The sequence below is a fragment of the Anabrus simplex genome, chromosome 6, assembly GCF_040414725.1.
Source record: "Anabrus simplex isolate iqAnaSimp1 chromosome 6, ASM4041472v1, whole genome shotgun sequence".
Classification (NCBI taxonomy): Eukaryota; Metazoa; Arthropoda; class Insecta; order Orthoptera; family Tettigoniidae; genus Anabrus; species Anabrus simplex.
In genome coordinates, this window is record NC_090270.1 from 347969696 (window position 1) to 348040804 (window position 71109).

General features: G+C 48.0%; 5 protein-coding genes and 5 non-coding genes across 10 annotated transcripts; all 10 read left to right on the plus strand.

The window, feature by feature from the left end:
* The first annotated feature begins 16262 nt into the window (after positions 1-16262).
* LOC137501259 (histone H2B) lies at positions 16263-16634 on the plus strand. The gene has a single exon (XM_068228165.1). It carries the CDS (start codon positions 16263-16265, stop codon positions 16632-16634), a length of 372 nt encoding a protein of 123 aa, XP_068084266.1.
* Positions 16635-17339: 705 nt separating this feature from the next.
* LOC137501389 (5S ribosomal RNA) lies at positions 17340-17458 on the plus strand. Its single transcript, XR_011018532.1, has one exon. It is a non-coding gene; the product is annotated as a 5S ribosomal RNA (ribosomal RNA).
* Positions 17459-25440: 7982 nt separating this feature from the next.
* Positions 25441-25812, plus strand: LOC137501260 (histone H2B). Its single transcript, XM_068228166.1, has one exon. It carries the CDS (start codon positions 25441-25443, stop codon positions 25810-25812), a length of 372 nt encoding a protein of 123 aa, XP_068084267.1.
* Positions 25813-26500: 688 nt separating this feature from the next.
* Positions 26501-26619, plus strand: LOC137501390 (5S ribosomal RNA). The gene has a single exon (XR_011018533.1). It is a non-coding gene; the product is annotated as a 5S ribosomal RNA (ribosomal RNA).
* A 15570-nt stretch (positions 26620-42189) lies between these two features.
* Positions 42190-42561, plus strand: LOC137501261 (histone H2B). Its single transcript, XM_068228167.1, has one exon. The coding sequence runs from the start codon at positions 42190-42192 to the stop codon at positions 42559-42561; it is 372 nt and encodes a 123-aa protein (XP_068084268.1).
* A 690-nt stretch (positions 42562-43251) lies between these two features.
* LOC137501391 (5S ribosomal RNA) lies at positions 43252-43370 on the plus strand. Its single transcript, XR_011018534.1, has one exon. It is a non-coding gene; the product is annotated as a 5S ribosomal RNA (ribosomal RNA).
* An 11747-nt stretch (positions 43371-55117) lies between these two features.
* Positions 55118-55489, plus strand: LOC137501262 (histone H2B). The gene has a single exon (XM_068228168.1). The coding sequence runs from the start codon at positions 55118-55120 to the stop codon at positions 55487-55489; it is 372 nt and encodes a 123-aa protein (XP_068084269.1).
* A 694-nt stretch (positions 55490-56183) lies between these two features.
* On the plus strand, positions 56184-56302 carry LOC137501392 (5S ribosomal RNA). The gene has a single exon (XR_011018535.1). It is a non-coding gene; the product is annotated as a 5S ribosomal RNA (ribosomal RNA).
* A 10374-nt stretch (positions 56303-66676) lies between these two features.
* LOC137501263 (histone H2B) lies at positions 66677-67048 on the plus strand. Its single transcript, XM_068228169.1, has one exon. The coding sequence runs from the start codon at positions 66677-66679 to the stop codon at positions 67046-67048; it is 372 nt and encodes a 123-aa protein (XP_068084270.1).
* Positions 67049-67753: 705 nt separating this feature from the next.
* LOC137501393 (5S ribosomal RNA) lies at positions 67754-67872 on the plus strand. Its single transcript, XR_011018536.1, has one exon. It is a non-coding gene; the product is annotated as a 5S ribosomal RNA (ribosomal RNA).
* The last annotated feature ends 3237 nt before the right edge of the window (positions 67873-71109 follow it).

Consider the following 71109-nt stretch of genomic DNA (forward strand, 5'->3'; position numbering starts at 1 on the left):
ACGAAGAGTAACCCTAGCGCAGCTGGCCTAAATACCATCAGGTCCCTTTACGCATATCCTCCCATGAATGTAAATGACTCGGTACCCCTCATTACGGTACTTCAATTGATATTTGAGGGAAGAGGACTCCTAATCCTCCTGTTTTCTTCCCAGGGTATTCTTTTACAGCACAAACTTGAGTAGTAGTAGTAGGAGTAGTAGTAGTAGTAGTAGTAGTAGTAGTAGTAGTAGTAGAAGGAAGGAAGGAAGGAAGGAAGGTTGTAGTCAGGAAGGGCATCCAGCCGTATAATCACACCGAATCCACATGGCGAGAGAAGTTGTGTTAACCGTGCATCTACCCTGTGTTAGATCCTTCCTTCCTGATTTCCATCTGCAAGTAAGAATTGAACGTCCAACGTGTTAACCCAACACGTATTCCTGCAATTCCCGGCGTCGTTCGGACCAGGAGAAAGAAAGAAAGAAAGAAAGAAAGAAAGAAAGAAAGAAAGAAAGAAAGAAAAAGTTCCTTACACGTCGAAAGGGACATAGCATTCTCGCGGTTTCGCACTTTACTGACCTTATTCTTTTTTGAGGTTAGGTATGCCGCTGTACTTGTAAGTCAAAGAAGTAATTGCGTAGCCTTTTTGTAATTACATTCGACGTAACCTCAAACTTTAATACTATTATTTGAAGTCAGTTCACGCGATCGTCTTCGTTCTATGCTGCTAATAGTGTGATCGATTCTCGGCGCAGCCAGTAGGTTATTTTAAGGAGGCATACTCTCACTTAATGGCAGCTTTGAGACCAAAGGTCGGTTACGAAAGTTAGGTAAAAGTCGTCGTCGTCGACATAGTAGTAGCGGTAGTTGTTTTTTTTTAAATAGCCTTAGCCTACTGTTGTTGTTGTTGTTTGAGTCACCAGTCCGTAGACTGGTTTGATGCAGCCCTCCACGCCACCCTATCCTGTGCCAACCTTTTCGTTTCTATGTAACTATTGCATCCTACATGTGCTTGTCATGTCCGTACCTTGGTCTACCCCTACAGTTCTTACCGCCTACACATCGTTCTAAAACCAACTGAATAAGTCCTGGGTGTCTTAAGATGGGTCCTATCATTGTATCTCTTGTTCTCATCCAATTTTTTCTGAAGTTGTTCTCTGTAGGCAGCTCCCTCGGAAGCTTCTGTCTACCTCAAGCTGTCCAACTTGAGGGAGGACGCGATCGGCTGTAATATTGGAACAATTAGTAATACCGCCTGGTGTAGATATACTATATATGGGCTTCTTTTCGATTGTGAATAGGCCTAGAGATATTCGGTCCTGGCTTTGTTGCCCGGGGTAGGCGGGACGTTTCTACCAGGCTGTGCTTCCCTCCTACAGGTCAGAGACAAAGTCTTTTGTGAGACTTAACCGGCTGTCTTCCGGTCTGGGCCTTTAGGTACGCCCTGAAATACACCTAGACGTTCTAGGATTCCTCTTTAACTAGGCTTCTCTTCTCTTCCCTTACAAGGGCCTTAAAACAGCAGGAAGTGAGAGAGGGTACCTGACCGTGAGGCAAGTGCCTATGGCCCTAAATACTGCGACTAAAATGAACTTAAAGAGCTAGCAAGAGACCTGGAATCTGACAAGTCGTGGAAACTAGTCCCTAATTTATATGTTTCCTTCTTTATGCCCTTTTATGCAATGCTATTAGAGGCAGATTACGGTGGGTCTCCTTGCTACTGCAGAAATCCACCTGAAGGCCGAACGTCCCTTGCTCTCATTCGAAAGTGGCTAGAGTCCACGAACAGTTCTCTGCCTTGGCAGCTAGAGGAAGGATGGGACTTCCTTCAGGTAAGCGGTGGTCGCTCCCGGGGGCGTCGCGACGACGGCGGCTGCCCCTAAATGTCGGCATGGAGAGGGAGCTGAGGAAATGCTGTCCATGGAACACACCTGCGCCAGGACGCCCTGAACAAGGCGGGCAGCACTTCTTTCATTTGAGGAGCAGCATTAATCCTTTGGCTATCCCTTCCTACCTTGAACTAAACCTTCCGCCGCCCCCACGGGACGCAGGGTGCACGAGAAAGGAGCTAGGAAGCACGTCCCCAACTTATCGCCGCGCAGCCCACCCGACAGCTAGCCTCTGCTGTTTCCTGCGCGGTCCGAGTAGCCTGATACACTCCGCCATTCGGGAAAATCATTATTCGCGATCATTGAACACACAACACACACACATTCATTCGCAGCTCAGCGCTCGTGCAGTGCAGTCCTGTAAGCACTCAGCTCCAGCTACCAAGAACCTAGCACCCAGAACGCTAGTCATCCAGTCACCAGCTGCGATACCTACGCTCCAGCCAAGTCACAGGAGCCCCTTCACCACAGGAATAGGCCACCTGCAATACTGCCTATTTCAAACCAACAATTGCCAACTGCCGCCAACAATAGGCAGAAACAGCAATCGCCTGCTCGCCAAGTTCACGGCAGGCCCAAGCAATTTGTCAGAGCCAAGCAATTGTCAGAGCCCTCAGTGTGGTCACTGGTTCGGAACTCGTCCCGTTGCGACACGGTAAAACTACACTTGTTCCGACCGTGCCCACTGAGTGAGCACCTAAACAGCGCGCCGGTCCTCGAAAGAGTTTGACCGTTTCCAGTGCTTCATAGCACCCCAGAACCCACCAAGCACATTCCCTAACCCTGAGTCGGGTCAATTCTGGTGGATTGAGTAGCCAGAACCCCGGCCCCTCCCATCCAGCCATGTCCACAGACTCCAGCTTTGACTACAGCAACTGGTCCTGGAAATCTCCTAACAATCCAAAAACTGAAACTCCCATCACCGAAGAAGATTACGAAATTCCGTTCCATTACATACGTTTTGATTCTCCATTCCCTACCTCTGAAAAATGCGACGTCCTAATAATTCCACTCCAAACAGCCGGACCAGTACCACTTACCAGGAAAGCAGTTTTACAATCCATCAAACCCATCCTGGAAGACTACATAGCAGTGGCAGAAGAAACTCATAACAACCTTCTCCTGATCACTCCAATCAAAAATAAATTCACCTCCATTATCATGAAAACCATCCAGAACTCAGGACTCCCGCCACCCATCATGATCAACCCCATCCACTGTACATCAAACCCAAGTTACACCCCCGCACCCTATCCAGAAACACAAGACGTCAGTACCATAACCGACCCCGAACCACCCGTCCAAACCGTACCAGTTCCATCACCGCCACCACCACCGCCTACCCAATCCACAGAATCTCAAACAAACCCACCGCCACCACTCAAAGACACTCACACACAAACAAAAAACAGACACAGAAAACCACCTCACACAGCACCACCTCACCACCGAACCCAGGCACCTACACACTCATCCCTCATCACACAGTGCTTTAATTGCCTGGAATTAAACCACGTAGCAAATTCCTGCGCTAAACCTACCAGATGCAATAGGTGTGGCGGTTCTCACCATCACACAGATTGCAAGGTACCACGTGAGCAGGCGAGGTGTGCCAACTGCCAAGGCAGTCATGCCGCCTCGTTTCCTGGCTGCCCTTACATCAAGCGCGCAATTAAAGCACACTACAGACGCTCCAGACACTTGCATCCTACCACTCAACCACCCCCACCACTCATCCAACCGACCCCACCACCTAAGCAACCGAACCCAGGACCCATGACTACCCACCCAGCACCGCCCACTCCAGACATAACCGCACTCTTACAGCTCTTCCTACTCAACCTCATTTCCACCCAGGCCGGATCACTACCCACGCCTACCCCGCAAAACCACACCACCCCCCAGTAACCGCCCCCCCCCGCCCCCACCAAGTCATTTTTCCCCACCAAGACAAGAGCAAGAACCATGAAATCTCTCACTTCCTAAAAAGCGACCTTCTAGCCTACCAAGCCCACCATACCATAATACAGCCAAAACACCCAATCAAAACCACCACCACCACCAAAAAGTCAGACCACCACAACCAAAAAGCACTGGAAACAAAACCGACGCCGAGGCGGGACTTTAATTAAGCTGCCAACACATATGCTGTACTTCTAAATTAATAGTATTACAAACACCGAATACTCATGAATACAAACGTATTCTAGCAAAAAATCCAGCGGCAAGGCCCGATTAACCAAGCAACATCGGGCGTGGCTAACGTTTGGATGGGTGACCACCCAGGCCTAGCCCTTGCCGCTGGCACAAAAAGCAATTTAGAAATTTTTAATAACATCCAGCCATGGCACGCATAGAATAAGGTTAAATTTTTCCATAATACCACTCAACAGCACCCACTTTACCGTAATATTTCCACCATTTTATTATTATTATTATTATTATTATTATCAACCAAATATATTTTATTCCTTTTATACTTATTTACTACAACAGGCCAGGTGAGGAGCGCGGCATAGCGCACCGGTACTGGCACCGCAACCGGCACCCCCTAAGGGGTGTCCAAACTGAACATATGGGAATCATTATTCGCCCAGCTCAGCGCTCGTGCAGTGCAGTCCTGTAAGCACTAAGCTCCGGCTACCAAGAACCCAGCACCCAGAACGCTAGTTACCCTGCCGCTAACTGCGATACCTACGCTCCAACCAAGATTTAGGGTTCTATCAGAGAGCCCCTTCACCACGGGAATAGGCCACCTGCAACACAGCCTATTTCAAATCAACAATCGCTAACTGCCACCAACAATAGGCAGAAACTGCAATCGCCTGCTAGCCAAGTTACGGCAGGCCCAAGCAATTTGTCAGAGCCCTCAGTGTGGTCACTGGTTCGAGGCTTGTCCCGTTGAGATACGTCAAAACTAAACCTGCTTCGACCGTGCCCACTGAGTGAGCACCTAACAGCGCGCCGGTCCTCTTATTGAGTTTGACCGTTCCAGTGTTTTATCATAAACACCCAAGTCTCCCCAGCCCATACCAGCCGTCAGGACCACCTTGGTGGATTGAGTAGCCAAGACACTGACATTCCCATCTCAAACCATGTCCAGGAAACCCCCAACCACCCCCAATTTCGACCAACCTCTCCAAATTCGCACCAATAACCGTGACACCTGGTACGATCCTTTTATTTTTCCAATGCCTTACGACCAGTACCCATCCAGACACACCCGATTCCACCACCGCCAACGCACATACCTAGCCATCCAGCCAGTCATAAAGCACGTCCAGCTCTTAGAGGAGCTCTCTAATGGATGCATAACTGTTTTCCCTATGGATATTGAGGGCAGCTATAGCGCCATTCTTGAACACCTAAAAACTAGGGACATCCGTTACAGAGTATGCATTGGGTACGCGCCAGACGCCGAAGTAGCTACCCAAACTGAGCTGGACGCAACACACACACCACTAACATTCACAAAAACCACACAAACTCACTTAAACCAAGAGCACCAGACAGTACAAACAGACGACCCTCCAATCATCTTGGACTCACCCCTCTCCCCCCCGCCAGAATCCGAACCCGGGACTGAGACCCCATTAATCTCACAACCGGGCACGGAAACACTCCCCCCCCCACCAGCATCCGAACCCGGGAATGAGACCCCATTAGTCTCACAACCGGGTACGGTAACACACTCCAGATACACTCAGACTGGGAGCAGGCGTAAAAAACCTGCCCCTAAGTCAGCGCCGCTCACATCCAACACCTACACTTCAGAGACACGAACACGCACCCCCCCTCACACAACACTCATTACACAGTGTTTCAATTGTCTTCGGTTGAACCACTCTGCAGCCTCGTGCTCAGAGGCTCAGCGGTGTAATCGGTGTGGCGGTCCCCATCGTCACACTGAGTGCACTGTACCACGCAGCCAGCCAAGGTGCGCGAACTGCCAAGGCAGTCACGCCGCCTCATTTCCTGGCTGCCCGTTCTTGAAGAAGGCAATTCGAGACCATTACAGACGCGCCAGGCACTTACAGGCTCACCACTACTCACCACAGACACCACTCAGCCATAATACACTTCACCATTCGAACCCAGGACCTTCTACCAACGCCCATACGACCCAGCCCTGCCAAGCTTCCCATGCCCTGATCAGTCTTCTTACCAAGCTAATATCAACTCCGGATCAGCCTCTACTTCCCATGCCTGCCAAGCAACTGATCCTCAACTAAATTAAATCCCGCCCTGCATACCGCCCCCGCCCAGTAACAAGCAAAGACCTCACTCCTCACTTCCTTAAAGCACTGGAACTCACGGAATCCGAGGCGGGAGCACTACTTAAATGCTGCTAATTAACAATGCTGTACTTTCCAACTTAACACCTATAGATGCTGTAAAATTATTACTTAACATCCGCAGATACTTGCACTTTAAAGTAAAAGTGCAAGTTGCGAACTGTTGACACGATGAAGCGTTACAGACTTCCAAACGTAACATATGCTAGGCAAACCCTGCTCCATCAGGGTGAGCCACATCGTCTACAAAAACAGCTGTGCTAGCCATGGTTACTGAATGTAAATTCTCCTAGGTACCAACACACATACATACTACTTACACAAATAGTTAAGCAACATCGGGAATGGCCACCCAGTGGATGGGTGACCACAACAAGTACACTCACACATACATTCAACAAAACATATACATTAACAACACCATTTACTGAAAATAACACACAACAAATAAATCAAACATACGAACTTTCACAAAACTGCAACATAACATTAAAGGCCGACAGAGGAGTCTCGAAGAGACACCGGCATCGGCACAACACTAACACCTATCTCTAGATAGGTGTACCATACCGAACCCTGGGGATTTAACACATCATTCGCACCGTGACCATGGCTGACACTGCAACAGCATCGGCAGCATCCGCACCCGCCTCGGCTCCGGCCCAGGCGTCGCCCAAGAAGAACAAGGCTTCCGCATCCAAGAAACCTCGCACCAAGCCTGCACATCCGAAAACCTCCGAGATGGTGGGCAGTGCCATCAAGAGCCTCAAGGAGCGAGGTGGATCTTCTCTCCAAGCTATCAAGAAGTACATCTCTGCCAACTACAAGGTGGACTCTGAGAAGCTGGCCCCATTCATCAAGAAGTACCTGAAATCTGCTGTGGCTTCCGGAGAGCTGGTCCAGACCAAGGGGAAGGGAGCTTCAGGTTCCTTCAAACTCGCCTCAGCTGCCAAGCCGGAGAAAGCCAGCGCAGCCCCTGTCAAGCGGTCCGCCGCCCCCAAGGAGAAGCGCATCCCCAAGGCGAAGAAGGCTGGGGGAGCCAAGGCTGCAGCCAAGAAAGCCATTTCCAAAAAGCCTGCTGAGAAGAAGAAGGCAGCTCCTGCTCCCAAACCAAAGCAGAAGGCTCCTTCCAAGGCTAAGAAGGCCGCCAAGGTGCCCACTAAGAAACCTAAGGCACCTAAGCCTAAAAAGGCCGCTAAGCCCAAGGCCTCGCCTAAAAAGGCACCTGCAAAAAGGAAGTGAGAACCCTCGAGGTTCTTACACTACCCGTGCACCTCTTGCTCTCACGAGAGCGGAGGTTGCAAAAACGGCCCTTATCAGGGCCATCACCTTCTTTCTAAAAGAGCCTATGAAGTCTTTGAATGTGAACCCTGGCCTCTCTCCTACCTCTGTCTCATAAAGAGGCAAGTGTGCACAAGTGCCCCACTACTCTCTTATTATTATTATTATTATTATTATTATTATTATTATTATTATTATTATTATTATTATTTAGTATTTTCTTTACTGTTATTGCACTTGGAGTTTTCCTTAATCCCCTTGGCACAACAACCACCATCAAGATTTATATACTTTGTTATTATTATTATTATTATTATTATTATTATCAACATCGCCTTTATTATTCAGTATTTTCTTTACTATGATTACTCTAGGACTCTTCGCATCGTCCTGTGGAATAAAAAATAAAATAAAAAAACCCACCGCCATCCAGATGTATATACTTTGTCGTTGTTGTTATTATTATTATTATTATTATTATTATTATTATTATTATTATTATTAAGTTTTGTGTCTACTGCGCTTGCACTTGGAAGGTTCACATCATCCCCTGGAAACAACAACAACCACCACCACCACCATCATCATCATCAAGATTTATATTATTATTATTTATTTCCTTTTAAAGAATATTTTAATTCACTGCCCGTGCTAGCTCAGAGACTACGACTGCTCTTTCTGGGATATTTTGGTGGCCCTGAAAAGGGCCGTTTGGTGAAAGGTTCAGCGTTAAGCTAGCTCTGGACTTAGGCACGCTCCCCTCGGATGCGGCGGGCGAGCTGGATGTCCTTTGGCATGATGGTGACACGCTTGGCATGGATGGCACACAAGTTGGTGTCTTCGAAAAGACCCACCAGGTAGGCTTCGCTGGCCTCCTGCAAGGCCATGACGGCCGAGCTCTGGAAGCGCAGGTCAGTCTTGAAGTCCTGAGCTATTTCTCTCACGAGCCGCTGGAAAGGCAGCTTGCGGATGAGCAGCTCGGTGCTCTTCTGGTAGCGCCTGATCTCACGGAGGGCCACGGTACCGGGCCTGTACCGATGAGGCTTCTTCACTCCACCCGTGGCAGGCGCGCTCTTACGGGCAGCCTTGGTTGCCAGCTGCTTGCGGGGGGCCTTGCCTCCGGTGGATTTACGTGCAGTCTGCTTCGTCCGGGCCATGACGTACGGTACTCACTGTCGACACGCTGCAGGGAGAATAACAGGAGCTCGCTCCCGCTCGCCTTGTTTTATTCCTTCGCTTCCCCCTCCCTGTGCTGCTGCAGCGCTGCCATTCGCTAGCCAGTTGCCGACGTCACCGGGGCCAGGCTCGTTCAACAAAAGCACAGGCAAAAGCGGGGCCTGGCACATTCGAGCTCTGAACTCGCTGTTGTACTGATCTACCATGACCGGACGAGGCAAGGGAGGAAAGGGACTCGGCAAAGGAGGCGCCAAGCGTCACAGGAAGGTGCTCCGAGACAACATCCAGGGCATCACCAAGCCTGCCATCAGACGTCTCGCCCGCAGAGGTGGGGTCAAGCGTATCTCGGGCCTAATCTACGAGGAGACTCGTGGCGTGCTCAAGGTTTTCCTGGAGAACGTCATCCGGGATGCCGTAACATACACCGAGCACGCCAAGAGGAAGACCGTGACCGCCATGGACGTAGTGTACGCCCTCAAGAGACAGGGACGTACCCTTTACGGTTTCGGCGGTTAGATCTCTTCCGAGCGTGCTCCCGGCAGGGGGCATGCAGTGTTTAAAAAAAACGGCCCTTTTCAGGGCCACCACTTACCTCTCAAAAGAGCTTAGTGTCCCGTGTCCAGTACTCCTCTAGCATTGCTTGTGCAGCACTTCTTCCTAGGAGGTACTGTACTGTACACTTCTGCTCGAGCCCTGCAGAGAAGAAAATATGCCCTCAACGTTAGTAATGAAGTCTAGTCTGAAGTTTATTTTTAATGGACACTAGATATCTGTATCTGATCCTCTCTCTCTCTCTCTCTCTCTCTCTCTCTTTCTTTCTTTCTTTCTGTCTTTCTTTCTTTCATTTGGAAACTAATCACATGGCTTCTTTCTAAATAAATAAATAAATAAATAAATAATTAAATAATTAAATAAATAATCTGATAACCTACTCCAGTTTTGAAGGTTATACCGTAAACTGGTATGATATTAAAAGTACTTCTTATGAAACCTTCCTTCCTTCCTTCCTTCCTTCCTTCCTTCCTTCCTTCCTTCCTTCCTTCCTTCCTTCCTTCCTTCCTTCCTTCAATAAATAAACTGTGTAATATATCTTTAAGTTGGCTAGGCTATTTTCTGTCCTAAACACTAAATTCCAGCATCTGTTGCTACTGAAGGGACACTAAACACAGTTCTTCTCTTTGTTGTTGTTGTTGTTGTTGTTCTTCTTCTTCTTCTTCTTGGTTTCACTATTATTATTATTATTATTATTATTATTATTATTATTATTATTAGAGACTTATATGTACTGTACTGCTCTTTCTCTTTTGATACGTCTTTTACTACTGAGCAATAAAGCCTGACAAGCAACTCTTTCCTTAACCAGCTGGTGGCCCTGAAAAGGGCCGTTTTTTAAATTTTTGCCTGGGAAACCAAGGCTAAGGCAATTAAGCCTTCTTCTCGGTCTTCTTGGGCAGGAGCACTGCCTGAATATTGGGCAGCACACCTCCCTGGGCAATGGTCACACCAGACAGGAGTTTGTTTAACTCCTCATCGTTACGTATGGCCAACTGCAAGTGACGGGGGATGATCCTCGTCTTCTTGTTGTCACGGGCTGCATTGCCTGCCAACTCAAGAACTTCAGCAGCCAGGTACTCCATGACCGCAGCCAGGTACACGGGGGCACCAGCACCCACTCGCTCTGCATAGTTTCCCTTGCGGAGGAGACGGTGGATACGCCCGACAGGAAACTGCAGGCCTGCACGGCTGGAACGGCTTTTGGACTTGCCCTTAACTTTTCCTCCCTTGCCTCGTCCTGACATGATGCTCTGCTAGTCTGCTTCGCACCAAATGGTATTTTTCCGACTAGTGACCACCAGTTTTGTACTCTGGCAGGTTACGCGAGCCAGCGAGCCAGCCAATGAGGCTGCAGCTAGTTCGCCCCCATTGGCTAGTACGACACAGGCGTTTTCTTTCAAATACACGCTGAAACCGGGTGCCCCCAGCCACACCATTCTTCGATCTTTTGATTCGCCTGGTAGCCTCCGGACTGAGCAGTTCTCCGAGCCTTCTCCGTCGTTCTGCCCAGCCTCCGCCTCTGCTAACTGGTGTCAACGCATTCTTCGTGGTCTCCTCGGTCGTCCCCAGCCTTTGCCTGGACTGCCAAGCCGCTCCCGGCCAGATACTGCTGCCTTGAATTGACTTCACCTACCCGGAACTCATAAGAAGCGAGGAGGTATTCCAACTGGTAGTTGGGCTGGTTGCCTACCTGCCTCTCCCCTGCGGGCCATTCTTCACGGCTACTCACCTCTACTGGGACGTGACTTCACGCCTGCTACCCACGGTCACCCGACCCTCGCCTTGCTGGTTGCCTACCTGCGCCTGCACCTCGCCTTGCGGGTTGCATACCCGCTCTTGTCTCCGCCTCGCACTTCGTCTTCGTCGCAGCCTCCCGACTGCCACCAGCCCTCCATCCTCGGCCTGTTTCCAGGCTGACCAGAGCAATTTGTCTTATAGCGGACCTGGTTCAATCCATAGTCCAGCTATAGCCCTCCGGTCTCCGTAGCAGGACTGGTAGTGTAGGTTGAGCACTTAGCGTCCTGCTTCGGCCTCAGGTCCCCGCTAAATCTTTTCTCTGCTGTACCGACAGCCTTCGTAACTTGTGTCGCCTGTTGACCGCAGCTCGCATCCTGTCAGTGGCCCCAACCACTACCAGAAAAACTCGCCCTGGTGCGACCTCGACAACAGGAAGACACTTTTCTGACAGTCCACTCCTGGTGTTTGACACTCCCCCCCCCTGCTGCTCGCTCTTTTCCACCCTGCCCGACTGCATAGCTGTTATTTTGGCTGCCCCCTCAGCCCTAGTGACTAAGGCCCCTGCCTTGGCAGGGGCTAACTTTCATTTCTCACTCTAACTAACTTATCATGACTAAAGTCGGCAAGAACCCTTCTGGTTCTTTGCAGTCTGCTTCCACCTCAGGCCCTTCAGGCCCCTGTAATCAGAGAATCTTCAAAATGAAAAACCCTAATAGAAACAGCCCAAGTGTGCTGTCCAACGCCAATCCTGCTGCAGTGAGCATTATGCCCGAGAGGACAACCAATTGTTTAAGAGTTGAGGTACCTCCAAGTATTACCCCGCCTTTTCTACGCAAGACTCGGTCACCTCCCCCCCCTCCCCCCCCTTCTGTCACCCCTACATCCTCGGTGGCCACCACTACAGCTGATCCACCCGATTCTGGTCCTGAGTCGGAGCCGCCTCCAGCTACCTGTTTGAGGATAAGATCTTCTTCGCTTCCACCTCCGTTGTCAAGAGCCAGGTCCCCGGCCACCCAGTCTGTGAGCCTGGACAACCTCACTCCAGACTCCGATGATGCTGCCTCCACGGATGGTTCTTCTGATGACTCATTTACGTCGCCCACTGGACGTTCCCAAAGAAGACGTATGAAATGCCATGATGTGAAACCAAGACCACTGGTTGTGTCCAACAAATTTGATATCTTCAGTAAACCTTCTGCTCCCCCCACTTCGCCCCCAAATACCCCCGCCGTCAAGCCCTCCACTCCCTCCCGTTCTTCCCCCCAACCTCCCCCCACTGACAATAATTCTTTCCAGCAATCTAGAACTGATTCTAACTCATCCCCTCCTGCGCAAAACTCCTCCCAGACTTCCCGGACTCCAAGAATCAAGATTCCCCCTGTCTATGTCAGGGACGTTAAGGACATTAACCAATTCACCGACCTTCTGAAGGCAAATCAGATTGAATACGCAATCAAAGTACTTCACGACGGCATCCGGGTTCAAACCCGCTCTTTAGAAGACTTTGAAACGTTGAAAGCCCTCATCCGAAAATGCAACGGGCAATATCATACTAGACTCCTAGTTGATAAAGCCTACAGGAAGGTGGTAATCCGTGGCCTCCATCACTCTCAATCCCTGGAAGAGATCGCCGAAGAATTATCGTCCATTGGTTTTCGCATAGCATCAGTAGCCCAGATGACGTCCATGAAGACCAAAAGGAAACTCCCGCTCTTTCTGGTCACTTACTTCGAAGACCACGACGACGATCTTAAGATCTTCGACATCAAGCACCTCCTGCGCACCGACGTCAAAATTGAGAAATATAACAGCCCTTCTGGTCCAGTCCAGTGTTTCAAATGCCAGCGCTACGGCCATCTCTCAGGAGGTTGTCACTGCCTCTCAAGATGCGTAATCTGCGGAGACTACCACACCACCAACGACTGCCCCAAAAGAGGCGACCGCTCCCAGAAGCCTCGCTGCGCCAACTGCGGTGAACAACACACCGCAAACTACCGAGGATGTAGTCACTACCTCCGACTCCTGCAATTGCACAACTCCAGGCTCCCCTCTGCCCGCAAAGGCCCCTCCGGTCCCCCTCCGTCAAGACTTAAAGCTAACATAACTTACGCCAATGCAATGAACCCCCAGCCCCCCGAGTCAAATCAGACCACCACTCCCAATCCGATAAACCTTTCCCTTTCCGACTTCCCTCTTCTACCAGGAACTACGGCCCCCTTACCAGAAAGGGAAGCACCGTTAAACCTTACCTCCACCTCCAGCGCTTCTGACATACTAGAACTTTTCAAACTTCTCACAGATCCAACCATCAAAAGTTTAATCTCACTTATCAAGAACACTCTTTCTCGCATTGCTGCTGCCCCTACACCTGCTGCCAAAAAACAAGCCCTCTTTGAAGCCTTACTTGAGTGGTTCCAAGATGCCTAAAATCTCCACCAACCGGGCATCCCCCAGGGAACTGAGGGTCCTCTTTTGGAACGCCGAAGGCGTTCAACGTCAACACGTCGAATTGTGTGAGCTAATCAAGGAACTGAAGGTCGACATCGCCCTTATTTGTGAAACCTGGCTCAAACCCCGCCACTCCTTCCACCTTCCCAACTTCAAGTCCTACAGGAACGACCGTCCCAACCGAGAACATGGCGGCACTGCCATCTTTATCAAAAACACCCTTTCCCATCAACGTATCCCTACTCCACCTGACCTTTTCTCACTTGAAGCCACAACCGTCGAAGTAGCCACACACAAAGGACTCCTCAGTCTCTCTGCGTGTTACATCTCACCTAATGCAGTATTTGACTCAGCTGATCTGGATAAGCTCATCCGCCCTGGCCACCAACACCTGCTTGCTGGGGACTTTAATGCCAAGAAACCACGGTGGAACAGTCGCACCTCCACAACTAGAGGCAACCAACTGGCCCGATACTGCGACAGAAAACTCCTGCTCACTCACGGTCCTGATAGGCATACCCACTACCCCCATAACCCCAATCATATGCCCGATACTCTAGACATTGCCATTTCCTCTAACACCCGTCATTATATCAAATTGACTACCATTGATGCCCTAAATTCAGACCATTTACCAGTTCTTATCAATATTGCTTCCAGTCCCATACACTCCCCAATCCCCATCCCCATACATCTACGCAAGATCAACTGGCAATCCTTTCGAGACTATCTACAAACGCATGTCAACGGTAACCCCAGCATAAAAGGTCCGGAAGACATCGATGCCCTTACAAAGGAGATCACTACCGCTATTATCTCTGCCGCTGAAACTTCCGCCGTGGGACCCTCGGTGGCCAGGACCAAACCTGAACCTCTACCAACAGAGATTCTACAACAAATTAAAATCAAAAACCGCACCCGCAAGCAGTGGCACCTATCCAGAGACCCATATCTAAAATCAGTCTGGAATCGCCAGAAAAGAAATCTGACCACCCTCATCAGAAATTACAAAATAAGTTCTTGGAAATCCAGATTAGCTGAGCTCAGTGCTGCAGATAACTCACTGCACAGGATGGCGAGACGATTCACTAGGAAAAGGACTGGCATCCCAACCCTACATGGTCAACAAGGATTGGCTCATTCAGATTACGAAAAAGCTAACGCTCTTGCAGACACTCTTGAAGAAACTTGCACCCCCAATGTAGACCCGTCCGATGACGATTTCATTGACCTTGTCGAGGAGGCTATTGACAACCTCGGTGACTTCAATCTCCCCCCTGACTTCAAATTTGTCTCACCTTCTGAGCTCCAGGCTGCTATTCGCAAACTCAAAAACCGTAAAACTCCTGGTTTAGACAACATCTCAGCCACGTTCCTAAAAAACTTACCCAGGAAAGCCTTAACTTTTATAACCAAACTCTTCAATGCCATCTTCAGATTTGCACACTTTCCCAAACCATGGAAACTGGCAAAGGTCATCATGATCCCCAAGGCTCTCTCTGACCCCACTTTCCCCCAAAACTACAGACCCATCTCTCTTCTCTCTATTCTCTCCAAACTTTTTGAATCTATTCTACTTTCTCGTCTGCAAGCTATCATTGAAGCCAAACACCTCCTCAATGACGAACAATTTGGTTTCAGAAGTGGACATTCCACAGTCCACCAACTTATGCGAATCACCGAGGAAATTACAAAAAATTATAATCATAGGAGGCACACAGGAGTCTGTTTTCTTGACATCTCGCGTGCGTTTGACAAGGTATGGCACGAAGGACTAATCTACAAACTCAATCTTCTTCAGATTCCCAAATACCTGATTCACCTTCTTCATAGCTATCTCTCACAAAGAAAATTCCAAGTGCAAGTCGGCAACTCCCTGTCGGAACCCCGCCCCATCAACGCCGGGGTCCCTCAGGGGGGGGTCCTCTCACCGGTTCTCTTCAACCTATTTATGTCAGACATACCTCGTCCACCGCACGCGAATGTCTACATGTATGCGGACGACACCGCCATCTCTTCTGTATCCTGGCAACCACCCAGAGTACAAAATTACCTCCAAGAAGCCCTCTCCACTATCGAACCCTGGCTTCGACAGTGGAGAATTAAAATTAATGTCACTAAGAGCAGTGCTACTCTTTTCTCCAAAAGAACTCATTCTGACCCACTACCACTGGTCTTTTTCGGCGAGGTGATCCGGTGGTCAAATGTCACTAAATACCTGGGTGTTTCCCTCGACAGAAGATTAACCTTCAGACACCATATTGAAAGAATTTTGGCCCAGGCATATAAACGCCTGTACGAAATTATACCTCTAATGAAAGCCGACAATGGGCTCAACTTAGAAAACAGGCTCCTGCTGTACAAAACCTCCATACGGCCAATCCTTGAGTATGCCAGTCCTGTCTGGGGGATCGCAGCCAAAACGCACCTAAACAAAGTTCAGCGCTTTCAAAATCGTGCACTTCGCATGATCAGCGGTGCGCAATGGTACGAACGGAATCGCGATATACACAATGACCTTCATGTGGATGAAGTTTATTACAGAATCCTGATCTCGGCACAAAGATTCTACTACAACCTGAACTCCAACCCAAACCCACTCATATCCAACCTGGGTAACTACGATACTGATGGTCTTATCCACAAGCGACCAAAGTCTCTCCTAAGTTAAATCCACCCTCCGGGGTGCAGGTCATATCCTGACCAGTGCGATTCCGTTCAAAAAAGTACCACCTCATAACACCTATGCAGTCTAGTTAGAAACCTATCGAAAGTTGCACTCAAGGCCCCTAAGGCCGAAGGGCTAAAATTGCTCACGGGATTGGGTTCCGACCCTCTTATCCCACGAGATGTGTGGTCTACCCAGCCATTCGTTTGGATTCTCAGTAGCTACACGAGACAACCATGCCTCCTAAGACTAGCGGAAAGGCCGCCAAGAAAGCCGGCAAGGCCCAGAAGAACATCTCCAAGGGAGATAAGAAGAAGAAGCGCAAGAGGAAGGAGAGCTACGCCATCTACATCTACAAAGTACTTAAACAGGTACACCCTGATACTGGCATCTCCAGCAAGGCGATGAGCATCATGAACAGCTTCGTCAACGACATCTTCGAACGTATCGCCGCTGAAGCTTCCCGTCTGGCCCACTACAACAAGCGCTCCACCATCACTAGTCGGGAGATCCAGACTGCCGTCCGTCTCTTGCTGCCCGGAGAGCTGGCCAAGCACGCCGTCAGCGAGGGCACCAAAGCAGTCACCAAATACACCAGCTCCAAGTAAGGAGCTACAGGGAATAACCACCCTTCTTAAGAAACGGCCCTTTTCAGGGCCACCACACCTTTAAAAAAAAGAGCAGTTGTGTTAGCCTCTTACCCTTAAGCAAACCAAAGGCAAGTGAAAAGGGGGACATCACATCAAAGTGGTTAGCATTGTTACTTTAAGGTCAAAAGAAATTAGAAAACCTCATAATAATAATAATAATAATAATAATAATAATAATAATAATAATAATAATAATTATAATAATTATAATAATAATAATCGTCGTCGTTAACACCATCATAGCCGGACGGATTATTCAGTCCTTTTGCCGCTTGAAACGACAATCGCACCGCCGTCAAGAACAACAACAACAACAACAACAACTACTACTACTACTACTACCACGGGGCCCTGGGTCTTTCTTTCTTTCTTTCTTTCTTTCTTTCTTTCTTTCTTTCTTTCTTTCTTTTCTTTCTTGAGGAGATTGGTTGGGATTGAATGTAGGCCCTGGGTCGAGTTGGGGTTAGGTTACGACGAAGTGAGGTTAAAACTACTCGGGTTAGGTTCCGCCGCGCCCCGCCGCGCGCGCTCAGTACCGCCCTCGTACGCTCCTCCGTCGCGATCTCCGAGCAAAGTCTCGTCTCGACAACGCGCCCGCCCACCTCCAAAGAATAAATAACCGTTGCCTTCTGTACACATGCATCTATGAAGACTTCCTTTCTCGCCAACGGCCATACCATGTTGAATACACCGGTTCTCGTCCGATCACCGCAGTTAAGCAACATTGGGCGTGGTCAGTACTTGGATGGGTGACCGCTTGGGAACACCACGTGCCGTTGGCTCAATTCCCTTTTTACCTACTATTCTGATCTCTAAATAACCCTTTATCATCAACTTTAGCCTTACGGCTGCACAAATGTCGAAATTGATCGATTTTTGTTACATGTGAAACTAACCAGATGTTCTTAACTTTCCAACATGATTCAAGTTTATTGTAGATACTTAACTTCCTCCGAGGTGCCCGCCTAACCTGACCTGACCTGATGATGATGATGATGATGATGATGATGATGATGATGATGATGATGGTTGTTATTATTATTATTATTATTATTATTATTATTATTATTATTATTGTTATTATGCGAGAGAGAGAGAGAGAGAGAGAGAGAGAGAGAGAGTGTGTGTGTGTGTGTGTGTGTGTGTGTGTGTGTGTGTGTGTGTGTGTGTGTGTGTGTGTGTGTGCTGTTATTTTTCTTTTAGGTTAGTGCAGCTTAGTGCGCCCTGTCTGTAGGAGGCCCCTCATGGATACTTAACTCTTCATTCTACTACGTCCTATTTCGCGTAAGATTACAGGTAAGAAGGGTAATCAGTGCCAGGGCGGAACGTGGGTTCGAATCTCCCTGCCCGCCAAGAAAATCGCGAGGAAGATGGTTTCCAAACAACGTCATCGACACTGTCGTGATAACAATGAAAGCCGTGTCCTAGCAACCGCACGCCGCATGTAGCAGCCCTTCAAAGAGGCGAAAAATGATTTCATTTTATGTTCTTTCAGGTAAGATAAGATACTATCGCTGACCCGTTGATATAACGACGACGTTCGGTAATAAGTTGCAAGTCTGTTGTGCGCTATTCTCTGCAGGTAACTGGGCGTCTCTCATAAGCTTGCTTACGAACGATGATGTACTAGTGCAGGAGAGTGACCCTTGTGCGCGTGTTCCGACAAATCGTAGCATTGACTCCCAGGACTTTGCATTTCTACCTAAGATGAGACGGTTTCCTAATAAGACTGAGAAAGTAACGTTTTCGACGACAAGTGTTAGTTGAAAGTGTCGTGACGTTTTAGGTTAGGTGACGTGAGGAAAGTGCTCGATTTCAGTAGCCTGCACGTCGGCTGACCGACCTTTCGGCAAGTGATGAATTCCATAGAACTAACCTCAACTCCCCATATCATTACCGTTACCGTCCTGGATTTAAATAGGCCATTCTGAGCTCAACTTGGCGAGTTCGATTCCGGTTCACTCCCTTGGTATTTGAATGGCCAAACACGTCGGCCTCATGCCTGTAGATTTACGGGCACGTAAAATAGAAGAACTCCTGCGGGACAAAATTTCGCCTCAGCGGCGTCTCCGGAAACGGTAAATAGTAGTTAGTGGGGCGTAAAGTAAATAACATTTTTCACTACCTACCACTACTAGTTCCTGTTAGGCCGGTAGGGATTTTTCGTACTTCGGCAATAATACGTCCATTTGCCCAGCACCTGAACACTGCGTACCTGTACGTCCTACTTTTTCCTCCTTACCTTAGTACTACCGGTTAGAATTCAAAGAATAGGGAGGTTAGGTATCCTGCGTCTAACACGGTCGCCCTTTCACTGCTACCCGGGTCCTATATCCTCTTTTCTGCTGAAGACAAACACCTCAACTTCTCTTCTTAATGTTATTAACTACAATCATCATCTTCATTACCTGATTGCTTTCACGAGTTCGCAGGAATTGATAGGCCTAGAATGGAGACCCTGTTCTAAGACATGATTGCAGCGAACCGAGAAAAGGGGCATAAACTGATCGTGGATCTGCTAACTTCAAGCTAAATTACGCACACTTTTATCATCACCAGTCTTGAAAACTGGGAAGGAGGCCTGCATCTTCTCATTACAGGGTAGATGCTAGATATTTCGGGTGCAAGATACTGCAGGTTAGGCTTGGATAACCTAAACTAATTAAGAAAAAATAAAAATCTTGAGGTACCGTACCGGTACTGGTCTGGTCTAGTCATACGAAGAGTAACCCTAGCGCAGCTGGCCTAAATACCATCAGGTCCCTTTACGCATATCCTCCCATGAATGTAAATGACTCGGTACCCCTCATTACGGTACTTCAATTGATATTTGAGGGAAGAGGACTCCTAATCCTCCTGTTTTCTTCCCAGGGTATTCTTTTACAGCACAAACTTGAGTAGTAGTAGTAGGAGTAGTAGTAGTAGTAGTAGTAGTAGTAGTAGTAGTAGTAGAAGGAAGGAAGGAAGGAAGGAAGGTTGTAGTCAGGAAGGGCATCCAGCCGTATAATCACACCGAATCCACATGGCGAGAGAAGTTGTGTTAACCGTGCATCTACCCTGTGTTAGATCCTTCCTTCCTGATTTCCATCTGCAAGTAAGAATTGAACGTCCAACGTGTTAACCCAACACGTATTCCTGCAATTCCCGGCGTCGTTCGGACCAGGAGAAAGAAAGAAAGAAAGAAAGAAAGAAAGAAAGAAAGAAAGAAAGAAAGAAAAAGTTCCTTACACGTCGAAAGGGACATAGCATTCTCGCGGTTTCGCACTTTACTGACCTTATTCTTTTTTGAGGTTAGGTATGCCGCTGTACTTGTAAGTCAAAGAAGTAATTGCGTAGCCTTTTTGTAATTACATTCGACGTAACCTCAAACTTTAATACTATTATTTGAAGTCAGTTCACGCGATCGTCTTCGTTCTATGCTGCTAATAGTGTGATCGATTCTCGGCGCAGCCAGTAGGTTATTTTAAGGAGGCATACTCTCACTTAATGGCAGCTTTGAGACCAAAGGTCGGTTACGAAAGTTAGGTAAAAGTCGTCGTCGTCGACATAGTAGTAGCGGTAGTTGTTTTTTTTTAAATAGCCTTAGCCTACTGTTGTTGTTGTTGTTTGAGTCACCAGTCCGTAGACTGGTTTGATGCAGCCCTCCACGCCACCCTATCCTGTGCCAACCTTTTCGTTTCTATGTAACTATTGCATCCTACATGTGCTTGTCATGTCCGTACCTTGGTCTACCCCTACAGTTCTTACCGCCTACACATCGTTCTAAAACCAACTGAATAAGTCCTGGGTGTCTTAAGATGGGTCCTATCATTGTATCTCTTGTTCTCATCCAATTTTTTCTGAAGTTGTTCTCTGTAGGCAGCTCCCTCGGAAGCTTCTGTCTACCTCAAGCTGTCCAACTTGAGGGAGGACGCGATCGGCTGTAATATTGGAACAATTAGTAATACCGCCTGGTGTAGATATACTATATATGGGCTTCTTTTCGATTGTGAATAGGCCTAGAGATATTCGGTCCTGGCTTTGTTGCCCGGGGTAGGCGGGACGTTTCTACCAGGCTGTGCTTCCCTCCTACAGGTCAGAGACAAAGTCTTTTGTGAGACTTAACCGGCTGTCTTCCGGTCTGGGCCTTTAGGTACGCCCTGAAATACACCTAGACGTTCTAGGATTCCTCTTTAACTAGGCTTCTCTTCTCTTCCCTTACAAGGGCCTTAAAACAGCAGGAAGTGAGAGAGGGTACCTGACCGTGAGGCAAGTGCCTATGGCCCTAAATACTGCGACTAAAATGAACTTAAAGAGCTAGCAAGAGACCTGGAATCTGACAAGTCGTGGAAACTAGTCCCTAATTTATATGTTTCCTTCTTTATGCCCTTTTATGCAATGCTATTAGAGGCAGATTACGGTGGGTCTCCTTGCTACTGCAGAAATCCACCTGAAGGCCGAACGTCCCTTGCTCTCATTCGAAAGTGGCTAGAGTCCACGAACAGTTCTCTGCCTTGGCAGCTAGAGGAAGGATGGGACTTCCTTCAGGTAAGCGGTGGTCGCTCCCGGGGGCGTCGCGACGACGGCGGCTGCCCCTAAATGTCGGCATGGAGAGGGAGCTGAGGAAATGCTGTCCATGGAACACACCTGCGCCAGGACGCCCTGAACAAGGCGGGCAGCACTTCTTTCATTTGAGGAGCAGCATTAATCCTTTGGCTATCCCTTCCTACCTTGAACTAAACCTTCCGCCGCCCCCACGGGACGCAGGGTGCACGAGAAAGGAGCTAGGAAGCACGTCCCCAACTTATCGCCGCGCAGCCCACCCGACAGCTAGCCTCTGCTGTTTCCTGCGCGGTCCGAGTAGCCTGATACACTCCGCCATTCGGGAAAATTTAACACATCATTCGCACCGTGACCATGGCTGACACTGCAACAGCATCGGCAGCATCCGCACCCGCCTCGGCTCCGGCCCAGGCGTCGCCCAAGAAGAACAAGGCTTCCGCATCCAAGAAACCTCGCACCAAGCCTGCACATCCGAAAACCTCCGAGATGGTGGGCAGTGCCATCAAGAGCCTCAAGGAGCGAGGTGGATCTTCTCTCCAAGCTATCAAGAAGTACATCTCTGCCAACTACAAGGTGGACTCTGAGAAGCTGGCCCCATTCATCAAGAAGTACCTGAAATCTGCTGTGGCTTCCGGAGAGCTGGTCCAGACCAAGGGGAAGGGAGCTTCAGGTTCCTTCAAACTCGCCTCAGCTGCCAAGCCGGAGAAAGCCAGCGCAGCCCCTGTCAAGCGGTCCGCCGCCCCCAAGGAGAAGCGCATCCCCAAGGCGAAGAAGGCTGGGGGAGCCAAGGCTGCAGCCAAGAAAGCCATTTCCAAAAAGCCTGCTGAGAAGAAGAAGGCAGCTCCTGCTCCCAAACCAAAGCAGAAGGCTCCTTCCAAGGCTAAGAAGGCCGCCAAGGTGCCCACTAAGAAACCTAAGGCACCTAAGCCTAAAAAGGCCGCTAAGCCCAAGGCCTCGCCTAAAAAGGCACCTGCAAAAAGGAAGTGAGAACCCTCGAGGTTCTTACACTACCCGTGCACCTCTTGCTCTCACGAGAGCGGAGGTTGCAAAAACGGCCCTTATCAGGGCCATCACCTTCTTTCTAAAAGAGCCTATGAAGTCTTTGAATGTGAACCCTGGCCTCTCTCCTACCTCTGTCTCATAAAGAGGCAAGTGTGCACAAGTGCCCCACTACTCTCTTATTATTATTATTATTATTATTATTATTATTATTATTATTATTATTATTATTATTATTATAGTATTTTCTTTACTGTTATTGCACTTGGAGTTTTCCTTAATCCCCTTGGCACAACAACCACCATCAAGATTTATATACTTTGTTATTATTATTATTATTATTATTATTATTATCAACATCGCCTTTATTATTCAGTATTTTCTTTACTATGATTACTCTAGGACTCTTCGCATCGTCCTGTGGAATAAAAAATAAAATAAAAAAACCCACCGCCATCCAGATGTATATACTTTGTCGTTGTTGTTATTATTATTATTATTATTATTATTATTATTATTATTATTATTATTAAGTTTTGTGTCTACTGCGCTTGCACTTGGAAGGTTCACATCATCCCCTGGAAACAACAACAACCACCACCACCACCATCATCATCATCAAGATTTATATTATTATTATTTATTTCCTTTTAAAGAATATTTTAATTCACTGCCCGTGCTAGCTCAGAGACTACGACTGCTCTTTCTGGGATATTTTGGTGGCCCTGAAAAGGGCCGTTTGGTGAAAGGTTCAGCGTTAAGCTAGCTCTGGACTTAGGCACGCTCCCCTCGGATGCGGCGGGCGAGCTGGATGTCCTTTGGCATGATGGTGACACGCTTGGCATGGATGGCACACAAGTTGGTGTCTTCGAAAAGACCCACCAGGTAGGCTTCGCTGGCCTCCTGCAAGGCCATGACGGCCGAGCTCTGGAAGCGCAGGTCAGTCTTGAAGTCCTGAGCTATTTCTCTCACGAGCCGCTGGAAAGGCAGCTTGCGGATGAGCAGCTCGGTGCTCTTCTGGTAGCGCCTGATCTCACGGAGGGCCACGGTACCGGGCCTGTACCGATGAGGCTTCTTCACTCCACCCGTGGCAGGCGCGCTCTTACGGGCAGCCTTGGTTGCCAGCTGCTTGCGGGGGGCCTTGCCTCCGGTGGATTTACGTGCAGTCTGCTTCGTCCGGGCCATGACGTACGGTACTCACTGTCGACACGCTGCAGGGAGAATAACAGGAGCTCGCTCCCGCTCGCCTTGTTTTATTCCTTCGCTTCCCCCTCCCTGTGCTGCTGCAGCGCTGCCATTCGCTAGCCAGTTGCCGACGTCACCGGGGCCAGGCTCGTTCAACAAAAGCACAGGCAAAAGCGGGGCCTGGCACATTCGAGCTCTGAACTCGCTGTTGTACTGATCTACCATGACCGGACGAGGCAAGGGAGGAAAGGGACTCGGCAAAGGAGGCGCCAAGCGTCACAGGAAGGTGCTCCGAGACAACATCCAGGGCATCACCAAGCCTGCCATCAGACGTCTCGCCCGCAGAGGTGGGGTCAAGCGTATCTCGGGCCTAATCTACGAGGAGACTCGTGGCGTGCTCAAGGTTTTCCTGGAGAACGTCATCCGGGATGCCGTAACATACACCGAGCACGCCAAGAGGAAGACCGTGACCGCCATGGACGTAGTGTACGCCCTCAAGAGACAGGGACGTACCCTTTACGGTTTCGGCGGTTAGATCTCTTCCGAGCGTGCTCCCGGCAGGGGGCATGCAGTGTTTAAAAAAAACGGCCCTTTTCAGGGCCACCACTTACCTCTCAAAAGAGCTTAGTGTCCCGTGTCCAGTACTCCTCTAGCATTGCTTGTGCAGCACTTCTTCCTAGGAGGTACTGTACTGTACACTTCTGCTCGAGCCCTGCAGAGAAGAAAATATGCCCTCAACGTTAGTAATGAAGTCTAGTCTGAAGTTTATTTTTAATGGACACTAGATATCTGTATCTGATCCTCTCTCTCTCTCTCTCTCTCTCTCTCTCTTTCTTTCTTTCTTTCTGTCTTTCTTTCTTTCATTTGGAAACTAATCACATGGCTTCTTTCTAAATAAATAAATAAATAAATAAATAATTAAATAATTAAATAAATAATCTGATAACCTACTCCAGTTTTGAAGGTTATACCGTAAACTGGTATGATATTAAAAGTACTTCTTATGAAACCTTCCTTCCTTCCTTCCTTCCTTCCTTCCTTCCTTCCTTCCTTCCTTCCTTCCTTCCTTCCTTCCTTCCTTCAATAAATAAACTGTGTAATATATCTTTAAGTTGGCTAGGCTATTTTCTGTCCTAAACACTAAATTCCAGCATCTGTTGCTACTGAAGGGACACTAAACACAGTTCTTCTCTTTGTTGTTGTTGTTGTTGTTGTTCTTCTTCTTCTTGGTTTCACTATTATTATTATTATTATTATTATTATTATTATTATTATTATTATTATTATTAGAGACTTATATGTACTGTACTGCTCTTTCTCTTTTGATACGTCTTTTACTACTGAGCAATAAAGCCTGACAAGCAACTCTTTCCTTAACCAGCTGGTGGCCCTGAAAAGGGCCGTTTTTTAAATTTTTGCCTGGGAAACCAAGGCTAAGGCAATTAAGCCTTCTTCTCGGTCTTCTTGGGCAGGAGCACTGCCTGAATATTGGGCAGCACACCTCCCTGGGCAATGGTCACACCAGACAGGAGTTTGTTTAACTCCTCATCGTTACGTATGGCCAACTGCAAGTGACGGGGGATGATCCTCGTCTTCTTGTTGTCACGGGCTGCATTGCCTGCCAACTCAAGAACTTCAGCAGCCAGGTACTCCATGACCGCAGCCAGGTACACGGGGGCACCAGCACCCACTCGCTCTGCATAGTTTCCCTTGCGGAGGAGACGGTGGATACGCCCGACAGGAAACTGCAGGCCTGCACGGCTGGAACGGCTTTTGGACTTGCCCTTAACTTTTCCTCCCTTGCCTCGTCCTGACATGATGCTCTGCTAGTCTGCTTCGCACCAAATGGTATTTTTCCGACTAGTGACCACCAGTTTTGTACTCTGGCAGGTTACGCGAGCCAGCGAGCCAGCCAATGAGGCTGCAGCTAGTTCGCCCCCATTGGCTAGTACGACACAGGCGTTTTCTTTCAAATACACGCTGAAACCGGGTGCCCCCAGCCATTCGTTTGGATTCTCAGTAGCTACACGAGACAACCATGCCTCCTAAGACTAGCGGAAAGGCCGCCAAGAAAGCCGGCAAGGCCCAGAAGAACATCTCCAAGGGAGATAAGAAGAAGAAGCGCAAGAGGAAGGAGAGCTACGCCATCTACATCTACAAAGTACTTAAACAGGTACACCCTGATACTGGCATCTCCAGCAAGGCGATGAGCATCATGAACAGCTTCGTCAACGACATCTTCGAACGTATCGCCGCTGAAGCTTCCCGTCTGGCCCACTACAACAAGCGCTCCACCATCACTAGTCGGGAGATCCAGACTGCCGTCCGTCTCTTGCTGCCCGGAGAGCTGGCCAAGCACGCCGTCAGCGAGGGCACCAAAGCAGTCACCAAATACACCAGCTCCAAGTAAGGAGCTACAGGGAATAACCACCCTTCTTAAGAAACGGCCCTTTTCAGGGCCACCACACCTTTAAAAAAAAGAGCAGTTGTGTTAGCCTCTTACCCTTAAGCAAACCAAAGGCAAGTGAAAAGGGGGACATCACATCAAAGTGGTTAGCATTGTTACTTTAAGGTCAAAAGAAATTAGAAAACCTCATAATAATAATAATAATAATAATAATAATAATAATAATAATAATTATAATAATTATAATAATAATAATCGTCGTCGTTAACACCATCATAGCCGGACGGATTATTCAGTCCTTTTGCCGCTTGAAACGACAATCGCACCGCCGTCAAGAACAACAACAACAACAACAACAACTACTACTACTACTACTACCACGGGGCCCTGGGTCTTTCTTTCTTTCTTTCTTTCTTTCTTTCTTTCTTTCTTTCTTTTCTTTCTTGAGGAGATTGGTTGGGATTGAATGTAGGCCCTGGGTCGAGTTGGGGTTAGGTTACGACGAAGTGAGGTTAAAACTACTCGGGTTAGGTTCCGCCGCGCCCCGCCGCGCGCGCTCAGTACCGCCCTCGTACGCTCCTCCGTCGCGATCTCCGAGCAAAGTCTCGTCTCGACAACGCGCCCGCCCACCTCCAAAGAATAAATAACCGTTGCCTTCTGTACACATGCATCTATGAAGACTTCCTTTCTCGCCAACGGCCATACCATGTTGAATACACCGGTTCTCGTCCGATCACCGCAGTTAAGCAACATTGGGCGTGGTCAGTACTTGGATGGGTGACCGCTTGGGAACACCACGTGCCGTTGGCTCAATTCCCTTTTTACCTACTATTCTGATCTCTAAATAACCCTTTATCATCAACTTTAGCCTTACGGCTGCACAAATGTCGAAATTGATCGATTTTTGTTACATGTGAAACTAACCAGATGTTCTTAACTTTCCAACATGATTCAAGTTTATTGTAGATACTTAACTTCCTCCGAGGTGCCCGCCTAACCTGACCTGACCTGATGATGATGATGATGATGATGATGATGATGATGATGATGATGATGGTTGTTATTATTATTATTATTATTATTATTATTATTATTATTATTGTTATTATGCGAGAGAGAGAGAGAGAGAGAGAGAGAGAGAGAGAGAGAGTGTGTGTGTGTGTGTGTGTGTGTGTGTGTGTGTGTGTGTGTGTGTGTGTGTGTGCTGTTATTTTTCTTTTAGGTTAGTGCAGCTTAGTGCGCCCTGTCTGTAGGAGGCCCCTCATGGATACTTAACTCTTCATTCTACTACGTCCTATTTCGCGTAAGATTACAGGTAAGAAGGGTAATCAGTGCCAGGGCGGAACGTGGGTTCGAATCTCCCTGCCCGCCAAGAAAATCGCGAGGAAGATGGTTTCCAAACAACGTCATCGACACTGTCGTGATAACAATGAAAGCCGTGTCCTAGCAACCGCACGCCGCATGTAGCAGCCCTTCAAAGAGGCGAAAAATGATTTCATTTTATGTTCTTTCAGGTAAGATAAGATACTATCGCTGACCCGTTGATATAACGACGACGTTCGGTAATAAGTTGCAAGTCTGTTGTGCGCTATTCTCTGCAGGTAACTGGGCGTCTCTCATAAGCTTGCTTACGAACGATGATGTACTAGTGCAGGAGAGTGACCCTTGTGCGCGTGTTCCGACAAATCGTAGCATTGACTCCCAGGACTTTGCATTTCTACCTAAGATGAGACGGTTTCCTAATAAGACTGAGAAAGTAACGTTTTCGACGACAAGTGTTAGTTGAAAGTGTCGTGACGTTTTAGGTTAGGTGACGTGAGGAAAGTGCTCGATTTCAGTAGCCTGCACGTCGGCTGACCGACCTTTCGGCAAGTGATGAATTCCATAGAACTAACCTCAACTCCCCATATCATTACCGTTACCGTCCTGGATTTAAATAGGCCATTCTGAGCTCAACTTGGCGAGTTCGATTCCGGTTCACTCCCTTGGTATTTGAATGGCCAAACACGTCGGCCTCATGCCTGTAGATTTACGGGCACGTAAAATAGAAGAACTCCTGCGGGACAAAATTTCGCCTCAGCGGCGTCTCCGGAAACGGTAAATAGTAGTTAGTGGGGCGTAAAGTAAATAACATTTTTCACTACCTACCACTACTAGTTCCTGTTAGGCCGGTAGGGATTTTTCGTACTTCGGCAATAATACGTCCATTTGCCCAGCACCTGAACACTGCGTACCTGTACGTCCTACTTTTTCCTCCTTACCTTAGTACTACCGGTTAGAATTCAAAGAATAGGGAGGTTAGGTATCCTGCGTCTAACACGGTCGCCCTTTCACTGCTACCCGGGTCCTATATCCTCTTTTCTGCTGAAGACAAACACCTCAACTTCTCTTCTTAATGTTATTAACTACAATCATCATCTTCATTACCTGATTGCTTTCACGAGTTCGCAGGAATTGATAGGCCTAGAATGGAGACCCTGTTCTAAGACATGATTGCAGCGAACCGAGAAAAGGGGCATAAACTGATCGTGGATCTGCTAACTTCAAGCTAAATTACGCACACTTTTATCATCACCAGTCTTGAAAACTGGGAAGGAGGCCTGCATCTTCTCATTACAGGGTAGATGCTAGATATTTCGGGTGCAAGATACTGCAGGTTAGGCTTGGATAACCTAAACTAATTAAGAAAAAATAAAAATCTTGAGGTACCGTACCGGTACTGGTCTGGTCTAGTCATACGAAGAGTAACCCTAGCGCAGCTGGCCTAAATACCATCAGGTCCCTTTACGCATATCCTCCCATGAATGTAAATGACTCGGTACCCCTCATTACGGTACTTCAATTGATATTTGAGGGAAGAGGACTCCTAATCCTCCTGTTTTCTTCCCAGGGTATTCTTTTACAGCACAAACTTGAGTAGTAGTAGTAGGAGTAGTAGTAGTAGTAGTAGTAGTAGTAGTAGTAGTAGTAGAAGGAAGGAAGGAAGGAAGGAAGGTTGTAGTCAGGAAGGGCATCCAGCCGTATAATCACACCGAATCCACATGGCGAGAGAAGTTGTGTTAACCGTGCATCTACCCTGTGTTAGATCCTTCCTTCCTGATTTCCATCTGCAAGTAAGAATTGAACGTCCAACGTGTTAACCCAACACGTATTCCTGCAATTCCCGGCGTCGTTCGGACCAGGAGAAAGAAAGAAAGAAAGAAAGAAAGAAAGAAAGAAAGAAAGAAAGAAAGAAAAAGTTCCTTACACGTCGAAAGGGACATAGCATTCTCGCGGTTTCGCACTTTACTGACCTTATTCTTTTTTGAGGTTAGGTATGCCGCTGTACTTGTAAGTCAAAGAAGTAATTGCGTAGCCTTTTTGTAATTACATTCGACGTAACCTCAAACTTTAATACTATTATTTGAAGTCAGTTCACGCGATCGTCTTCGTTCTATGCTGCTAATAGTGTGATCGATTCTCGGCGCAGCCAGTAGGTTATTTTAAGGAGGCATACTCTCACTTAATGGCAGCTTTGAGACCAAAGGTCGGTTACGAAAGTTAGGTAAAAGTCGTCGTCGTCGACATAGTAGTAGCGGTAGTTGTTTTTTTTTAAATAGCCTTAGCCTACTGTTGTTGTTGTTGTTTGAGTCACCAGTCCGTAGACTGGTTTGATGCAGCCCTCCACGCCACCCTATCCTGTGCCAACCTTTTCGTTTCTATGTAACTATTGCATCCTACATGTGCTTGTCATGTCCGTACCTTGGTCTACCCCTACAGTTCTTACCGCCTACACATCGTTCTAAAACCAACTGAATAAGTCCTGGGTGTCTTAAGATGGGTCCTATCATTGTATCTCTTGTTCTCATCCAATTTTTTCTGAAGTTGTTCTCTGTAGGCAGCTCCCTCGGAAGCTTCTGTCTACCTCAAGCTGTCCAACTTGAGGGAGGACGCGATCGGCTGTAATATTGGAACAATTAGTAATACCGCCTGGTGTAGATATACTATATATGGGCTTCTTTTCGATTGTGAATAGGCCTAGAGATATTCGGTCCTGGCTTTGTTGCCCGGGGTAGGCGGGACGTTTCTACCAGGCTGTGCTTCCCTCCTACAGGTCAGAGACAAAGTCTTTTGTGAGACTTAACCGGCTGTCTTCCGGTCTGGGCCTTTAGGTACGCCCTGAAATACACCTAGACGTTCTAGGATTCCTCTTTAACTAGGCTTCTCTTCTCTTCCCTTACAAGGGCCTTAAAACAGCAGGAAGTGAGAGAGGGTACCTGACCGTGAGGCAAGTGCCTATGGCCCTAAATACTGCGACTAAAATGAACTTAAAGAGCTAGCAAGAGACCTGGAATCTGACAAGTCGTGGAAACTAGTCCCTAATTTATATGTTTCCTTCTTTATGCCCTTTTATGCAATGCTATTAGAGGCAGATTACGGTGGGTCTCCTTGCTACTGCAGAAATCCACCTGAAGGCCGAACGTCCCTTGCTCTCATTCGAAAGTGGCTAGAGTCCACGAACAGTTCTCTGCCTTGGCAGCTAGAGGAAGGATGGGACTTCCTTCAGGTAAGCGGTGGTCGCTCCCGGGGGCGTCGCGACGACGGCGGCTGCCCCTAAATGTCGGCATGGAGAGGGAGCTGAGGAAATGCTGTCCATGGAACACACCTGCGCCAGGACGCCCTGAACAAGGCGGGCAGCACTTCTTTCATTTGAGGAGCAGCATTAATCCTTTGGCTATCCCTTCCTACCTTGAACTAAACCTTCCGCCGCCCCCACGGGACGCAGGGTGCACGAGAAAGGAGCTAGGAAGCACGTCCCCAACTTATCGCCGCGCAGCCCACCCGACAGCTAGCCTCTGCTGTTTCCTGCGCGGTCCGAGTAGCCTGATACACTCCGCCATTCGGGAAAATTTAACACATCATTCGCACCGTGACCATGGCTGACACTGCAACAGCATCGGCAGCATCCGCACCCGCCTCGGCTCCGGCCCAGGCGTCGCCCAAGAAGAACAAGGCTTCCGCATCCAAGAAACCTCGCACCAAGCCTGCACATCCGAAAACCTCCGAGATGGTGGGCAGTGCCATCAAGAGCCTCAAGGAGCGAGGTGGATCTTCTCTCCAAGCTATCAAGAAGTACATCTCTGCCAACTACAAGGTGGACTCTGAGAAGCTGGCCCCATTCATCAAGAAGTACCTGAAATCTGCTGTGGCTTCCGGAGAGCTGGTCCAGACCAAGGGGAAGGGAGCTTCAGGTTCCTTCAAACTCGCCTCAGCTGCCAAGCCGGAGAAAGCCAGCGCAGCCCCTGTCAAGCGGTCCGCCGCCCCCAAGGAGAAGCGCATCCCCAAGGCGAAGAAGGCTGGGGGAGCCAAGGCTGCAGCCAAGAAAGCCATTTCCAAAAAGCCTGCTGAGAAGAAGAAGGCAGCTCCTGCTCCCAAACCAAAGCAGAAGGCTCCTTCCAAGGCTAAGAAGGCCGCCAAGGTGCCCACTAAGAAACCTAAGGCACCTAAGCCTAAAAAGGCCGCTAAGCCCAAGGCCTCGCCTAAAAAGGCACCTGCAAAAAGGAAGTGAGAACCCTCGAGGTTCTTACACTACCCGTGCACCTCTTGCTCTCACGAGAGCGGAGGTTGCAAAAACGGCCCTTATCAGGGCCATCACCTTCTTTCTAAAAGAGCCTATGAAGTCTTTGAATGTGAACCCTGGCCTCTCTCCTACCTCTGTCTCATAAAGAGGCAAGTGTGCACAAGTGCCCCACTACTCTCTTATTATTATTATTATTATTATTATTATTATTATTATTATTATTATTATTATTATTATTATTTAGTATTTTCTTTACTGTTATTGCACTTGGAGTTTTCCTTAATCCCCTTGGCACAACAACCACCATCAAGATTTATATACTTTGTTATTATTATTATTATTATTATTATTATTATCAACATCGCCTTTATTATTCAGTATTTTCTTTACTATGATTACTCTAGGACTCTTCGCATCGTCCTGTGGAATAAAAAATAAAATAAAAAAACCCACCGCCATCCAGATGTATATACTTTGTCGTTGTTGTTATTATTATTATTATTATTATTATTATTATTATTATTATTATTATTAAGTTTTGTGTCTACTGCGCTTGCACTTGGAAGGTTCACATCATCCCCTGGAAACAACAACAACCACCACCACCACCATCATCATCATCAAGATTTATATTATTATTATTTATTTCCTTTTAAAGAATATTTTAATTCACTGCCCGTGCTAGCTCAGAGACTACGACTGCTCTTTCTGGGATATTTTGGTGGCCCTGAAAAGGGCCGTTTGGTGAAAGGTTCAGCGTTAAGCTAGCTCTGGACTTAGGCACGCTCCCCTCGGATGCGGCGGGCGAGCTGGATGTCCTTTGGCATGATGGTGACACGCTTGGCATGGATGGCACACAAGTTGGTGTCTTCGAAAAGACCCACCAGGTAGGCTTCGCTGGCCTCCTGCAAGGCCATGACGGCCGAGCTCTGGAAGCGCAGGTCAGTCTTGAAGTCCTGAGCTATTTCTCTCACGAGCCGCTGGAAAGGCAGCTTGCGGATGAGCAGCTCGGTGCTCTTCTGGTAGCGCCTGATCTCACGGAGGGCCACGGTACCGGGCCTGTACCGATGAGGCTTCTTCACTCCACCCGTGGCAGGCGCGCTCTTACGGGCAGCCTTGGTTGCCAGCTGCTTGCGGGGGGCCTTGCCTCCGGTGGATTTACGTGCAGTCTGCTTCGTCCGGGCCATGACGTACGGTACTCACTGTCGACACGCTGCAGGGAGAATAACAGGAGCTCGCTCCCGCTCGCCTTGTTTTATTCCTTCGCTTCCCCCTCCCTGTGCTGCTGCAGCGCTGCCATTCGCTAGCCAGTTGCCGACGTCACCGGGGCCAGGCTCGTTCAACAAAAGCACAGGCAAAAGCGGGGCCTGGCACACACACACATTCCCGAGCGAGCGAGCGGAGAAGAAGGAGCTCAGAGAAGAGAAGAAGAGGTACGCTCTGATTGGAGCGCAGCCAGCAGCAACCAGCAGCGAGCAAGCAGCGTGGACTGGGCCGCCTAGTGCCGTCCCCGCTGAGTCGCAGCAGTCAACGGAGCTGTAGGGTGGGCTTGCCTACCCTACATCCTAAAAGAGCAAATTGTCGGTCCCGCGGTGTTCTGTCGCAGTGTCCGCTTGCTTCTTGCCGGGGAGACACCCCTCAAAAAACTGTTGCCTGAAGCAACGGCTCTGAGCAGGCACACTCTCTTGCCTTGTCCGAGGTCCGCCTACGGGTGTTTGACCTGCCCTCCCCTGCTATCAGACCGGCCCCGTGCCCTTGGTCATATCGATAGCTCGTAGAGCGTGCAATCTAGGTAGGATTACACAACCTGGTGCACATCACTCACCTACACTGCTAAGCCATGTCAGGCCGCACTCACCAGAACAACACTTCCGGCAAACCTGGCCGGTCTGGGGTGGATCGAGTAGCCTCGGGCCGTCCTAGTTATGTCGGAAATCCACCAACACCAGGCTCACACCTAGCCCGTAAACTCGAGGTACGCAATCAGTACTACAATCAGCCTCCGAGGGACCCCAGATTGAAATCTGCCCTGCCGACAGTAGATGAAGCACTAGGCTCGCATATCAACCAGATAGCCGAGTCATTGAGACCATACTTCGAAATGGCGCCGCCACACCCCAGGCTAAAACCTGCAACGCTGACCACGGACTCCCCCCAGTATGAAGACGAGGACGACTACGAGTCTGTAGACGAAGGATGCGAGGTTTATCTAGGGGATGAACCCTCGCACAACCTAGTCAACCTCATTCACGAGAAGAAGAAGAAGAAGAAGAAAACAAGTACACCAGCACCTACGGCCGAAAGACAACAGCAGACCCCGGTATCAGAAGAGGTACCGAAGCTGAGAACAGAGACACAAGGCCCCAACACCTCGACCCAGGGTGAAGCAGGAACGCCCTCTACCATGAAGAAAAGGACCTTGGCCGACACGTCACCAGTCATCACCGAGGAATCTGCACTTCAAACCAAAAGAGTACATACCACTACGGACGCTGATGGATTCATAACACCACCGAACAGAAAAACTGCCCAGCCGAAGGAAAAAACTGCTCCAAAACCAGTACCCGTAAATAACAGGTACGAACAGCTAGAGAAAATACCTGAAGAAATAAACATGGACACAACCAGTAGAACAGCAAGGCGAAAACCTCCTCCCATCATCATCAAAGAGGACGCCATGCCTTACTCAGGCCGAAGAGACTTCATCAAATCGTGTATTAACGGACAATTCACTGCGCGGGTAGTCCGAAATAACGTAGTCAAATACCTTCTGACTACTATGGAAGACTACCACGCGTTAGTGAAGGCACTAAAGGACCAAGGGGTGGCATTCTACACCCACCCAACCGAACCGAGCGGCAAAATTCAGGCAATCATCAGAAACTTGCCACTTGACACGAAACCGGAAGACATAACTAGCGAGCTGACAGAAAAAGGATACCCAGTCTGTCAGACAGTACAGCTGAGCAAAACCTATAATATAAGAAGACGTACAGAGAACGGCACAGAGGAAGAGGTAACTAGAGAGAGAAAGCCCATCCCACTGTTCGCCGTAACACTCCAATACTCCGAAAAATCCAGACAGATATTCAACGAGTATACACTGATGGATTTGATTATAAAAGTCGAAAGACCGAAAAAACCCGCAGGACCGCCACAGTGCAAACGCTGCCAGCGCACAGGGCACACGCACAAAAGCTGTAACCTTTTGCCGCGTTGTGTCAAGTGCCCGGGGGCACATAGCACTGCAGAATGTACCCTCACTGACAGTAAACAGTTTACCTGTGTCAACTGTAAGGGCAACCACACTGCTAACTACGGTGGCTGTCCCGTAATAATCCGAGCCAAGGAAGGGCAGACCCTCAGGAAGAAGAAGGAGAAAGAGGCACCCGGCACATCCACCGCACAGACGTTCCAGCTGAGACCGACAGAGTTCCCCCCACTACCTCAACCAGAAGAGGAGGAAAAGTCTCAGCCGGAGAAGCAAATGCAAAGAAAGAAGAAGCAGGCAGACTACGCCTACCAGACACGAACAATGCCCCCAACCCGAGAGGAGGCGCTAGAAATGCTATCACAAGTACCGCCGGAGGAAAGGCACACAATACTAATGAACCACATCCACTCCAGCGGTATTGCAGACAGAATATCGAACATGTTACTAGACATAATATACCCGCCCAAAGGAATGACCCTGGAGGCAGTCGTCTATCGCCATATGTTTGCTCGTCAGTAAACTACGGCGATCGAATCTGAAAAGGGCCGAATACGAACCACTTCAAGGAACATACATGTATATAGATACCATGTCACATATACACACTGACAATTAATGTTAATTATTAGGCTAAATTTAATTCGTAGGCTTAGATTAATGTTAGGTTAGACACTGTAAATATACCATAGAACACTCCTGAACTCCAGGAAAGAATTACTGTAGCAATTTAATTTAATATAAATTATCCTAATACCAAACACTACCATGAGTTGCACGCTCTACGAGCCTCATATTAAAATGGAATATAAGGACCCAATCGGTCGGGAATTCCAATAGAACCACAGCTGCCGCTCTTCAAGCGGCAGCAGTCGCAATGCGAGGCTCAGGCTCAGGGCCTGGCACATTCGAGCTCTGAACTCGCTGTTGTACTGATCTACCATGACCGGACGAGGCAAGGGAGGAAAGGGACTCGGCAAAGGAGGCGCCAAGCGTCACAGGAAGGTGCTCCGAGACAACATCCAGGGCATCACCAAGCCTGCCATCAGACGTCTCGCCCGCAGAGGTGGGGTCAAGCGTATCTCGGGCCTAATCTACGAGGAGACTCGTGGCGTGCTCAAGGTTTTCCTGGAGAACGTCATCCGGGATGCCGTAACATACACCGAGCACGCCAAGAGGAAGACCGTGACCGCCATGGACGTAGTGTACGCCCTCAAGAGACAGGGACGTACCCTTTACGGTTTCGGCGGTTAGATCTCTTCCGAGCGTGCTCCCGGCAGGGGGCATGCAGTGTTTAAAAAAAACGGCCCTTTTCAGGGCCACCACTTACCTCTCAAAAGAGCTTAGTGTCCCGTGTCCAGTACTCCTCTAGCATTGCTTGTGCAGCACTTCTTCCTAGGAGGTACTGTACTGTACACTTCTGCTCGAGCCCTGCAGAGAAGAAAATATGCCCTCAACGTTAGTAATGAAGTCTAGTCTGAAGTTTATTTTTAATGGACACTAGATATCTGTATCTGATCCTCTCTCTCTCTCTCTCTCTCTCTCTCTCTTTCTTTCTTTCTTTCTGTCTTTCTTTCTTTCATTTGGAAACTAATCACATGGCTTCTTTCTAAATAAATAAATAAATAAATAAATAATTAAATAATTAAATAAATAATCTGATAACCTACTCCAGTTTTGAAGGTTATACCGTAAACTGGTATGATATTAAAAGTACTTCTTATGAAACCTTCCTTCCTTCCTTCCTTCAATAAATAAACTGTGTAATATATCTTTAAGTTGGCTAGGCTATTTTCTGTCCTAAACACTAAATTCCAGCATCTGTTGCTACTGAAGGGACACTAAACACAGTTCTTCTCTTTGTTGTTGTTGTTGTTCTTCTTCTTCTTCTTCTTGGTTTCACTATTATTATTATTATTATTATTATTATTATTATTATTATTATTATTATTATTAGAGACTTATATGTACTGTACTGCTCTTTCTCTTTTGATACGTCTTTTACTACTGAGCAATAAAGCCTGACAAGCAACTCTTTCCTTAACCAGCTGGTGGCCCTGAAAAGGGCCGTTTTTTAAATTTTTGCCTGGGAAACCAAGGCTAAGGCAATTAAGCCTTCTTCTCGGTCTTCTTGGGCAGGAGCACTGCCTGAATATTGGGCAGCACACCTCCCTGGGCAATGGTCACACCAGACAGGAGTTTGTTTAACTCCTCATCGTTACGTATGGCCAACTGCAAGTGACGGGGGATGATCCTCGTCTTCTTGTTGTCACGGGCTGCATTGCCTGCCAACTCAAGAACTTCAGCAGCCAGGTACTCCATGACCGCAGCCAGGTACACGGGGGCACCAGCACCCACTCGCTCTGCATAGTTTCCCTTGCGGAGGAGACGGTGGATACGCCCGACAGGAAACTGCAGGCCTGCACGGCTGGAACGGCTTTTGGACTTGCCCTTAACTTTTCCTCCCTTGCCTCGTCCTGACATGATGCTCTGCTAGTCTGCTTCGCACCAAATGGTATTTTTCCGACTAGTGACCACCAGTTTTGTACTCTGGCAGGTTACGCGAGCCAGCGAGCCAGCCAATGAGGCTGCAGCTAGTTCGCCCCCATTGGCTAGTACGACACAGGCGTTTTCTTTCAAATACACGCTGAAACCGGGTGCCCCATTTTTCGAGAACAATCTGGCAACTTGTACGGACGCTACGTACTGCTTTCTCCCGCTGTGTGACTGGTGTGAGCTCTTTCTTGGTGGTGCAAACGTTAATACTTTACAGTATATACAGTGAATAGCTAAAGTGGATTAAGTACCAATCCTTTTGGCAAATTCCCTGCTATATAACTGGTAAGTGCTATCGCTTGCTGTAGTTTGCTTGCTCTGGTGTGCCTGTCTTGGTAACTTTGTATTTGCATGATGGCTAACTCCCCGCCACCGGGAGGTGGTGGAGATGATTTCCCACCTCTTGCTGACACGATAAAGCGCGCTAGGTGCGATAATCGCACCTCGTCGGCATCTAGAGCCGGCTCTACCATTAATCTTCTCACCTCCCTCACAAGGGAGAAGTTTGAAGAATATTCCAGAACCGGTGACTTTCCGGCTCACTTGGCTGCCGCCTTCCGCAGCAATCATTCTGTAGCTAAGAAAATTAGAAATATGTACGCTAGAGAGAAGCAGGCCAGAAGGGAACTACGTCCCAAGCCTGTTCCTACCTCTAATTCGTTTAGTGTACTGGCTTCCTTGCCCACTGAGGGCAATATGTCTGCGGCTGATTTAGTCCCCCTCCCCCCTGCCCCCGTTCCTGCACCTCAACCCTCTACGAGCGCTGCCCCCTCTCAGCCTCCTAGGCCTGATAGGGTCGTGGGTTCGACCCCTAATAATAATGAGACTGGGCAGAGCTCCTCGCAAGGAAACCAGGGCGAGGCCATGGATGTTTCGACCCCGAAAAAAGTCTCTGTTCCACCTATAGTGGTGCATGACAAATCAGAATACCAGCGCCACTACAATTACTTGAGGACCCGCTGCACTGGAAATATCAGAGTCATCAATACTAGGGATGCTCTGAAATTCCACGCGGAAAATGAGCAGGATTACCAACTGTTGAAACAGTATTTCGAGGAGAACAACAAGAGCTTTTACACGCACCAGCTCGCGAGTAAAAGGCTCCTCAAAGTGATCATTCGGAATATTGTTTCAACAGTAGACGTGGACTGGGTTCGAGAGGAACTCATAGCACTCGGATATCAACCACAGGACGTGTATCAGTACACGCGACGTGATGCTACGTCCAAGAAAGTGATACCCTTGAGTGTTATGAGTGTAACACTCCCGAAGGAAAAATTCTCCGAGACCATTTACTCACTCAAATACTTGTGTGGGTGTGCGGTCAAAATTGAGGCTTTTAGGGGCCGTGAAGGCCCCTCTCAATGCTATCGATGCCAGCGGTGGGGGCACACCGCTAATTACTGTAAAATGCCTAGGAGATGTGTAAAGTGTGGTGAAAACCATGCAGCTGCTGCCTGCCCCCTAAACCCGGAGGCACCAGCTAAGTGCGCCAACTGCCAGGGCGAACACCCCGCCTCCTGGAGGGGATGCCAGCTGTTCCGGAACATCATGGAACAGAAAATGGTTAGGGAGGTCTTGAAAACCGAGAAGCGAAAGGTCCTCCCCCCCTCCCGTGAAGTTGATCCCAACTTCTCGTACGCAGCTGCTGCTGGAGGTGCCCAGGCGGCCCCCGCCCCTGCATCGAACCCTGCCCCCCCAGAGGAAGCGTCACCCATCTCCGACTTTTCGGGCATGAGTGACATTTTGAACCTTGTGAGGCAAATTAATTTTTCTAAACTGCTACCTATTATTAAAGACACGATGACCAAACTAAGGTCATGTGAAACAATGATAGACAAGATTGGAGTCCTGTTAAGTGCTGTTTTTCAGTACTTTTCAGAGCCCTAAAGAGGCTGTCATTGTTTGACTATGGACCTTAGGGTTTGTGCCTGGAATTGCAAGGGTGTTTCTGCTCAGAGATACGAACTCGAGTCGTTTATCTCTGAGCACAACATTGATATCCTCCTTCTAGGGGAAACATGGCTGAAACCCCATATGCCTTTCAAAATTAAGAACTTTGCGGTATACCGCAAAGATAGAGCTGACAGAGAGGGCGGGGGAGTGGCTGTGCTGATTAAGTCTAAACTTACTCATCACATCATCGACCCTCTCCCTCTTGGAGCTATTGAGTCTCTCGGTATCGAGATTAGACATGATAACTATCATTATCGAATTTTCGCGGCCTATCTCCCCCCCAAAGCTCCGCTTCACACGGCTGAGCTAGATATTTTACTTAATAATCAAAGCCATACGCCCTCTATCATCGGAGGCGACTTGAATTCCAAGCACACCGACTGGAACTCCAGGACTATTAATCCTAGGGGGAGAATACTCCAGCAACATTCACTTGATACTGACATCAGTGTATATGCCCCAACGGAGCCCACCTTCTATCCGGATAATGGTGGCCTACCTGATGTCTTAGATGTCGCAGTCACTAAGTATTACAACAGGGCTATTGATTTCTTAGTCCCTGACGAATTAAATTCGGATCATAAACCCATCATTTTCAATCTTACCTGGGTTAGGCTTGAAGAGCCGTCACTTCCTGTACCTAAATTAAATCTTGACTACCACAAATTCACGTGGCATGTCAACAAAAATTTGAAAACCTTTCCGGTCACCAGCGAGAATGATGTGGACCGTGCGATTGCGCACCTTAATAATAAGGTCAGCAATGCACGGAAATACATCATTCGAGCAGCCAAAATTAATAATAATAATAATAATAATCGCTCTCAGCACTGTCCTGGTTCTGAGGATGATACCACACCGGATCTCCTTAAGGATTTGATCCAAATTAAAAATAGATACAGGAAGAGATGGCAACGATTCCGGGACCCCGCTGACCGGGCGGAATACCAGGAATTAGCCCGCGAAGTCCGCAATCGCTTGCTGGAGCGTAAGATTGAAAGATGGGAGGAGTTTTGCCGACATCTTTCAGAGCATGAGTCAGAACGCGACTTTTGGCGTGTCACTCGCGGTCTGACTCGAACCCAAGAACCCCGGCGTGCCATCCACGGCCGGCACGGCCTGGTGTTCTCCCCCTATGATAAAGCTGAGGCTTTCGCGGATACTATTGAAAGCCAGTGCGTAACTCACAACTTAGCTGACGATGACGATGACGATGACGAACGACGGACCCGTGAGATACGCAGAAAAGCCTTGGCTTTCGAAAGACAATGGACACCTGACTTTAACGTACCTGACTTCCAGCCTCGCGAGGTTCGCAGGGCTATTAAAAATTTAAACGAGAAGAAGTCTCCCGGTGATGACAGGGTTACTAATAAAGAAATTAAGTCACTGCCATACAGGGCAGTAATTTTCTTAGCTACCATTTTTTCGGCCTGTATTAAACTGGGATACTTCCCTGACGTCTGGAAGACTGGAAAAATGATAGTCTTCCCGAAGCCAGGGAAGGATAAATTATTCCCTCAAAATTATCGTCCGATAACCCTGTTATCACATATCTCTAAGATATTCGAGAGACTTCTTCTCTCACGCCTCAATGGATACCTAAGCACCCGCAACATACTGCGACCTGAGCAGTTTGGGTTCAGGTCCAGGCGAAGTGCCCCCCTTGCGGCGCTGCGCCTGACACAGTATGTCACAAGGTCGTTCAATATGCGCCGTAGCGTGCCAGCAGTATTTTTCGACGTAGAGAAAGCTTTCGACACTGTCTGGCACGATAATTTAATCGTGAAACTTCTGGAACTATATCAAGTTCCTACATACCTAGTCAAAATTATTCAGTCATATTTGACTAACAGGAAATTTTATATTTCCTGTGAAGGGGAGCAATCTACCCCTCGGGCACTCAGAGCTGGAGTCCCACAGGGTGGAGTGCTGAGCCCCACTCTCTACGGCCTATATGTGAACGATCTTCCCACACGAGATGGAGTAGAGATCCAGCAGTATGCGGATGACATAGCCATTTACATCGGCATGAAACGAAATGACTATGCCGTCCGACGACTGCAACAATGGATCGATTCCTTCTGGGAGTGGTGTCTCCGGAACAAGGTGAAAATAAATGCGGATAAAACACAGGCAATTGTTTTCACCCGGCGCCGGCCTAACCTTGATCGCCTCACTATTAATAACGTCCCCGTGTCTTGGACTAACCAAATTAAATACCTTGGCTTAATATTGGACAGAACTATGTCCTGGAGATACAATATAGAACAGGCCCGGCAGCGTGCCACGGCACGGATGAAAGCACTGAGACCTCTGCTAGGCAATAAATATATCTCTACCACCATCAAGAGAAATATTTACCTAGCATGTATTAGGCCCATCCTGCTGTATGGCTGCGAGGCCTGGGGCTATATTGCCAAGACTCCACTTTCCAAATTACAAACCTTTCAGAATAAGACACTACGAATGATGACCAGAGCACCATATCTGAAATCTAACAAGAGGATACGGGCTGAGCTTCGTATCCCCACACTTAGATCTCAGATAAATAAAATAGTGAGGATGACCAGGGCTAGGATCCTCTCGAACCTATCAGAGGACCCTGGTATTCTATTATTAAAACGGATCATGAGGACCAAGAAGCCGCGGACTCGCCTGAAGTACCGTGGCCCTTGGATCACTTATGATCTGTTTTAAAATTCGAACCTGCCAACCCTTTCGGCCTTTTCCAAATTAATACCAATGACTCACTAAATTACGTCAAAATTTTTCCCCTGTTAAGTGCCGTTTGTTAAGAAGGACCCAATTTCCTAATAAATTACTCGCTTGAGCACAAATTAGTAGCGATGAGGGGGTTTCTTCTCTGACGATAGGCCCTTGGTCTATCTGACAGATTGCTTTATCCCCCGCCAGTGTAGCGCGAACAGAGACTTCCTGCCTCATCGGCAACACCTTGGAAACAGATGAGTAGGGGGGCATTATTTTCGCCCCGGGGCTCCCATCCACTGGCCATCAACAAAAAAAAAAAAAAAAAAAAAAAAAAAAGGTGCCCCCAGCCATTCGTTTGGATTCTCAGTAGCTACACGAGACAACCATGCCTCCTAAGACTAGCGGAAAGGCCGCCAAGAAAGCCGGCAAGGCCCAGAAGAACATCTCCAAGGGAGATAAGAAGAAGAAGCGCAAGAGGAAGGAGAGCTACGCCATCTACATCTACAAAGTACTTAAACAGGTACACCCTGATACTGGCATCTCCAGCAAGGCGATGAGCATCATGAACAGCTTCGTCAACGACATCTTCGAACGTATCGCCGCTGAAGCTTCCCGTCTGGCCCACTACAACAAGCGCTCCACCATCACTAGTCGGGAGATCCAGACTGCCGTCCGTCTCTTGCTGCCCGGAGAGCTGGCCAAGCACGCCGTCAGCGAGGGCACCAAAGCAGTCACCAAATACACCAGCTCCAAGTAAGGAGCTACAGGGAATAACCACCCTTCTTAAGAAACGGCCCTTTTCAGGGCCACCACACCTTTAAAAAAAAGAGCAGTTGTGTTAGCCTCTTACCCTTAAGCAAACCAAAGGCAAGTGAAAAGGGGGACATCACATCAAAGTGGTTAGCATTGTTACTTTAAGGTCAAAAGAAATTAGAAAACCTCATAATAATAATAATAATAATAATAATAATAATAATAATTATAATAATTATAATAATAATAATCGTCGTCGTTAACACCATCATAGCCGGACGGATTATTCAGTCCTTTTGCCGCTTGAAACGACAATCGCACCGCCGTCAAGAACAACAACAACAACAACAACAACTACTACTACTACTACTACCACGGGGCCCTGGGTCTTTCTTTCTTTCTTTCTTTCTTTCTTTCTTTCTTTCTTTCTTTCTTTCTTTTCTTTCTTGAGGAGATTGGTTGGGATTGAATGTAGGCCCTGGGTCGAGTTGGGGTTAGGTTACGACGAAGTGAGGTTAAAACTACTCGGGTTAGGTTCCGCCGCGCCCCGCCGCGCGCGCTCAGTACCGCCCTCGTACGCTCCTCCGTCGCGATCTCCGAGCAAAGTCTCGTCTCGACAACGCGCCCGCCCACCTCCAAAGAATAAATAACCGTTGCCTTCTGTACACATGCATCTATGAAGACTTCCTTTCTCGCCAACGGCCATACCATGTTGAATACACCGGTTCTCGTCCGATCACCGCAGTTAAGCAACATTGGGCGTGGTCAGTACTTGGATGGGTGACCGCTTGGGAACACCACGTGCCGTTGGCTCAATTCCCTTTTTACCTACTATTCTGATCTCTAAATAACCCTTTATCATCAACTTTAGCCTTACGGCTGCACAAATGTCGAAATTGATCGATTTTTGTTACATGTGAAACTAACCAGATGTTCTTAACTTTCCAACATGATTCAAGTTTATTGTAGATACTTAACTTCCTCCGAGGTGCCCGCCTAACCTGACCTGACCTGATGATGATGATGATGATGATGATGATGATGATGATGATGATGATGGTTGTTATTATTATTATTATTATTATTATTATTATTATTATTATTGTTATTATGCGAGAGAGAGAGAGAGAGAGAGAGAGAGAGAGAGAGTGTGTGTGTGTGTGTGTGTGTGTGTGTGTGTGTGTGTGTGTGTGTGTGTGTGTGTGTGTGCTGTTATTTTTCTTTTAGGTTAGTGCAGCTTAGTGCGCCCTGTCTGTAGGAGGCCCCTCATGGATACTTAACTCTTCATTCTACTACGTCCTATTTCGCGTAAGATTACAGGTAAGAAGGGTAATCAGTGCCAGGGCGGAACGTGGGTTCGAATCTCCCTGCCCGCCAAGAAAATCGCGAGGAAGATGGTTTCCAAACAACGTCATCGACACTGTCGTGATAACAATGAAAGCCGTGTCCTAGCAACCGCACGCCGCATGTAGCAGCCCTTCAAAGAGGCGAAAAATGATTTCATTTTATGTTCTTTCAGGTAAGATAAGATACTATCGCTGACCCGTTGATATAACGACGACGTTCGGTAATAAGTTGCAAGTCTGTTGTGCGCTATTCTCTGCAGGTAACTGGGCGTCTCTCATAAGCTTGCTTACGAACGATGATGTACTAGTGCAGGAGAGTGACCCTTGTGCGCGTGTTCCGACAAATCGTAGCATTGACTCCCAGGACTTTGCATTTCTACCTAAGATGAGACGGTTTCCTAATAAGACTGAGAAAGTAACGTTTTCGACGACAAGTGTTAGTTGAAAGTGTCGTGACGTTTTAGGTTAGGTGACGTGAGGAAAGTGCTCGATTTCAGTAGCCTGCACGTCGGCTGACCGACCTTTCGGCAAGTGATGAATTCCATAGAACTAACCTCAACTCCCCATATCATTACCGTTACCGTCCTGGATTTAAATAGGCCATTCTGAGCTCAACTTGGCGAGTTCGATTCCGGTTCACTCCCTTGGTATTTGAATGGCCAAACACGTCGGCCTCATGCCTGTAGATTTACGGGCACGTAAAATAGAAGAACTCCTGCGGGACAAAATTTCGCCTCAGCGGCGTCTCCGGAAACGGTAAATAGTAGTTAGTGGGGCGTAAAGTAAATAACATTTTTCACTACCTACCACTACTAGTTCCTGTTAGGCCGGTAGGGATTTTTCGTACTTCGGCAATAATACGTCCATTTGCCCAGCACCTGAACACTGCGTACCTGTACGTCCTACTTTTTCCTCCTTACCTTAGTACTACCGGTTAGAATTCAAAGAATAGGGAGGTTAGGTATCCTGCGTCTAACACGGTCGCCCTTTCACTGCTACCCGGGTCCTATATCCTCTTTTCTGCTGAAGACAAACACCTCAACTTCTCTTCTTAATGTTATTAACTACAATCATCATCTTCATTACCTGATTGCTTTCACGAGTTCGCAGGAATTGATAGGCCTAGAATGGAGACCCTGTTCTAAGACATGATTGCAGCGAACCGAGAAAAGGGGCATAAACTGATCGTGGATCTGCTAACTTCAAGCTAAATTACGCACACTTTTATCATCACCAGTCTTGAAAACTGGGAAGGAGGCCTGCATCTTCTCATTACAGGGTAGATGCTAGATATTTCGGGTGCAAGATACTGCAGGTTAGGCTTGGATAACCTAAACTAATTAAGAAAAAATAAAAATCTTGAGGTACCGTACCGGTACTGGTCTGGTCTAGTCATACGAAGAGTAACCCTAGCGCAGCTGGCCTAAATACCATCAGGTCCCTTTACGCATATCCTCCCATGAATGTAAATGACTCGGTACCCCTCATTACGGTACTTCAATTGATATTTGAGGGAAGAGGACTCCTAATCCTCCTGTTTTCTTCCCAGGGTATTCTTTTACAGCACAAACTTGAGTAGTAGTAGTAGGAGTAGTAGTAGTAGTAGTAGTAGTAGTAGTAGTAGTAGTAGAAGGAAGGAAGGAAGGAAGGAAGGTTGTAGTCAGGAAGGGCATCCAGCCGTATAATCACACCGAATCCACATGGCGAGAGAAGTTGTGTTAACCGTGCATCTACCCTGTGTTAGATCCTTCCTTCCTGATTTCCATCTGCAAGTAAGAATTGAACGTCCAACGTGTTAACCCAACACGTATTCCTGCAATTCCCGGCGTCGTTCGGACCAGGAGAAAGAAAGAAAGAAAGAAAGAAAGAAAGAAAGAAAGAAAGAAAGAAAGAAAAAGTTCCTTACACGTCGAAAGGGACATAGCATTCTCGCGGTTTCGCACTTTACTGACCTTATTCTTTTTTGAGGTTAGGTATGCCGCTGTACTTGTAAGTCAAAGAAGTAATTGCGTAGCCTTTTTGTAATTACATTCGACGTAACCTCAAACTTTAATACTATTATTTGAAGTCAGTTCACGCGATCGTCTTCGTTCTATGCTGCTAATAGTGTGATCGATTCTCGGCGCAGCCAGTAGGTTATTTTAAGGAGGCATACTCTCACTTAATGGCAGCTTTGAGACCAAAGGTCGGTTACGAAAGTTAGGTAAAAGTCGTCGTCGTCGACATAGTAGTAGCGGTAGTTGTTTTTTTTTAAATAGCCTTAGCCTACTGTTGTTGTTGTTGTTTGAGTCACCAGTCCGTAGACTGGTTTGATGCAGCCCTCCACGCCACCCTATCCTGTGCCAACCTTTTCGTTTCTATGTAACTATTGCATCCTACATGTGCTTGTCATGTCCGTACCTTGGTCTACCCCTACAGTTCTTACCGCCTACACATCGTTCTAAAACCAACTGAATAAGTCCTGGGTGTCTTAAGATGGGTCCTATCATTGTATCTCTTGTTCTCATCCAATTTTTTCTGAAGTTGTTCTCTGTAGGCAGCTCCCTCGGAAGCTTCTGTCTACCTCAAGCTGTCCAACTTGAGGGAGGACGCGATCGGCTGTAATATTGGAACAATTAGTAATACCGCCTGGTGTAGATATACTATATATGGGCTTCTTTTCGATTGTGAATAGGCCTAGAGATATTCGGTCCTGGCTTTGTTGCCCGGGGTAGGCGGGACGTTTCTACCAGGCTGTGCTTCCCTCCTACAGGTCAGAGACAAAGTCTTTTGTGAGACTTAACCGGCTGTCTTCCGGTCTGGGCCTTTAGGTACGCCCTGAAATACACCTAGACGTTCTAGGATTCCTCTTTAACTAGGCTTCTCTTCTCTTCCCTTACAAGGGCCTTAAAACAGCAGGAAGTGAGAGAGGGTACCTGACCGTGAGGCAAGTGCCTATGGCCCTAAATACTGCGACTAAAATGAACTTAAAGAGCTAGCAAGAGACCTGGAATCTGACAAGTCGTGGAAACTAGTCCCTAATTTATATGTTTCCTTCTTTATGCCCTTTTATGCAATGCTATTAGAGGCAGATTACGGTGGGTCTCCTTGCTACTGCAGAAATCCACCTGAAGGCCGAACGTCCCTTGCTCTCATTCGAAAGTGGCTAGAGTCCACGAACAGTTCTCTGCCTTGGCAGCTAGAGGAAGGATGGGACTTCCTTCAGGTAAGCGGTGGTCGCTCCCGGGGGCGTCGCGACGACGGCGGCTGCCCCTAAATGTCGGCATGGAGAGGGAGCTGAGGAAATGCTGTCCATGGAACACACCTGCGCCAGGACGCCCTGAACAAGGCGGGCAGCACTTCTTTCATTTGAGGAGCAGCATTAATCCTTTGGCTATCCCTTCCTACCTTGAACTAAACCTTCCGCCGCCCCCACGGGACGCAGGGTGCACGAGAAAGGAGCTAGGAAGCACGTCCCCAACTTATCGCCGCGCAGCCCACCCGACAGCTAGCCTCTGCTGTTTCCTGCGCGGTCCGAGTAGCCTGATACACTCCGCCATTCGGGCCAGTCATAAAGCACGTCCAGCTCTTAGAGGAGCTCTCTAATGGATGCATAACTGTTTTCCCTATGGATATTGAGGGCAGCTATAGCGCCATTCTTGAACACCTAAAAACTAGGGACATCCGTTACAGAGTATGCATTGGGTACGCGCCAGACGCCGAAGTAGCTACCCAAACTGAGCTGGACGCAACACACACACCACTAACATTCACAAAAACCACACAAACTCACTTAAACCAAGAGCACCAGACAGTACAAACAGACGACCCTCCAATCATCTTGGACTCACCCCTCTCCCCCCCGCCAGAATCCGAACCCGGGACTGAGACCCCATTAATCTCACAACCGGGCACGGAAACACTCCCCCCCCCACCAGCATCCGAACCCGGGAATGAGACCCCATTAGTCTCACAACCGGGTACGGTAACACACTCCAGATACACTCAGACTGGGAGCAGGCGTAAAAAACCTGCCCCTAAGTCAGCGCCGCTCACATCCAACACCTACACTTCAGAGACACGAACACGCACCCCCCCTCACACAACACTCATTACACAGTGTTTCAATTGTCTTCGGTTGAACCACTCTGCAGCCTCGTGCTCAGAGGCTCAGCGGTGTAATCGGTGTGGCGGTCCCCATCGTCACACTGAGTGCACTGTACCACGCAGCCAGCCAAGGTGCGCGAACTGCCAAGGCAGTCACGCCGCCTCATTTCCTGGCTGCCCGTTCTTGAAGAAGGCAATTCGAGACCATTACAGACGCGCCAGGCACTTACAGGCTCACCACTACTCACCACAGACACCACTCAGCCATAATACACTTCACCATTCGAACCCAGGACCTTCTACCAACGCCCATACGACCCAGCCCTGCCAAGCTTCCCATGCCCTGATCAGTCTTCTTACCAAGCTAATATCAACTCCGGATCAGCCTCTACTTCCCATGCCTGCCAAGCAACTGATCCTCAACTAAATTAAATCCCGCCCTGCATACCGCCCCCGCCCAGTAACAAGCAAAGACCTCACTCCTCACTTCCTTAAAGCACTGGAACTCACGGAATCCGAGGCGGGAGCACTACTTAAATGCTGCTAATTAACAATGCTGTACTTTCCAACTTAACACCTATAGATGCTGTAAAATTATTACTTAACATCCGCAGATACTTGCACTTTAAAGTAAAAGTGCAAGTTGCGAACTGTTGACACGATGAAGCGTTACAGACTTCCAAACGTAACATATGCTAGGCAAACCCTGCTCCATCAGGGTGAGCCACATCGTCTACAAAACAGCTGTGCTAGCCATGGTTACTGAATGTAAATTCTCCTAGGTACCAACACACATACATACTACTTACACAAATAGTTAAGCAACATCGGGAATGGCCACCCAGTGGATGGGTGACCACAACAAGTACACTCACACATACATTCAACAAAACATATACATTAACAACACCATTTACTGAAAATAACACACAACAAATAAATCAAACATACGAACTTTCACAAAACTGCAACATAACATTAAAGGCCGACAGAGGAGTCTCGAAGAGACACCGGCATCGGCACAACACTAACACCTATCTCTAGATAGGTGTACCATACCGAACCCTGGGGATTTAACACATCATTCGCACCGTGACCATGGCTGACACTGCAACAGCATCGGCAGCATCCGCACCCGCCTCGGCTCCGGCCCAGGCGTCGCCCAAGAAGAACAAGGCTTCCGCATCCAAGAAACCTCGCACCAAGCCTGCACATCCGAAAACCTCCGAGATGGTGGGCAGTGCCATCAAGAGCCTCAAGGAGCGAGGTGGATCTTCTCTCCAAGCTATCAAGAAGTACATCTCTGCCAACTACAAGGTGGACTCTGAGAAGCTGGCCCCATTCATCAAGAAGTACCTGAAATCTGCTGTGGCTTCCGGAGAGCTGGTCCAGACCAAGGGGAAGGGAGCTTCAGGTTCCTTCAAACTCGCCTCAGCTGCCAAGCCGGAGAAAGCCAGCGCAGCCCCTGTCAAGCGGTCCGCCGCCCCCAAGGAGAAGCGCATCCCCAAGGCGAAGAAGGCTGGGGGAGCCAAGGCTGCAGCCAAGAAAGCCATTTCCAAAAAGCCTGCTGAGAAGAAGAAGGCAGCTCCTGCTCCCAAACCAAAGCAGAAGGCTCCTTCCAAGGCTAAGAAGGCCGCCAAGGTGCCCACTAAGAAACCTAAGGCACCTAAGCCTAAAAAGGCCGCTAAGCCCAAGGCCTCGCCTAAAAAGGCACCTGCAAAAAGGAAGTGAGAACCCTCGAGGTTCTTACACTACCCGTGCACCTCTTGCTCTCACGAGAGCGGAGGTTGCAAAAACGGCCCTTATCAGGGCCATCACCTTCTTTCTAAAAGAGCCTATGAAGTCTTTGAATGTGAACCCTGGCCTCTCTCCTACCTCTGTCTCATAAAGAGGCAAGTGTGCACAAGTGCCCCACTACTCTCTTATTATTATTATTATTATTATTATTATTATTATTATTATTATTATTATTATTATTATTATTTAGTATTTTCTTTACTGTTATTGCACTTGGAGTTTTCCTTAATCCCCTTGGCACAACAACCACCATCAAGATTTATATACTTTGTTATTATTATTATTATTATTATTATTATTATCAACATCGCCTTTATTATTCAGTATTTTCTTTACTATGATTACTCTAGGACTCTTCGCATCGTCCTGTGGAATAAAAAATAAAATAAAAAAACCCACCGCCATCCAGATGTATATACTTTGTCGTTGTTGTTATTATTATTATTATTATTATTATTATTATTATTATTATTATTATTATTAAGTTTTGTGTCTACTGCGCTTGCACTTGGAAGGTTCACATCATCCCCTGGAAACAACAACAACCACCACCACCACCATCATCATCATCAAGATTTATATTATTATTATTTATTTCCTTTTAAAGAATATTTTAATTCACTGCCCGTGCTAGCTCAGAGACTACGACTGCTCTTTCTGGGATATTTTGGTGGCCCTGAAAAGGGCCGTTTGGTGAAAGGTTCAGCGTTAAGCTAGCTCTGGACTTAGGCACGCTCCCCTCGGATGCGGCGGGCGAGCTGGATGTCCTTTGGCATGATGGTGACACGCTTGGCATGGATGGCACACAAGTTGGTGTCTTCGAAAAGACCCACCAGGTAGGCTTCGCTGGCCTCCTGCAAGGCCATGACGGCCGAGCTCTGGAAGCGCAGGTCAGTCTTGAAGTCCTGAGCTATTTCTCTCACGAGCCGCTGGAAAGGCAGCTTGCGGATGAGCAGCTCGGTGCTCTTCTGGTAGCGCCTGATCTCACGGAGGGCCACGGTACCGGGCCTGTACCGATGAGGCTTCTTCACTCCACCCGTGGCAGGCGCGCTCTTACGGGCAGCCTTGGTTGCCAGCTGCTTGCGGGGGGCCTTGCCTCCGGTGGATTTACGTGCAGTCTGCTTCGTCCGGGCCATGACGTACGGTACTCACTGTCGACACGCTGCAGGGAGAATAACAGGAGCTCGCTCCCGCTCGCCTTGTTTTATTCCTTCGCTTCCCCCTCCCTGTGCTGCTGCAGCGCTGCCATTCGCTAGCCAGTTGCCGACGTCACCGGGGCCAGGCTCGTTCAACAAAAGCACAGGCAAAAGCGGGGCCTGGCACATTCGAGCTCTGAACTCGCTGTTGTACTGATCTACCATGACCGGACGAGGCAAGGGAGGAAAGGGACTCGGCAAAGGAGGCGCCAAGCGTCACAGGAAGGTGCTCCGAGACAACATCCAGGGCATCACCAAGCCTGCCATCAGACGTCTCGCCCGCAGAGGTGGGGTCAAGCGTATCTCGGGCCTAATCTACGAGGAGACTCGTGGCGTGCTCAAGGTTTTCCTGGAGAACGTCATCCGGGATGCCGTAACATACACCGAGCACGCCAAGAGGAAGACCGTGACCGCCATGGACGTAGTGTACGCCCTCAAGAGACAGGGACGTACCCTTTACGGTTTCGGCGGTTAGATCTCTTCCGAGCGTGCTCCCGGCAGGGGGCATGCAGTGTTTAAAAAAAACGGCCCTTTTCAGGGCCACCACTTACCTCTCAAAAGAGCTTAGTGTCCCGTGTCCAGTACTCCTCTAGCATTGCTTGTGCAGCACTTCTTCCTAGGAGGTACTGTACTGTACACTTCTGCTCGAGCCCTGCAGAGAAGAAAATATGCCCTCAACGTTAGTAATGAAGTCTAGTCTGAAGTTTATTTTTAATGGACACTAGATATCTGTATCTGATCCTCTCTCTCTCTCTCTCTCTCTCTCTCTCTTTCTTTCTTTCTTTCTGTCTTTCTTTCTTTCATTTGGAAACTAATCACATGGCTTCTTTCTAAATAAATAAATAAATAAATAAATAATTAAATAATTAAATAAATAATCTGATAACCTACTCCAGTTTTGAAGGTTATACCGTAAACTGGTATGATATTAAAAGTACTTCTTATGAAACCTTCCTTCCTTCCTTCCTTCCTTCCTTCCTTCCTTCCTTCCTTCCTTCCTTCCTTCAATAAATAAACTGTGTAATATATCTTTAAGTTGGCTAGGCTATTTTCTGTCCTAAACACTAAATTCCAGCATCTGTTGCTACTGAAGGGACACTAAACACAGTTCTTCTCTTTGTTGTTGTTGTTGTTGTTGTTCTTCTTCTTCTTCTTCTTGGTTTCACTATTATTATTATTATTATTATTATTATTATTATTATTATTATTATTAGAGACTTATATGTACTGTACTGCTCTTTCTCTTTTGATACGTCTTTTACTACTGAGCAATAAAGCCTGACAAGCAACTCTTTCCTTAACCAGCTGGTGGCCCTGAAAAGGGCCGTTTTTTAAATTTTTGCCTGGGAAACCAAGGCTAAGGCAATTAAGCCTTCTTCTCGGTCTTCTTGGGCAGGAGCACTGCCTGAATATTGGGCAGCACACCTCCCTGGGCAATGGTCACACCAGACAGGAGTTTGTTTAACTCCTCATCGTTACGTATGGCCAACTGCAAGTGACGGGGGATGATCCTCGTCTTCTTGTTGTCACGGGCTGCATTGCCTGCCAACTCAAGAACTTCAGCAGCCAGGTACTCCATGACCGCAGCCAGGTACACGGGGGCACCAGCACCCACTCGCTCTGCATAGTTTCCCTTGCGGAGGAGACGGTGGATACGCCCGACAGGAAACTGCAGGCCTGCACGGCTGGAACGGCTTTTGGACTTGCCCTTAACTTTTCCTCCCTTGCCTCGTCCTGACATGATGCTCTGCTAGTCTGCTTCGCACCAAATGGTATTTTGAAGCCACCTCATCAGAGGTCCCGAGGGACCAATGATGCTTTTAGCCCGTCGACCAATTAAAGGCCTTGAGTGCTATTTCTTAGTAGGATGTTAAATGGCATAATGGTAGTGTGGAATGTGGAGTTTTGTAGGGGGGTCGTAACTGACCAGAATATGGTCTGGGGGGGTGCCCAGAAGGGCGGGGGTTGGGGAGAGGCGTTGGTTCTCTAGTTAATAGAGGCCAACGAAGAGCAGTATCGGGTGGATGGTCACCCATCCAATAGGTGACCACGCCCAATGTTGCTGTCATAAAATAGCATTGGGGATTAACCTAATTAAGGGAGGAAGGTTAGGGCAGACTGAGTGGGTGATGGAGTAACGCGGGGTGAGGAGTTAAACGTCTTGGTGCTGGGTATTCTTGGTCAGGGGGGGGTTAGTTGATGATTAATTGGCGACTTGGCAGGGTCTGGTTGAGGGACGTGAGGAGGTGGATAAGGAGAAGGTTGAGCAGGGTAGGATTATCGAGACTTGGCGGGGCGGGGGTGTAGGTGGGAGTTGGGTTTGAGGTGTTGGTGGAGCGGAGGGAGGGCTGAGGAGCTGTGGAAGGGTGTGTGTGTAGGTGGCGTGCGTGTTTGTAGTGCGCCTTAATTGCCTGCTTTAGATATGGGCAGCCAGGGTAGGAGGCTGCGTGACTGCCTTCGCAGTTAGCGCACCTCGGCTTGGTTTTTGGTAAGGTGCAGGCAGTGTGGCGGTGAGCGCCACCACATCTGTTGCACCTGGTAGCCTCTGAGCATGAAGCCGCAGAGTGGCCCAGTTGCAGGCAATTGTAGCACTGTGTAATGAGGGAGGAGGGGCGGGGGCGTGTAGGTGTACTGTGAGTGTTAGGTGTTGGTGTGGGTTTCAACCGGGAAGCAGGTTTGTTACGCCTGCTCCCGGTTTGAGTGTATTTGTTGGTAGATACCTTGTCCGGTTGTGAGACTAATGGGGTCTCACTTCCGGATTCGGTAGATGGTGGGGAGTCCGCAACCTTGGCCGGTTGTGAGGCTAATGGGGTCTCACTTCCAGGTTCAGTCACGGGCTCGGTAGGTGGAGGGGGGTATGTGACCTTGGCCGGTTGCGAGACTGATGGGGTCTCACTTCCGGATTCGGTAGGTGGTGCAGTGTCGGTGAGTGTGGAGGAGTGGTGGTCGGGAGGGATGGTAATATCGGACTGAGTGCTCGCATCCACAGATTGTTCTTCAAGTTGGCAAGTGTATGGGAGCAGCTTGTGGTGAGCAAGCTGCTTCCAAAGGGCCTGGAAACTGTCATCACTGTCCGTGAATATGATGACATAGCCGTTTTCAAGTTCCTGCAAAAGTTGGATGTGCTCGGTGAGGGAAGATGTAGCTGTGGATACGAGCTTGCGGAATTTAGTAGCAGAAAGGAAGTCAGGCATAGGAGGAATGACCAGTGGAAGGAATTTGGTGTCAAGATCCTGGGCACATTGGAAAAGAGGTTTGCGGAATTGGTCTTTGGATTTTTTGGGTTTGGGTGAGTCGGAAGCTGGAGGGGACTTGGAAGCTGTAGATTTATGGGTGGGCGTTTCAGAGCCGAATATGTTAAGGGACGGGTCCAGGACAAGAGGACGCGCCTTGGCAGAGACGTGGTGAGACATGGCTGGGGTTGTCAGGGTCCCAGCTACTCGGTCCACCGGGGTTACCTGACAGGTAAGGGGTCAGGGGAGGAGAGGTGAGGATGGAGGGATGGATGGGTCAAACTCCGAAGAGGACCAGAAATAGCGCGCTCGGTGGGCACCTGTCGTGTCAGGTATAGTTATACGGATCACGCCGGGACAAGACACGAGCAGGCGTAACCACAGAGCACTGACAAATTTGCTTGGTACAGGGCAGCCCTAAGGCTGTGTGGCTTGGCTGGATGTGTGGCCTGCCGGACAGCTGGTGCTAATGTGAGAGACCGCGGAACGACTGGACCCAGAGTATATCCAGGAAGTCGGACCGCGCAGGGAACTTGGCAGGCTCGACGCTGGTTGGCTGGCCGAAGAGTGCGGGCAAGGGCTCGTGGCGAGGGCGAGAGCGAGTGAGCTGGGCTGGGCCTTGACGGGCGACGACGGCGAGCTGGCGGCTGGCAGGGTGCTGGCTCGGAGTGACGTCTGCTCAGGTCAGGTGCTGGCTCTCGAATGATGCGAAAATGATGGGTGGTGATGGTGGTATTTTTCCGACTAGTGACCACCAGTTTTGTACTCTGGCAGGTTACGCGAGGCTGCAGCTAGTTCGCCCCCATTGGCTAGTACGACACAGGCGTTTTCTTTCAAATACACGCTGAAACCGGGTGCCCCCAGCCATTCGTTTGGATTCTCAGTAGCTACACGAGACAACCATGCCTCCTAAGACTAGCGGAAAGGCCGCCAAGAAAGCCGGCAAGGCCCAGAAGAACATCTCCAAGGGAGATAAGAAGAAGAAGCGCAAGAGGAAGGAGAGCTACGCCATCTACATCTACAAAGTACTTAAACAGGTACACCCTGATACTGGCATCTCCAGCAAGGCGATGAGCATCATGAACAGCTTCGTCAACGACATCTTCGAACGTATCGCCGCTGAAGCTTCCCGTCTGGCCCACTACAACAAGCGCTCCACCATCACTAGTCGGGAGATCCAGACTGCCGTCCGTCTCTTGCTGCCCGGAGAGCTGGCCAAGCACGCCGTCAGCGAGGGCACCAAAGCAGTCACCAAATACACCAGCTCCAAGTAAGGAGCTACAGGGAATAACCACCCTTCTTAAGAAACGGCCCTTTTCAGGGCCACCACACCTTTAAAAAAAAGAGCAGTTGTGTTAGCCTCTTACCCTTAAGCAAACCAAAGGCAAGTGAAAAGGGGGACATCACATCAAAGTGGTTAGCATTGTTACTTTAAGGTCAAAAGAAATTAGAAAACCTCATAATAATAATAATAATAATAATAATAATAATAATAATAATAATAATAATTATAATAATTATAATAATAATAATCGTCGTCGTTAACACCATCATAGCCGGACGGATTATTCAGTCCTTTTGCCGCTTGAAACGACAATCGCACCGCCGTCAAGAACAACAACAACAACAACAACAACTACTACTACTACTACTACCACGGGGCCCTGGGTCTTTCTTTCTTTCTTTCTTTCTTTCTTTCTTTCTTTCTTTCTTTTCTTTCTTGAGGAGATTGGTTGGGATTGAATGTAGGCCCTGGGTCGAGTTGGGGTTAGGTTACGACGAAGTGAGGTTAAAACTACTCGGGTTAGGTTCCGCCGCGCCCCGCCGCGCGCGCTCAGTACCGCCCTCGTACGCTCCTCCGTCGCGATCTCCGAGCAAAGTCTCGTCTCGACAACGCGCCCGCCCACCTCCAAAGAATAAATAACCGTTGCCTTCTGTACACATGCATCTATGAAGACTTCCTTTCTCGCCAACGGCCATACCATGTTGAATACACCGGTTCTCGTCCGATCACCGCAGTTAAGCAACATTGGGCGTGGTCAGTACTTGGATGGGTGACCGCTTGGGAACACCACGTGCCGTTGGCTCAATTCCCTTTTTACCTACTATTCTGATCTCTAAATAACCCTTTATCATCAACTTTAGCCTTACGGCTGCACAAATGTCGAAATTGATCGATTTTTGTTACATGTGAAACTAACCAGATGTTCTTAACTTTCCAACATGATTCAAGTTTATTGTAGATACTTAACTTCCTCCGAGGTGCCCGCCTAACCTGACCTGACCTGATGATGATGATGATGATGATGATGATGATGATGATGATGATGATGGTTGTTATTATTATTATTATTATTATTATTATTATTATTATTATTGTTATTATGCGAGAGAGAGAGAGAGAGAGAGAGAGAGAGAGAGAGTGTGTGTGTGTGTGTGTGTGTGTGTGTGTGTGTGTGTGTGTGTGTGTGTGTGTGTGTGTGTGTGTGTGTGCTGTTATTTTTCTTTTAGGTTAGTGCAGCTTAGTGCGCCCTGTCTGTAGGAGGCCCCTCATGGATACTTAACTCTTCATTCTACTACGTCCTATTTCGCGTAAGATTACAGGTAAGAAGGGTAATCAGTGCCAGGGCGGAACGTGGGTTCGAATCTCCCTGCCCGCCAAGAAAATCGCGAGGAAGATGGTTTCCAAACAACGTCATCGACACTGTCGTGATAACAATGAAAGCCGTGTCCTAGCAACCGCACGCCGCATGTAGCAGCCCTTCAAAGAGGCGAAAAATGATTTCATTTTATGTTCTTTCAGGTAAGATAAGATACTATCGCTGACCCGTTGATATAACGACGACGTTCGGTAATAAGTTGCAAGTCTGTTGTGCGCTATTCTCTGCAGGTAACTGGGCGTCTCTCATAAGCTTGCTTACGAACGATGATGTACTAGTGCAGGAGAGTGACCCTTGTGCGCGTGTTCCGACAAATCGTAGCATTGACTCCCAGGACTTTGCATTTCTACCTAAGATGAGACGGTTTCCTAATAAGACTGAGAAAGTAACGTTTTCGACGACAAGTGTTAGTTGAAAGTGTCGTGACGTTTTAGGTTAGGTGACGTGAGGAAAGTGCTCGATTTCAGTAGCCTGCACGTCGGCTGACCGACCTTTCGGCAAGTGATGAATTCCATAGAACTAACCTCAACTCCCCATATCATTACCGTTACCGTCCTGGATTTAAATAGGCCATTCTGAGCTCAACTTGGCGAGTTCGATTCCGGTTCACTCCCTTGGTATTTGAATGGCCAAACACGTCGGCCTCATGCCTGTAGATTTACGGGCACGTAAAATAGAAGAACTCCTGCGGGACAAAATTTCGCCTCAGCGGCGTCTCCGGAAACGGTAAATAGTAGTTAGTGGGGCGTAAAGTAAATAACATTTTTCACTACCTACCACTACTAGTTCCTGTTAGGCCGGTAGGGATTTTTCGTACTTCGGCAATAATACGTCCATTTGCCCAGCACCTGAACACTGCGTACCTGTACGTCCTACTTTTTCCTCCTTACCTTAGTACTACCGGTTAGAATTCAAAGAATAGGGAGGTTAGGTATCCTGCGTCTAACACGGTCGCCCTTTCACTGCTACCCGGGTCCTATATCCTCTTTTCTGCTGAAGACAAACACCTCAACTTCTCTTCTTAATGTTATTAACTACAATCATCATCTTCATTACCTGATTGCTTTCACGAGTTCGCAGGAATTGATAGGCCTAGAATGGAGACCCTGTTCTAAGACATGATTGCAGCGAACCGAGAAAAGGGGCATAAACTGATCGTGGATCTGCTAACTTCAAGCTAAATTACGCACACTTTTATCATCACCAGTCTTGAAAACTGGGAAGGAGGCCTGCATCTTCTCATTACAGGGTAGATGCTAGATATTTCGGGTGCAAGATACTGCAGGTTAGGCTTGGATAACCTAAACTAATTAAGAAAAAATAAAAATCTTGAGGTACCGTACCGGTACTGGTCTGGTCTAGTCATACGAAGAGTAACCCTAGCGCAGCTGGCCTAAATACCATCAGGTCCCTTTACGCATATCCTCCCATGAATGTAAATGACTCGGTACCCCTCATTACGGTACTTCAATTGATATTTGAGGGAAGAGGACTCCTAATCCTCCTGTTTTCTTCCCAGGGTATTCTTTTACAGCACAAACTTGAGTAGTAGTAGTAGGAGTAGTAGTAGTAGTAGTAGTAGTAGTAGTAGTAGTAGTAGAAGGAAGGAAGGAAGGAAGGAAGGTTGTAGTCAGGAAGGGCATCCAGCCGTATAATCACACCGAATCCACATGGCGAGAGAAGTTGTGTTAACCGTGCATCTACCCTGTGTTAGATCCTTCCTTCCTGATTTCCATCTGCAAGTAAGAATTGAACGTCCAACGTGTTAACCCAACACGTATTCCTGCAATTCCCGGCGTCGTTCGGACCAGGAGAAAGAAAGAAAGAAAGAAAGAAAGAAAGAAAGAAAGAAAGAAAGAAAGAAAAAGTTCCTTACACGTCGAAAGGGACATAGCATTCTCGCGGTTTCGCACTTTACTGACCTTATTCTTTTTTGAGGTTAGGTATGCCGCTGTACTTGTAAGTCAAAGAAGTAATTGCGTAGCCTTTTTGTAATTACATTCGACGTAACCTCAAACTTTAATACTATTATTTGAAGTCAGTTCACGCGATCGTCTTCGTTCTATGCTGCTAATAGTGTGATCGATTCTCGGCGCAGCCAGTAGGTTATTTTAAGGAGGCATACTCTCACTTAATGGCAGCTTTGAGACCAAAGGTCGGTTACGAAAGTTAGGTAAAAGTCGTCGTCGTCGACATAGTAGTAGCGGTAGTTGTTTTTTTTTAAATAGCCTTAGCCTACTGTTGTTGTTGTTGTTTGAGTCACCAGTCCGTAGACTGGTTTGATGCAGCCCTCCACGCCACCCTATCCTGTGCCAACCTTTTCGTTTCTATGTAACTATTGCATCCTACATGTGCTTGTCATGTCCGTACCTTGGTCTACCCCTACAGTTCTTACCGCCTACACATCGTTCTAAAACCAACTGAATAAGTCCTGGGTGTCTTAAGATGGGTCCTATCATTGTATCTCTTGTTCTCATCCAATTTTTTCTGAAGTTGTTCTCTGTAGGCAGCTCCCTCGGAAGCTTCTGTCTACCTCAAGCTGTCCAACTTGAGGGAGGACGCGATCGGCTGTAATATTGGAACAATTAGTAATACCGCCTGGTGTAGATATACTATATATGGGCTTCTTTTCGATTGTGAATAGGCCTAGAGATATTCGGTCCTGGCTTTGTTGCCCGGGGTAGGCGGGACGTTTCTACCAGGCTGTGCTTCCCTCCTACAGGTCAGAGACAAAGTCTTTTGTGAGACTTAACCGGCTGTCTTCCGGTCTGGGCCTTTAGGTACGCCCTGAAATACACCTAGACGTTCTAGGATTCCTCTTTAACTAGGCTTCTCTTCTCTTCCCTTACAAGGGCCTTAAAACAGCAGGAAGTGAGAGAGGGTACCTGACCGTGAGGCAAGTGCCTATGGCCCTAAATACTGCGACTAAAATGAACTTAAAGAGCTAGCAAGAGACCTGGAATCTGACAAGTCGTGGAAACTAGTCCCTAATTTATATGTTTCCTTCTTTATGCCCTTTTATGCAATGCTATTAGAGGCAGATTACGGTGGGTCTCCTTGCTACTGCAGAAATCCACCTGAAGGCCGAACGTCCCTTGCTCTCATTCGAAAGTGGCTAGAGTCCACGAACAGTTCTCTGCCTTGGCAGCTAGAGGAAGGATGGGACTTCCTTCAGGTAAGCGGTGGTCGCTCCCGGGGGCGTCGCGACGACGGCGGCTGCCCCTAAATGTCGGCATGGAGAGGGAGCTGAGGAAATGCTGTCCATGGAACACACCTGCGCCAGGACGCCCTGAACAAGGCGGGCAGCACTTCTTTCATTTGAGGAGCAGCATTAATCCTTTGGCTATCCCTTCCTACCTTGAACTAAACCTTCCGCCGCCCCCACGGGACGCAGGGTGCACGAGAAAGGAGCTAGGAAGCACGTCCCCAACTTATCGCCGCGCAGCCCACCCGACAGCTAGCCTCTGCTGTTTCCTGCGCGGTCCGAGTAGCCTGATACACTCCGCCATTCGGGAAAATTTAACACATCATTCGCACCGTGACCATGGCTGACACTGCAACAGCATCGGCAGCATCCGCACCCGCCTCGGCTCCGGCCCAGGCGTCGCCCAAGAAGAACAAGGCTTCCGCATCCAAGAAACCTCGCACCAAGCCTGCACATCCGAAAACCTCCGAGATGGTGGGCAGTGCCATCAAGAGCCTCAAGGAGCGAGGTGGATCTTCTCTCCAAGCTATCAAGAAGTACATCTCTGCCAACTACAAGGTGGACTCTGAGAAGCTGGCCCCATTCATCAAGAAGTACCTGAAATCTGCTGTGGCTTCCGGAGAGCTGGTCCAGACCAAGGGGAAGGGAGCTTCAGGTTCCTTCAAACTCGCCTCAGCTGCCAAGCCGGAGAAAGCCAGCGCAGCCCCTGTCAAGCGGTCCGCCGCCCCCAAGGAGAAGCGCATCCCCAAGGCGAAGAAGGCTGGGGGAGCCAAGGCTGCAGCCAAGAAAGCCATTTCCAAAAAGCCTGCTGAGAAGAAGAAGGCAGCTCCTGCTCCCAAACCAAAGCAGAAGGCTCCTTCCAAGGCTAAGAAGGCCGCCAAGGTGCCCACTAAGAAACCTAAGGCACCTAAGCCTAAAAAGGCCGCTAAGCCCAAGGCCTCGCCTAAAAAGGCACCTGCAAAAAGGAAGTGAGAACCCTCGAGGTTCTTACACTACCCGTGCACCTCTTGCTCTCACGAGAGCGGAGGTTGCAAAAACGGCCCTTATCAGGGCCATCACCTTCTTTCTAAAAGAGCCTATGAAGTCTTTGAATGTGAACCCTGGCCTCTCTCCTACCTCTGTCTCATAAAGAGGCAAGTGTGCACAAGTGCCCCACTACTCTCTTATTATTATTATTATTATTATTATTATTATTATTATTATTATTATTATTATTATTATTATTATTTAGTATTTTCTTTACTGTTATTGCACTTGGAGTTTTCCTTAATCCCCTTGGCACAACAACCACCATCAAGATTTATATACTTTGTTATTATTATTATTATTATTATTATTATTATTATCAACATCGCCTTTATTATTCAGTATTTTCTTTACTATGATTACTCTAGGACTCTTCGCATCGTCCTGTGGAATAAAAAATAAAATAAAAAAACCCACCGCCATCCAGATGTATATACTTTGTCGTTGTTGTTATTATTATTATTATTATTATTATTATTATTATTATTATTATTATTAAGTTTTGTGTCTACTGCGCTTGCACTTGGAAGGTTCACATCATCCCCTGGAAACAACAACAACCACCACCACCACCATCATCATCATCAAGATTTATATTATTATTATTTATTTCCTTTTAAAGAATATTTTAATTCACTGCCCGTGCTAGCTCAGAGACTACGACTGCTCTTTCTGGGATATTTTGGTGGCCCTGAAAAGGGCCGTTTGGTGAAAGGTTCAGCGTTAAGCTAGCTCTGGACTTAGGCACGCTCCCCTCGGATGCGGCGGGCGAGCTGGATGTCCTTTGGCATGATGGTGACACGCTTGGCATGGATGGCACACAAGTTGGTGTCTTCGAAAAGACCCACCAGGTAGGCTTCGCTGGCCTCCTGCAAGGCCATGACGGCCGAGCTCTGGAAGCGCAGGTCAGTCTTGAAGTCCTGAGCTATTTCTCTCACGAGCCGCTGGAAAGGCAGCTTGCGGATGAGCAGCTCGGTGCTCTTCTGGTAGCGCCTGATCTCACGGAGGGCCACGGTACCGGGCCTGTACCGATGAGGCTTCTTCACTCCACCCGTGGCAGGCGCGCTCTTACGGGCAGCCTTGGTTGCCAGCTGCTTGCGGGGGGCCTTGCCTCCGGTGGATTTACGTGCAGTCTGCTTCGTCCGGGCCATGACGTACGGTACTCACTGTCGACACGCTGCAGGGAGAATAACAGGAGCTCGCTCCCGCTCGCCTTGTTTTATTCCTTCGCTTCCCCCTCCCTGTGCTGCTGCAGCGCTGCCATTCGCTAGCCAGTTGCCGACGTCACCGGGGCCAGGCTCGTTCAACAAAAGCACAGGCAAAAGCGGGGCCTGGCACATTCGAGCTCTGAACTCGCTGTTGTACTGATCTACCATGACCGGACGAGGCAAGGGAGGAAAGGGACTCGGCAAAGGAGGCGCCAAGCGTCACAGGAAGGTGCTCCGAGACAACATCCAGGGCATCACCAAGCCTGCCATCAGACGTCTCGCCCGCAGAGGTGGGGTCAAGCGTATCTCGGGCCTAATCTACGAGGAGACTCGTGGCGTGCTCAAGGTTTTCCTGGAGAACGTCATCCGGGATGCCGTAACATACACCGAGCACGCCAAGAGGAAGACCGTGACCGCCATGGACGTAGTGTACGCCCTCAAGAGACAGGGACGTACCCTTTACGGTTTCGGCGGTTAGATCTCTTCCGAGCGTGCTCCCGGCAGGGGGCATGCAGTGTTTAAAAAAAACGGCCCTTTTCAGGGCCACCACTTACCTCTCAAAAGAGCTTAGTGTCCCGTGTCCAGTACTCCTCTAGCATTGCTTGTGCAGCACTTCTTCCTAGGAGGTACTGTACTGTACACTTCTGCTCGAGCCCTGCAGAGAAGAAAATATGCCCTCAACGTTAGTAATGAAGTCTAGTCTGAAGTTTATTTTTAATGGACACTAGATATCTGTATCTGATCCTCTCTCTCTCTCTTTCTTTCTTTCTTTCTGTCTTTCTTTCTTTCATTTGGAAACTAATCACATGGCTTCTTTCTAAATAAATAAATAAATAAATAAATAATTAAATAATTAAATAAATAATCTGATAACCTACTCCAGTTTTGAAGGTTATACCGTAAACTGGTATGATATTAAAAGTACTTCTTATGAAACCTTCCTTCCTTCCTTCCTTCCTTCCTTCCTTCCTTCCTTCCTTCCTTCCTTCCTTCCTTCCTTCCTTCCTTCCTTCAATAAATAAACTGTGTAATATATCTTTAAGTTGGCTAGGCTATTTTCTGTCCTAAACACTAAATTCCAGCATCTGTTGCTACTGAAGGGACACTAAACACAGTTCTTCTCTTTGTTGTTGTTGTTGTTGTTGTTCTTCTTCTTCTTCTTCTTGGTTTCACTATTATTATTATTATTATTATTATTATTATTATTATTATTATTATTATTATTAGAGACTTATATGTACTGTACTGCTCTTTCTCTTTTGATACGTCTTTTACTACTGAGCAATAAAGCCTGACAAGCAACTCTTTCCTTAACCAGCTGGTGGCCCTGAAAAGGGCCGTTTTTTAAATTTTTGCCTGGGAAACCAAGGCTAAGGCAATTAAGCCTTCTTCTCGGTCTTCTTGGGCAGGAGCACTGCCTGAATATTGGGCAGCACACCTCCCTGGGCAATGGTCACACCAGACAGGAGTTTGTTTAACTCCTCATCGTTACGTATGGCCAACTGCAAGTGACGGGGGATGATCCTCGTCTTCTTGTTGTCACGGGCTGCATTGCCTGCCAACTCAAGAACTTCAGCAGCCAGGTACTCCATGACCGCAGCCAGGTACACGGGGGCACCAGCACCCACTCGCTCTGCATAGTTTCCCTTGCGGAGGAGACGGTGGATACGCCCGACAGGAAACTGCAGGCCTGCACGGCTGGAACGGCTTTTGGACTTGCCCTTAACTTTTCCTCCCTTGCCTCGTCCTGACATGATGCTCTGCTAGTCTGCTTCGCACCAAATGGTATTTTTCCGACTAGTGACCACCAGTTTTGTACTCTGGCAGGTTACGCGAGCCAGCGAGCCAGCCAATGAGGCTGCAGCTAGTTCGCCCCCATTGGCTAGTACGACACAGGCGTTTTCTTTCAAATACACGCTGAAACCGGGTGCCCCCAGCCACAGCCCTCCCCTGTCTATGCTCTGAACAGGCAACAACTGCAGAGGTCCCAGTCACCGAGCGTGCACCCCGTAGCCGTCAGGTCGCTCACATCTCCAGTCAACCTGCCTGTTCTGCGGTACCCTAGTACCGCCACCTGCCACCAGTAGCGCTTCACCGAACCGCCTGCCAGCGCGAGCCCCGGCTCGCCCGCCGCCAGCTCCACTGTGTGTCGCCCGGTAACGGCGGCCATCTTGGGATTTCCTTGTCGGTCCGACTTCTCTGATATACCCTGAGAGGCCACCTTTCTGCGGTCTCTCATTTCCACACCAGCTACTCGACCGCCAACAAGTACCAGCGCAGCCGACTGGCCTTATTAGGCCAAACTAAAGCAAATTTGTTTGCGCTCAGTGTGTACCTGTTCGTGCCTTGTCCCGGCGCGATCCGTTAAAACTACACCTGGCACGACTGGTACCCCCTGAGAGCACCCTGGTCCTCCTCGGAGTTTGACCCTAGTGCTAGTTCCTGACCCAGCCCCCCCCCCCACCTTTTTCTATTTCTACTGAATCTTCTATTCTTTTCCTGTTCTTTTCTTTCATCTCTTCTGATCACTGATATGGACACCCCCGGTGGACCGAGTAGCTGGGGCCCATACCATGATTTTAATCTTCCTCTTACTATTGAATTCTCAGATGCCCCCACCCGCCCGCACGATAACTATCTGGTTATTCCCCCCCCTGAAGTTATTTCTCCTGCCAAGATAATTCTCCATAGAAGGCTAATTGCCTCTACTCTTCTTCCCCTCACCAAATTTGTTCATCGGACATATGAGAATGATGACACTCATGTCATTTTCATCCTCCCGATAGCCCCTAAAGCCATCACCCCTCTATCTGACAAACTTTCCAGCTGCAATATCCCTTTCTGCCCTGCTGACGAACTGCCTGGGTTTGACTGCGACGTCGAAGAAATGGTGGAAGACGATACCGGCGAAGCGGTTGAAGAAGAAGAAGAAAAAGCTGTCGAAGTCTTCGTCGAGTCTGAAGAATCCCCCTTCGAACATCCCTTCCACTATGTTCACAAAAATTCACCCTTCCCAGTTGCACCCAAAAACAGTTTTCTCATCATCCCTCTCACCAACCCCGGCCCCATCCCCCTCACCCGTAAATCTGTCATCGAAGCAATAGAACCAGTCCTCAGCAAACACATAGCCACCATAGAGGAAACTCACAATAACCATCTCGTCCTCACCCCTCTCCACAATAAATCTATTCCCGTCATTCTCCGCAAACTCCAATATGCAGACATCCCCACCCCCATGCTCATCAACCCAGTAAGCAACACCTGCCAACCTGCCACTCTCGACCGATCCACTCAAGCCCCGTTCACAAAGCCTAAACTTACCCAAACCGACAGTATTTCATGCCAACCTCAAACCATCCAGACCGACCCCGTCCCACTTCAAACCCAGGAAGCCCAGACTGATGAATCAACTCCATCTCCCGAAACTATCCCGACTTCGACTCCCGACCCTAGCTCTACACCTATTCTAAATCTCACCTCCAGCGCCACTCAGACCAGAAGAAGAAGAAGAAGAAGGAAACGCCGGTCGTCAGCGCCTCAGACTTCTTCAAGCACCGAACCAGCCCCTCCCCCCCAACCCTCCCCTCCCCCTCACACCTCCCTGGTCATCCAATGTTATAACTGCTTGCAGTTACATCACACAGCTGCGACGTGCACCAATTCCACCCGGTGCAATAGGTGTGGTGGTGATCATCACCACACTGTCTGCGAGGTACCTCGTACCCAGGCGAGGTGTGCGAACTGTGAGGGGAATCATGCGGCCTCTTTCCCTGGGTGCCCGTTCATGAAGAAAGCCATTCGGTCTCACTACAAGAATGCCAGGCACCTCCGCAAACCAAGTTCTCCACCACCACATTTCAACAGCCTCACTCCTCATCTTTCTCAACCAAGCAATAGTAACCCTGCTCTACTCTATCTTCTACTCAACCTTCTCTCTTCCCAACTTTCTCATCTCCCAGCCATGCCTCCCCGACAACTTATCGTACCCTAGTCCCCCTCCCACCAAGACCAAGATAAATCGCCTTGCCCTCACTACTTGCCTTCTTCTTCTTGCAATTTAAATTACATAACAACATCCATCTCCTACCTTGCCACCTAGCACTAGCATACTTGAATTTTTAACAGCTCAGAGAAGAGGGGTTTTCAGCTCTGACGTGGCGGACTTGCTCCGCCATAGACAGATAGATTTTGCCCCGCTAGCGCTACGCCGTGAAGCTGAACCAACGTCGCTGAAACAGATAAGTAGAGTGGCCGAAGTGTGCCACGGGACTTCCAGCTACTAGATATCAACAAAAAAAAAAAAAAAAAAAAAAGGTGCCCCCAGCCATTCGTTTGGATTCTCAGTAGCTACACGAGACAACCATGCCTCCTAAGACTAGCGGAAAGGCCGCCAAGAAAGCCGGCAAGGCCCAGAAGAACATCTCCAAGGGAGATAAGAAGAAGAAGCGCAAGAGGAAGGAGAGCTACGCCATCTACATCTACAAAGTACTTAAACAGGTACACCCTGATACTGGCATCTCCAGCAAGGCGATGAGCATCATGAACAGCTTCGTCAACGACATCTTCGAACGTATCGCCGCTGAAGCTTCCCGTCTGGCCCACTACAACAAGCGCTCCACCATCACTAGTCGGGAGATCCAGACTGCCGTCCGTCTCTTGCTGCCCGGAGAGCTGGCCAAGCACGCCGTCAGCGAGGGCACCAAAGCAGTCACCAAATACACCAGCTCCAAGTAAGGAGCTACAGGGAATAACCACCCTTCTTAAGAAACGGCCCTTTTCAGGGCCACCACACCTTTAAAAAAAAGAGCAGTTGTGTTAGCCTCTTACCCTTAAGCAAACCAAAGGCAAGTGAAAAGGGGGACATCACATCAAAGTGGTTAGCATTGTTACTTTAAGGTCAAAAGAAATTAGAAAACCTCATAATAATAATAATAATAATAATAATAATAATAATAATAATAATAATAATAATTATAATAATTATAATAATAATAATCGTCGTCGTTAACACCATCATAGCCGGACGGATTATTCAGTCCTTTTGCCGCTTGAAACGACAATCGCACCGCCGTCAAGAACAACAACAACAACAACAACAACTACTACTACTACTACTACCACGGGGCCCTGGGTCTTTCTTTCTTTCTTTCTTTCTTTCTTTCTTTCTTTCTTTCTTTCTTTCTTTTCTTTCTTGAGGAGATTGGTTGGGATTGAATGTAGGCCCTGGGTCGAGTTGGGGTTAGGTTACGACGAAGTGAGGTTAAAACTACTCGGGTTAGGTTCCGCCGCGCCCCGCCGCGCGCGCTCAGTACCGCCCTCGTACGCTCCTCCGTCGCGATCTCCGAGCAAAGTCTCGTCTCGACAACGCGCCCGCCCACCTCCAAAGAATAAATAACCGTTGCCTTCTGTACACATGCATCTATGAAGACTTCCTTTCTCGCCAACGGCCATACCATGTTGAATACACCGGTTCTCGTCCGATCACCGCAGTTAAGCAACATTGGGCGTGGTCAGTACTTGGATGGGTGACCGCTTGGGAACACCACGTGCCGTTGGCTCAATTCCCTTTTTACCTACTATTCTGATCTCTAAATAACCCTTTATCATCAACTTTAGCCTTACGGCTGCACAAATGTCGAAATTGATCGATTTTTGTTACATGTGAAACTAACCAGATGTTCTTAACTTTCCAACATGATTCAAGTTTATTGTAGATACTTAACTTCCTCCGAGGTGCCCGCCTAACCTGACCTGACCTGATGATGATGATGATGATGATGATGATGATGATGATGATGATGATGGTTGTTATTATTATTATTATTATTATTATTATTATTATTATTATTGTTATTATGCGAGAGAGAGAGAGAGAGAGAGAGAGAGAGAGAGAGTGTGTGTGTGTGTGTGTGTGTGTGTGTGTGTGTGTGTGTGTGTGTGTGTGTGTGTGTGTGTGTGCTGTTATTTTTCTTTTAGGTTAGTGCAGCTTAGTGCGCCCTGTCTGTAGGAGGCCCCTCATGGATACTTAACTCTTCATTCTACTACGTCCTATTTCGCGTAAGATTACAGGTAAGAAGGGTAATCAGTGCCAGGGCGGAACGTGGGTTCGAATCTCCCTGCCCGCCAAGAAAATCGCGAGGAAGATGGTTTCCAAACAACGTCATCGACACTGTCGTGATAACAATGAAAGCCGTGTCCTAGCAACCGCACGCCGCATGTAGCAGCCCTTCAAAGAGGCGAAAAATGATTTCATTTTATGTTCTTTCAGGTAAGATAAGATACTATCGCTGACCCGTTGATATAACGACGACGTTCGGTAATAAGTTGCAAGTCTGTTGTGCGCTATTCTCTGCAGGTAACTGGGCGTCTCTCATAAGCTTGCTTACGAACGATGATGTACTAGTGCAGGAGAGTGACCCTTGTGCGCGTGTTCCGACAAATCGTAGCATTGACTCCCAGGACTTTGCATTTCTACCTAAGATGAGACGGTTTCCTAATAAGACTGAGAAAGTAACGTTTTCGACGACAAGTGTTAGTTGAAAGTGTCGTGACGTTTTAGGTTAGGTGACGTGAGGAAAGTGCTCGATTTCAGTAGCCTGCACGTCGGCTGACCGACCTTTCGGCAAGTGATGAATTCCATAGAACTAACCTCAACTCCCCATATCATTACCGTTACCGTCCTGGATTTAAATAGGCCATTCTGAGCTCAACTTGGCGAGTTCGATTCCGGTTCACTCCCTTGGTATTTGAATGGCCAAACACGTCGGCCTCATGCCTGTAGATTTACGGGCACGTAAAATAGAAGAACTCCTGCGGGACAAAATTTCGCCTCAGCGGCGTCTCCGGAAACGGTAAATAGTAGTTAGTGGGGCGTAAAGTAAATAACATTTTTCACTACCTACCACTACTAGTTCCTGTTAGGCCGGTAGGGATTTTTCGTACTTCGGCAATAATACGTCCATTTGCCCAGCACCTGAACACTGCGTACCTGTACGTCCTACTTTTTCCTCCTTACCTTAGTACTACCGGTTAGAATTCAAAGAATAGGGAGGTTAGGTATCCTGCGTCTAACACGGTCGCCCTTTCACTGCTACCCGGGTCCTATATCCTCTTTTCTGCTGAAGACAAACACCTCAACTTCTCTTCTTAATGTTATTAACTACAATCATCATCTTCATTACCTGATTGCTTTCACGAGTTCGCAGGAATTGATAGGCCTAGAATGGAGACCCTGTTCTAAGACATGATTGCAGCGAACCGAGAAAAGGGGCATAAACTGATCGTGGATCTGCTAACTTCAAGCTAAATTACGCACACTTTTATCATCACCAGTCTTGAAAACTGGGAAGGAGGCCTGCATCTTCTCATTACAGGGTAGATGCTAGATATTTCGGGTGCAAGATACTGCAGGTTAGGCTTGGATAACCTAAACTAATTAAGAAAAAATAAAAATCTTGAGGTACCGTACCGGTACTGGTCTGGTCTAGTCATACGAAGAGTAACCCTAGCGCAGCTGGCCTAAATACCATCAGGTCCCTTTACGCATATCCTCCCATGAATGTAAATGACTCGGTACCCCTCATTACGGTACTTCAATTGATATTTGAGGGAAGAGGACTCCTAATCCTCCTGTTTTCTTCCCAGGGTATTCTTTTACAGCACAAACTTGAGTAGTAGTAGTAGGAGTAGTAGTAGTAGTAGTAGTAGTAGTAGTAGTAGTAGTAGTAGAAGGAAGGAAGGAAGGAAGGAAGGTTGTAGTCAGGAAGGGCATCCAGCCGTATAATCACACCGAATCCACATGGCGAGAGAAGTTGTGTTAACCGTGCATCTACCCTGTGTTAGATCCTTCCTTCCTGATTTCCATCTGCAAGTAAGAATTGAACGTCCAACGTGTTAACCCAACACGTATTCCTGCAATTCCCGGCGTCGTTCGGACCAGGAGAAAGAAAGAAAGAAAGAAAGAAAGAAAGAAAGAAAGAAAGAAAGAAAGAAAAAGTTCCTTACACGTCGAAAGGGACATAGCATTCTCGCGGTTTCGCACTTTACTGACCTTATTCTTTTTTGAGGTTAGGTATGCCGCTGTACTTGTAAGTCAAAGAAGTAATTGCGTAGCCTTTTTGTAATTACATTCGACGTAACCTCAAACTTTAATACTATTATTTGAAGTCAGTTCACGCGATCGTCTTCGTTCTATGCTGCTAATAGTGTGATCGATTCTCGGCGCAGCCAGTAGGTTATTTTAAGGAGGCATACTCTCACTTAATGGCAGCTTTGAGACCAAAGGTCGGTTACGAAAGTTAGGTAAAAGTCGTCGTCGTCGACATAGTAGTAGCGGTAGTTGTTTTTTTTTAAATAGCCTTAGCCTACTGTTGTTGTTGTTGTTTGAGTCACCAGTCCGTAGACTGGTTTGATGCAGCCCTCCACGCCACCCTATCCTGTGCCAACCTTTTCGTTTCTATGTAACTATTGCATCCTACATGTGCTTGTCATGTCCGTACCTTGGTCTACCCCTACAGTTCTTACCGCCTACACATCGTTCTAAAACCAACTGAATAAGTCCTGGGTGTCTTAAGATGGGTCCTATCATTGTATCTCTTGTTCTCATCCAATTTTTTCTGAAGTTGTTCTCTGTAGGCAGCTCCCTCGGAAGCTTCTGTCTACCTCAAGCTGTCCAACTTGAGGGAGGACGCGATCGGCTGTAATATTGGAACAATTAGTAATACCGCCTGGTGTAGATATACTATATATGGGCTTCTTTTCGATTGTGAATAGGCCTAGAGATATTCGGTCCTGGC

Bases quoted from the DNA above. Each gene is read 5' to 3' on its own strand.
- LOC137501259 (XM_068228165.1), top strand. From the start codon at position 16,263: ATGCCTCCTAAGACTAGCGGAAAGGCCGCCAAGAAAGCCGGCAAGGCC.
- LOC137501260 (XM_068228166.1), top strand. From the start codon at position 25,441: ATGCCTCCTAAGACTAGCGGAAAGGCCGCCAAGAAAGCCGGCAAGGCC.
- LOC137501261 (XM_068228167.1), top strand. From the start codon at position 42,190: ATGCCTCCTAAGACTAGCGGAAAGGCCGCCAAGAAAGCCGGCAAGGCC.
- LOC137501262 (XM_068228168.1), top strand. From the start codon at position 55,118: ATGCCTCCTAAGACTAGCGGAAAGGCCGCCAAGAAAGCCGGCAAGGCC.
- LOC137501263 (XM_068228169.1), top strand. From the start codon at position 66,677: ATGCCTCCTAAGACTAGCGGAAAGGCCGCCAAGAAAGCCGGCAAGGCC.